The sequence below is a fragment of the Vanellus vanellus genome, assembly GCF_965231255.1.
Source record: "Vanellus vanellus genome assembly, chromosome: 1".
Taxonomy (NCBI): Eukaryota; Metazoa; Chordata; class Aves; order Charadriiformes; family Charadriidae; genus Vanellus; species Vanellus vanellus.
In genome coordinates, this window is record NC_138905.1 from 35,389,866 (window position 1) to 35,461,954 (window position 72,089).

A 72,089-nucleotide genomic window follows, 5' to 3' on the forward strand; every position below is an offset into this window, starting at 1 on the left:
TGAAGACTGAGGCAAAAAAGTTATTGAGTACCTCAGTCTTCTCCATATCCTGGGTGACCAGGTCTCTTGCCTAACCCGATCCCTGGCTGCTTGGACAGTTTCTCTGTATTCCCCCCTGGTTACCTGTCCTTGCTTCCACTGTCTGTAGGCCTCCATTTTGCTTTTGAGTGTGTCCAAGAGCTCCTTGTTCATCCATGCAGACCTCCTGGCTTTTTTGCCTGACTTCTTTGTTGGAAGATATCACTCCTGAGCTTGGAGGAAGTGATCCTTGAATACTAACCAGCTTCCTTGGGCCCCTCTCCACTCCAGTCCTTTATCCCATGGAACCCTACTAAGGAGATCCCTCAACAGGCCAAAGTCTGCTTTCCTGAACTCCAGGATAATGAGTCCTTTATCCCATGGAACCCTACTAAGGAGATCCCTCAACAGGCCAAAGTCTGCTTTCCTGAACTCCAGGATAATGAGCTTGCTGGGTGCCCTCCTCACTGCCCTAAGGATCTTGAACTCTGCCATTTCATGATCACTGCAGCCAAGGCTACTGTTGAGCTTGATATGCCCCACAAGCCCTTCCTTGTTGGTAAGAACAAGGTCCAGCGTAGCTCCTCTCCTCGTTGGTTCCTCTACCACTTGGAGAAGAAAGTTGTCATCAACACATTCCTAGAACTATCTGGATTGCTCATGCTTTGCTGTGTTTTCCCTCCAACAGATATCAGGGTGGTTGAAGTCCCCCATGAGGACCAGGGCCTGTGAATGCGATGCCGTTCCTGCCTGTCTATAGAGGGCCTCATCCACTCCACCACCCTGGTCAGGTGGCCTGTAGCAGACCCCCACTGTCATACCGCCTGCCCTTGTGTTCCCTTTGATCCTGACCCATGTGCTCTTGGTTGGCTCTTCATCCATCCCCAGGTGGACCTCCATCCACTTCAGCTGGTCCTTGACATAGAAGGAGACACCCCCTCCTCCTCCTCCCTGCCTGTCCCTCCTAAAGAGCCTGTGTCTGTCCATTCCAACACTCCACTCACACGAGCCATAATAATGTTAGTTTTGTACTGACTTGCAGATGTCAGCACAAGGGTAACTAACTTTTCATTGCTGGCTAACTGAACTTACTCTTTCAAAACAGTAACGTCGCCATCTAATTTCTGAGTCGGTAATTTTGTATTTAGTATTTCATGGCATTCTCAGGTATATTTCTTGTGTCAAAGAGCAAATGCCTTATGTATCCTGTGGCTATGTAAATGTCTGCCATTTCTTAGTCATGTTTAGACTAGACATATATTCATACATTAAAAATTTAATGTCTCCAACATTGGCATAAACAAATGTAGGAAATGTATTGCGGGTGTTATAATGAGGTATTCTTATCAGGATGATTCTCTTAAGAAGCTAATAGATGTTACAAGAGACAGGAGAAGGTATATGAAATGACTCATTCTCAGAGTTTGAAGGTTTAAAAAATAAAATTACCTCGGTATCCACAGGCTTCATGAATAAAGACAAATAACTTGTAAATTAGCAAAGTTTTAGAAAAGGGACTCCATTAATTTAAAGATTTCAGTGAAGTATAATGAATTGGCTTTCTTCACAGCAAATAGACTTGTAAATTGTAACCTGACAGATGCCCTTATAAAATCTAGAGGAAGATTTAAAAATCACATAGCGAAATAATGTCTATATTGTGGTGTCTTAAATTGTATGAAAGCAATAGCACAACATTTACAGTTATTTAGGTAATGACAGCTTATTAGGGAAAAAATGCCATTCTCTTTATCACATCTTCACTTGCTCCAAAAGTGTTAAGGAGCTTGTTTAATATTGACACAAAGCAGTAAAAATAAATCACAGCAGAAGAGATGAGCATACCTCCGGCTGGACAGGGCTGGGAGTTTGAATGAAGACACATGTTGCAGAGCTGATACACGTAGTGGGAATACAAAAATGAATAACCACAATTTTAGGCAAAAAGTCTTCCATTAGATCAATCCCTCTATTAAATAATGGCTCTTTATTGCTTTCTTCAGTGAGATTATATCATGACATACCAGAATAGGTGCAATCCAGCCTGCATGCTGATTTAACTCACTGTAAAAGCAACCAGCAAGTAGCAGAGGAGTGATGGAGGGCTTCTTCATCTTCTATTGCCACCAGGTCTTGCATGGTGCTAGTCATGTCCTACCAGATGGGAAATAACTAAGCATCTCACTCTGAAAGTGCAATTTTTCTTCTTCTTTTTCCCTTCACTATGTGGCTGTGGGTGGTGATTTGCACACATATAAGTGGATTAAACGGAGACGGCTGCCTACTGTGCCTGTTTACCCACCACCCCCTTTGCGGTCATGCCGCCCCCTCTGTGGCAACAAGTGAACCATGTGTATAGCTCCTGACTGTCAGCCCACACAACTAAATCAAAGCTTCTTCTGGGCTGTATGAATGTGCCATGATGTAGGCTGAAGAGATTCAGGATCTGCTTCGTGTATGACAAAATGCTTCCACTGCAAGACAACTTAATCTAATAGCTGATGGACAGATTCAAGCCTCCCATCATTATCTAAAGGCCATTAGAAACAAGTTCTCCATCCTATCATTATTGATAGTCATAAAGGTATCACAAATGTTGCCTGTCTTCCTTTGAACCAAGAGTTTAGTAGTTCGGCAGGTCTGATGATCCGACTGGAAGGAATTTGGTATCGCATATAAAGTTTTGTGGTCTCATTTCTCACACTTTACAGGAGCGATATCCAAAAATATTTCGTGTTGGCACAGCTATACATTACTTCAGAGCAAACCTGTCCCCCCTGAGACCATTAAAAATTCTGAAGTATGGGGAATAACTCAGGAATGACATTTACTCCTTCAAAAATAGGTTAAAAAATTGCAATAAGAGGGGTGAAAATAACTTTACAAAGTCAGAGAAACGGTTATGGCATTGCTCAGGTGGTTTTACCCAATGTTGCAGATTCTCCACCTAGAAAACATACTGATTTTTTTAAGACCTTGCAGATAGTTTAAGGAATTATATAACAAGGTTTCAGTTTTCACAGCACACTATTTCAGAATAATTTCTGTAAGGTTCCCTTCACAATTTATTTTTGCAAGAATAAATTTTGCTATGAAAATATTATACAGAGGGGGTGTCTCTCTGACATGTTTTGCGACCTGTTTATTCCACTGTGCAATGTGAAAATTGCTGATGAAGTGATCTAGATATCATCACATATAACAGCAGTGCAAAAAAACTTAAAATGGGTAAACTAGATGTCATTGATGAAGGGAAAGAGGTAAGAATGAGATTTGGTGACAAATATAAACCTGTTCTCTTGTTTTGTGATCTGGTTTATTTTTATACCATTTATTGCTTGATCTGTGTCTGTTGCTCCAAATTATGTTATTTTAATTAGGCAAAACTGTTCTGCCAGAAAGCAGAGGGTCCTCAGCCCTCTTTACAAACATCAGACCTAAAATAATTGGGTATAACATGAGGATAGCAGGATGTTTTTTGAAAATACTCTTATGAATGATTTTCCTTTGGTGGGATTTTTTGGTCATTACTATATGATAGCACTAACCATATGGAGATGTCTTAGTGAGAAATTTGCTCTGAAGAAGGCTTGAGCAAACATATTGAGTATTGACATCTGGTCAGGGTGTAGTGGAACATCTGACTGGAGAAATGCTACAACCAGGTTGGGAACTATGCAAAAATGCGCCTTATCTTTTTTTCATTCAATAGCTCTGTAATAAGAGGAGTCACCCAGCACGTCAAATCTCTAGGTTACTCCCTCTTTTCTCTGAGGAAATTCAGTCTCCATATCTCACCTGATCACTAAACTATGAGCCACCCTGACAAACCAGGCAGAGAAAGAGGCTCCTCCTCTCTTTTGTTAACCACGTCCCATTTTGAACAGACTAATTGAAGCTTTATTAAATGAAAGGAAGAGACAACAGTTAGACAACAACTAGGACATTGGCCTGGGAAGTATGAGATACGACTTTAAATCCTTGTCTCCAAGGCCAAAGGAAAGATTTGAACTTCTCTACTCCTTATTAAGCTGCTCCAGCCATTAAAAGACGGAGTGTTTGCCTTTGGCATGTCTTGTGGAGAAACTGTCATAGGCATCTGGGACTGAAAGAGGCTCGGGGTCATGAACCCAAACCTTCAAACAGAGGACAGGGGTTCAGAGAGGAAAACTCTTCTTGGTCTTTTCTGTGGTTCGTGAGACTCCCTACCAGCCCTGGCTGTCCTACCCGTCTTTTTCCAGGCACTGCACAATAAGCTCTGATTAGAAATAGGCTGTAGGGTTTTCTGATTGTCATGGTTTGGGAGAAACCGTCTACTGGGCGATTGACAGATGCTCCCCCCTACCTCTCTTCAAAGAGGGAATCAGAGGAGAGAGAGAGAGAGAGTTATGAGTTTAGAAGGAACTAAACTACTTTAATGAAATATTAATAATAAAATTAAAAGGAAATAATATACAAAACCATATCAAGTTCCCAGGATGATGATCACATCACCATCTGGCACTGGGAAAGTCCCAGACTGGACTCAGTGATGGACGGGAACTGGATTCTGGATCTGGATTCAGGATCGGGATCAAAGGCAGAGGAACAGACAGAGTCCTCCTCAGATGCCAGCCATTGAAGAAAGAGGGCTGACCCTTTGATCCCTCAGCTTTTATACTGACCATGAGGCAGATGGGATGGAATAACCTGTTGGTAAGTTTTGGGTCACCTGTCCTGTCCTCTCCTCCCCGCAGGTAGGACCTCTCTAAGCTTTTCTGCTTCCAACCCTCCAACGGGGCACATAACAAAGTTATCTGGCCTTGGCTGTTACAGCAGTAAGTTATAAGCAAGAGCCTCTCTACCTGGGCCATGCCTGGGCACCAGCTATAAACATTGGTCTTATCACTCTGAGAGAGCAAACAGTGTCTGCACAATAGCTATTAATTTCAGCAGTTAGAAGAGGCCCAGATAAAAAGTAAAGTTACTGAACAAAATCGGTCCTGTTTTACCTCAAAACAGGTTACTGATGCTAGCACAGATCCCAGTAAAGTGCTGTTGTCTTCTGGGTTGGTTCACGGCATCCATATGTTGTTTAGTTGACACTGAGTGCATGTGCCTTTCCAGCACTATTTTCAAAAAGAGAAGCTGAAGGCAAAACTGCCACTTGTTATAGTGCTTGTTTTATGGACAGGCAAAGTCAGGGTTACTAGAAATGTGCCTGCAGCCTGCAGTTTTTGTACCTCACTAGTTTCCAAAAGGATAAGGAGATTGCCAAGGAGGAACACAGTTATGTAAACACATCTTTGGCTTTTGCAGTGCTCCCAAGGAAGATACAAGAAGCCAAACAAGTCAAGGATGATAATGGATACTTGTAGCAACTTACACTTCCACTTGTCAAGAGCACGCCAACCTGAGCTCTTGACTGAGCACAGCTGCTCCTTCTTGGACCATCTCCTAAACCCAGGAATGTCTATTCAGAAGCATCCCAGCCAGCACCAGTCCAGCTCAACACATCCACATCCACGTGGCACTGTGCAGTCAGATTTGAGTTGGAACGCTGTATCCATGCCAGCTGGCTGTTCTTGTCAGTGAAGGTGATGCTCTGGAATGCAGAGCCAGCACTACACAGTTCTGGTGTTTGCTCAGTCTCTGCTAACACAGGGCTTGCTGTCTTGCCCTGCAGAAGGGGTGCTGGGAGCTAACCCCATTTGAAGAAACACAGTGATGGTTCTTGGTGTGGGAGACAAGCTCAACATGAAGCTTAGATGAAGTCCACACTGTCCCGTGATCTCTGTCAGCCCAAGCATTACACTGATGTGCATGTTGTCTGGACAGAGAGGGGTATTTGAAAGATAAGACTCAGACTAATCCTGAGGCTTTTGAGACTGAATGCAATCAAAAACGCTTTAAACTTTACATCTTGCATTAATTCTCAACTTATATTCTCATCTACTATTTACAATTGGACCCAATGATCTTAAAGGTCTTTTCTGACCTAAACAATTCTATGATTCTCTGTTTCCTGATAATTAAATCTATATGTTAAGTATCAAAATGTTGTGGTGGAAAAGATGTTGTACTGGGAGACACTACCGAAGTCTTTCAAGCTCATCAAACTTGCCAAGTTTAAACATTACCAATCAGCATTCTGGGGAGAAGAAAATCAGAGGTACTGAAGAGCTCATTAACCTACCAGAACAAAAACTAATGTCTGGAAATTAAGCCCAAATCCAGATAGAATTTAGGTCCTGCCCCTTTCAGTGGTGAACTGCAATTTAGAAACCACGATCAAAGAGCGGGCAGTTCTCCTTCTCCTGCCATCTCCAGATCATATCCAGATGCCTTCCTGTGATCTGCTCTGTCTGAATACAATTATTGGTCTCGATACAAGGACAGGAAAGAGAAATCTAGTTTATCGTATATGACATATCTCATGGGCCAATGGAAAAAAACAGTGGTCCTGAGCCACACAGCTGCAGCCTCGGTGGTTTCAGGTCTCTGGAGTGAGGTGCAACCTTGGGAGGAAACCGTGACAACCCTACTGCAGTCAGGTGTGGTGGTGGGCACGGCTATGTAACAGTGCACAATACAGAGATACTCGAGCCAATGTTCAGCCTTGCTGAGAGAATGTTGGCAGCTGCCTCTGGCTGCCTGGCTCACAGTGCCATGCTTATATTGCTTCAGGGGTCGAGGTAGTACTTTTGGGCTGTGCTGCACTCACGTGCCTGGTGGTTGGCTTCTTTAGAAGGGTCTTCAAATTCCCCCTATACCTTTAAAAAAAAAGGGTAAAACTAAGCTAGAATCTATATTGTTCCTGACATGTAAATAGAGACTGGAAAACCAATTCATGCAGCAACAGGTGAAAGTCCTTTGATTATTAATGCATCCAGCTCTGGACCCCCCAACATAAGAAGGACGTGGACCTGTTGGAGTGGGTCCAGAGGAGGGCCATGAAGATGATCAGCGGGCTGGAGCACCTCTCCTATGAGGAAAGGCTGAGAGAGTTGGGGCTGTTCAGCTTGGAGAAGAGAAGGCTCTGGGGAGACCTTATTGTGGCCTTCCAGTAATTAAAGGGGGCCTACAGGAGAGCTGGGGAAGGACTTTTTACAAGGGCATGTAGTGATAAGACAAGGGGAAATGGCTTTAAACTGGAAGAGGGTAGGTTTAGATTAAACATTAGGAAGAAATTTTTCACTTTGAGGGTGCTAAGGCACTGGAAGTAGTTGCCCAGATACGTTGTGGAGACCCCATCCCTGGAGGTGTTTAAAGCCAAGATGTATGGGGCCTTGGGCAACCTGGTCTATTGGGAGGTGTCCCTGCCTATGGCAGGGGGGTTGGAACTCGATGATCTTCAAGGTCCCTTCCAATCTAAACCATATCATTTATCAGTGATCTGGATGAGGGGATTGAATGCACCCTCAGTAAGTTCGCAGATGACACTAAGCTAGGTGGGCGTGTTGATCTGCTTGAGGGTAAGATGGCTCTGCAGAGGGGTCTGGACAGGCTGGACTGATGGGCTGAGGCCAGTGTTATGAGGTTCAACAAGGCCAAGTGCTGGGTCCTGCACTTGGGTCACAACAACCCCATGCAGCACTACAGGATTGGGGCGGAGTGGCTCGAAAGCTGCCCGGCAGAAAAGGACCTGGGAGTGTTGGTGGACAGCCGGCTGAATATGAGCTGGCAGTGTGCCCAGGTGGCCAAGAAGGCCAACAGCATCCTGGCCTGTACGAGGAATGAGGAATAGTATGGTGAGCAGGACTAGGGAAGTGATCATCCCCCTGTAGTCGGCACTGGTGAGGTCCCACCTCGAGTACTGAGTTCAGTTTTGGGCTCCTCACTACAAGAAGGACATTGAGGTGTTGGAACGTGTCCAGAGAAGGACTACAAGGCTGGTGAGGGGTCTGGAGGACAAATCTTATGAGGAACAACTCATAAGCCTGGAGAAGAGGAGGCTGAGGGGAGATCTTATCACTCTCTACAACTACCTGAAAGGAGGTTGCAGAGAGGTGGGGGCTGACCTCTTCTCCCTGGTGACAAGTGATAGGACAAGAGGAAACGGGTTCAAGTTATGTCAGACGAGGTTTAGATTAGTTATTAGGAAACATTTTTTCACTGAAAAGGTTATTAAACATTGGAATAGGCTGCCCAGGGAGGTGGTGGATTCTCCATCCCTGGAAGTGTTTAAAAGAAGGGTAGATGTGGTACTTAGGGACATGGTTTAGAAGTGGTTTTGTCAGGGTAGGTTAATGGTTGGACTTGATGATCTTAAAGGTCCCTTCCAACCTCAGCAATTCTATGATTCTATGATTCTATTTTTCATATTGAGTTGATAGACTGTCTTCCACCTATGACTGTATATGCAATTTTAGAGGTGGGACAATGATGAGCAAGGGGTGACAGAGGCTGGAGACTTTCGCTACCGGTGCAACTCAGAACCATTCTCCTCTCTTCACAATGTGATACAGGCAATGGATGCAGACCGATCATGCATTTTAACTAGGAGAGGTCTGTATTTGTGGCTCAGTAAATTCCTATCTGATTTTCTTTTTAATGCAAACTGCAGTGTATGCCTAAGAGGTTAATCAAAAAGATGAAGTAGTTTCAGTATCCATTGAGGAAATGCTACATTAATCATTGATTTTCATTTACATTACAAAAAGGAATTATCTGAGAGGTCTGACTTCAGGCACTCAGTTAGAATTCCAGATATTTGTTGCTAACAATCTAATAAAAAGATAAAGATTGCTTCTTTTGTTTTGCTGTTGTCCCACACCAGTCTATTTCTTCAAGGCAGTACCTGGTTGAATGCTTAACACTTTATGTTTAAGTCAATATTTTTAGTTCTACTTAGCTTTTGAAATCAAATGTTCGGGAAGATGACCTGTTCTTCTGGGCAAAATGACTGCTTCAGATGCCTCTGTTAAAATATTAATGCAAATTTAATATTTTGTTATAAATATGACTTCAGCCAGCACTTTTGATTCTAATTAAAAACAGTAAATCTATCAGAAAAATCCAATTCTATACCTTCAGAATCATCATAAAACAGGAACGTTTCATACCTCAATATTTTTTTTTCCAGTAATTCAGCTTTACAATAGGAAAGAGAGTTGTTTTTAATGACAACATCCCAATAAAGAATTTATGTTAGTGTCCTCTTCTTAAGAGTTCATTAATAGTAGCTTCTCCTATTAAATCACCAATGGGTCATATTTCAAATTAAGTTTTTCATTAAGGTTGTCCATCCTGTTTTCCACTGAATTGAGGCAAAGTGAAGAAAACCCTGATGTGTCCACAGTAGCCATACTCAGTGAGGTTTTATGTATTATTTTCAACAGAACATGATTCCAACCACTACTTTTAAACAGCTTCCCCTACAATGTCTATGAGAAGGGTGCTAGAAGGGACTAAAGATGAGTTACTTCTCCTGCTGCCTTGTTTTGTGTTCATAGTAATTGTTGTTGCTATGTATTTATTAATTCCTTTAACTTTTCTCTGGGGAGCCGTTCCAAAGACAGAGGGGGAAGTGTGGAGCAATATCCTCCAGAAACTTGAAATGATGTTTGTAGTTCATATTTTAAAGAAACAAACATCGTGAAATGGGCTGTGAAAATCTCTCCAGTGTAAAGGGAGCAAGCATTTTAATGTATCCTTATATATCTGATAAGGTGGGGATAACTGTCAGTCACCCTCATACATACCCAAAGCTTTCCCTAATAGCTATTTTCAGAAACAACCTCCACAATTGTGAGATTTTTATGGGCAGGAGACTATAATTCAAAGGACGGGAACAGGAATTATCTCTGAATACGCAGGGGTGGTATTAAACTCATGCAGTTCAGGTATGGACCTTTCTGCCATCAGGTGTGGAAGCAGACACCGGGGCTCTCCACCTCCCAGAAAATGCCTCTCTCAGGGAAAGTTTTGAGTGTCACATTAAGAATTCAGGTTTTCGGTTGCCTATTTTCTCTCTTGGGTTCTATGAATCATAAAATTATAGAAAAAAAATCAGGTTCTAAGGGAGCTCTGAAGGTCTCAATGCCAGGCCAGCTTTGAAGCTAGGTCAGGTTGCCTAAGGCCGTGTCTGGTCAGCTTTTGAGTATCTGTTAGGCTGGAATTAAAAGGAATTTTGCATCCTTCCACATAAGAAAGCCTGGCTTCAAGAGGAAGAATGGAAATTGTTTCCTTCTTCCTTTATTTTCTCCTTTTCCCTTTTGTAGATCTCACTGTGGGTGAGTGTTGTAGACTCCCATGCTTATATAAAAGGTGAGTGGCGACAGAGTTTTTTGCTGTAATTTTTGAATGAAAGAGACTGTAATTCTATGCTGTTGCTGTGAATCCAGGGAGGTCTAAGTATGCCTACTGTAGTAAAGACATCTGCTTGCTGTGCTATATTTGAGCTGGCATTGAGGCTCTCCCACGCATTGAACGTGGCATTGAAGCCGAGGCATTTTCTCTCTCTGATAATTTATGTCTGCTCACGGATTCCTACTGTGTCTAAAAATACCTTGGGCAACACATACTCTTGTCCCCAACACATTGTCAGTTTTCCATCAACCCTCTTCCTTCTCTGTTATCAGAGAGAGATGTGGGAATCTACCCTGGGAATCTGGACTTTGTGTTACAACACAAGTGGAGACCTCAGTGATTTCCCTCAGCAAATTATTTATTTTAACAGGCTCTCCAGCAGAGGACCACCACAACCTGGTGGTTTGGGATTTGACTGTCCAGACTGGAGATCTGCCTGGAAGCCACTGTATGTTCCTTTTCCCCTGAACCTGAGTTTTATTTCCACAGGAGGAAGAAGGAGTGAGATGGGAGGGAAAGAGGGTGATACGCACCCAAGCCAGAAAGCTGGCGCGCACACCAAGACTGACTGCTGCAGGCACAGCTGATGTTGGGCAAGGGGATGTTCTGCAGAAAATATCATGTCTTGTTTTCCATCAGCAGCCTGTTTTAGCACAGGACTTTACACATAGTATGTGGCCCATATGCTGGAGACTGCTGCTGTAGCAATCGATCCAGTATTTATGGAGTCAGTTATGAACTAGTTATGAAAATTGTTCTCAGCAGCTGGAGAGAGATCAAGTTTTGTATCTTTGTATTCTACCATGTTCTTGCACTTCTTTTCAAAATAGACAATGATCCATGCCCTACAAGTGCTTGAGGTGACCAGTAGTCCCATCTTCTTGTAAATCTCAATTGTAACGTACGACCTCCCCATGCAGAGAGTGTTTTCTGTGTTGTCTATTAGATGAGTAAATACCAGTCTGTGTCCTGTCTGGGCTTCAAGAGAAGACAAACTTCTCAAACAATTATTAAAAAGTGTAAGTGTAGAAAGAAGTACATCTTAAGCTCCACTTCCTTGGAGACAGCACCATCTAACACTTCACTTGGTTGAGATTCTTCTCTCTGCCTGGGATTTACAATCGTGTCTCCTGCTAATGCTCAATGCCTTTAAAACACCTTTATAGGGGTTCCTTCTCGTTCTAAAAAGATGTCAGGGTAGGACCTCTTCTATTTGACGTAGTAAATAAGCCAATAGTCACAGCAAACATACCTGGGATGGTATAAAGCTGAATTCAGGTTTTCCATCTGCCCAAGTTTACACTTTTTGCTGTACCTCACCAGACTGTACAGTAATCTTCAGGTGACAGGAGGAAAAAGGTGGCTCCAACAGTACTGCCTGCTGAAAGTGATACCCTTTGCATCCAAAAAATATGAGTAAGAGAAACCCCTTTTACCAAATGGTAAAGAGGACATTTGGGGCATTTTAAGTCCTATTTTAATGTAAATCGGGAATTTTATTGTAAAACAGGACTTCTAATTAGGTCATGCAAAGTGGAGTTTTCACTGTCCCAGGATATTCTAGGGCACTGGCGTCTGCTATAAGAATGGCGAAAGGAACCTGAACCAGGATTTCCAATTTTGATGCTCATCCACCATGATCTGAGGCAGTCAGTAGGGACATCAAGTTTTCCCTTGAGTTGTGGTTAAACTAAAGAATCAGGCCCTATCGGTACGGGAGATAAAGAAATATCCCAAACTGGTTTCAGCATCAGGTAAGTGTTGCGCAACTCTATCCTGCCCAGGTTTTGGTGGTCTGCCTGTACCCACTGTGAGGAACTTAAGATGATTGTGAAAATTCAGTAGCAGAAATTGATGTGCTGAAGAAATTTTACCTTGTAGAGAGGAAGAGAAGAAGGGGATCTGATACAGTAATTTGGGTTCCAAAGCCTCTTTGGGTTGTTAGATCTCCAGAACATCTCTCTCCCCATCATTGTTTCATGTGGAGGACCCAACATGACTGATGACTGTTTATGTTTCCTGTACCCCTGAGAATACACATATATCACACCCTTCAAATCACCAACACGCTGCTGCACTTACTGAATGTAGATTGCAATCATTTCAATCATTAAGCCACAGAATTATTAAATGACTTGAGAGACTCCAGCAGGAATATTGGAATTTTAATGCCTTAGGATAAAAAGCCCTTTTAAATAAGAATGTAGAATAGCAATAGTTGTGCTCACAAGCGCAAGTTGTTCAAGTCAAAAAGGCTGAGTGTAGAACAGTTTGAAAAGGAAAAACCCAGATATTGTTTTTATCCCAATTTACTTTTAAAGCCTGGGCTTTGGGGTGAACTGCACTGTGCTCAGCCTGATTTAATTTTTTTTTATTTTTGTTGCTCTTTTTGTTATGTCAGTCTTTCTGTGGCTGCTTTTTTCCTTTTTTTTTTTTTTTTTTCTGTATATTTCTTGTTCTTAAAGATGATTTAGAAAAAAAATTACAGGCTACAAATGTGATCTTGAGGCTGGCAGTCAGGTTATTCTGCCTAGATAGTCCTCCCTCTGTGTTTCTTTTCTAAATCAAGTTTAATGCTGGCTTTTGCAGCACAGCCTACCAATCAAACAGAAAGTCACAGTGAACTCTTTGGTGTGGCCACACACTCTATTAACCTCATCTTTCTTTTTTCCTTTGGCATAAAGACCCCTTTGGTGGAAGCTATTCTATAAAGCTACTTATTGCTTTGCTTTTCTTCCATTTATGTTCACAGATAAAAAAGCATTACGAGGAAAAATCAGTGTTGCTCTAACCTTGTTTTGCTTCATGTTGTGAACAAGACTGTAAAGTCCAAAGAAGCACCGGAGAGTCATGAAAGATTCGGATTTGTCCTTGAGGAAAAGTGATTTTGAAACCACAGAAGGGAAATACGTGTGTTGCATGTGCTATTGGACACTCTCAGCTGGTAAGGGGAACGTGTGACATACAGCCCTGTGCCTGAAAGCCGTATTTCATTCATTCTTTGTGTTTAGCAAACTCACCTTTCCACAGGAAGAACTGCTGTGATTTCAACAAGTGTAGGGGAATAAAAAGCTAACCACTGGTCTGACAGCCAAATAGGGGGTCTTGGTCCTCCTCTATACCCCACCAGCTCTCCCCTTCCCTCCTTGCTGTTGCTTGGCACAGCTGCTGCTCTCCGTAGAGAAGAGCGAGCTCAGCCCGAGAGATGCCGTTTCTGGGTTTCTTCCAGTCCCCGTTCTGTGGGCAACGTGAAAGAAAAGGAGAGATTTAGGAAAGGCTTTTTTCAGCCCCATGCAGCTTCATTCTTGCAGCTTTCCCTCAACCTATGCCTATTTTACATAACATTCATTTTTGCTGCATGTCTCATTCAGCCTCGGGGCTAAATGGAGTGAGTGCATAATAGTTCAAGCCAGTTGAAGATTGTTCCTTCATGCAATAAAACTGCATTTGCTTCATTTGCCATGAATGATAAGCAGGAACTTTTGCAAATCAAACATCCTTTCTTTTTTCTCTGTTACACAATGATTCATAACAACAATTTCATTTGGTATTATATTAAAAGATTTTAATTTCTCCAAATGGAAGTCCATTTCTGTTCTCTCTTTCCCATTACTTGTATTTATGTTAACACTGTAAAGACAGTTAAACATGGGGCCTTCCATCAAAAATGCGTAAAAAATAAGGAAACAGTGTGAACTAGATGATTTCTTCCCAGTGCCAGTTTTTGGCTATTATGTTGCAGAATGTAAAAGCTCTGAAGAGCTATTTTGTTTTTGACTCTGCCTGCAAAAGAAGGGATGGAAATACAGGCCCATCTCATTTGCAGTTTGTGTGGAGGCAGTTAATCAACCCATTTCTCCCATTTTGCCTTTTCCCAGAACGGACTAATCCTTCCTCTCCTTTCAAAGTCTCCTTCACCTGAAGGCTCTCCCATCCACCTCCAATGACACTAACGCCACATCTTCCTGCTGAGCCGGCTCTGCCCTGCAACACCTTCCTTTCGCTCTGTCCTCAGATGTTTTCCTTTTTCCTTCCATGTGGTGTGTTTTCAGGCGACGTCAGAGGACGATGTCGGGAGTCGGAGCTGGTGGCAGACTCCTGGGAAGCGCTTCACCTCCTGCCACGCTCTCACCTGCGCAGCTCCCAGCAAGGAACTCACCCCCTCGCTGCTGCCGGGGCTGAGCACCGACGCTCTCGCTGCTCGCAGGCTTTCTTTTAATTGCACAGCATCGGCAGCTCTCCAAAAGGCTGTTAAACGCAGCCGCTCTCTCCCCGTCTGGCCGATGAGAGGAGATGTGCTGGGTTTGGCTCAGCTGGAAGCGGTTCCTTCCACGTCTTTTGAGCTACTTTCGCAAAGCCCATGGCTTGTTCTTTAGGAAAGTGTTACGGCTCGTAGGCACAGTTAATTAGCACTTATGAATAAAAGGAAAGTAGGAAGGAAAATTAGAGGAGTAAGAACAACAAAAAGGAACTGGGAAATAAACAATGTAGGTCTATAAGAGCAAAGCACTCAGAAAAATCAATAAAAAATATATGGATGCTGTAGGTTTTACAGTGGTTTTTCATTCCCAGTCGGTCCAAGGTAAAGCAAATACTATGTGGTGCGAAGTCCAGCCCAACCAGTACACACGGAGGTACGTCTGCCTGTCACACAGGTGCCTCCCTGGTGCCAGCCACAAAACAGAAGAGCACTTCAATAGGGAGAACAGAGCAACTGTGTGGGGGGGTGTCATCAATGCTATCATGAAATTTTTAACAACCAGTTGAACAGGAGCCACTACTCTCACTTTACTTTCCTCCCTGTAGCTGCAAGTCATTGTTAGATTTGTTTTGCACAACTCTATTATGAAAAGCTTAGAAGCATGAACTGTGCTGCAGAAGTGACAGGTTGTGCCCTCTCGACAGCTAAATGCCGGCACCGAAAGTATTCCTGGAAAAAAAGCTATATTCTTTCAAACAATCTTCTGACTACAGGAGGATAAGTACATTTTGAGTCTTGCCACCAGAAGGTAAGAAATTGGGTGTAGCATGTAATTAAAGATTACACCATGGCACGAAAAATACACAAACGGGCTTAATAAAGGCTAAGTATCACTTTGGGCATAACTGACATTTTGGGGTTTTTGAGTGCTTGACTTTGCAATTCTACTCCTACTCTTTTAAGATGGAGTGTTGTTTCCATGATCGCATACGAGCATGACCAGTAGGCTCAGGACAGCCAATGCATCCTATTTATTCATTAACCAGTACACACACTTTACCATGTCTAAGAGAGTGAATCAGTGCCCAGAAGAAATCTGCATCAGTTATCGCGGCATCTCAACAATTCTGGGATAAATCAGGGCAGAAAGAGCAAGGAGTTGTGGCAAACTTTGTGCTTTCTGTCAGAACAGAAAGCTGCGGCTCTCTTCTAACTTTTTTATTTCCTTTGACTCTGAATAGTGCCAGCGACTCGTTTCAGGGCAGAAAAGCTGCCCATGAGCCAAGAGTTGGCCACTACTGTCTCCTTCTATCTATCTGTTTATGCTGCCGTTCACGCCCGCCCTGCATGCCGTACCCTTCTGTGCTGTTCTTTAATAGCAACAGCGATGTCCCAGGACACGTTAGCCTGGAAGACCTATTTCCAGTTTGTGCCCTAGCTGTCAGAGGTGATCATTTTCCCCCGATATTGCATGTTAGGGCAATTCTACGCAGTTCCAAAATTTCTTGTAAAAACATGCCTCATCGGCAGGCTGTCGGTTAAGGAGGGGAATCGAGATTCTCACTTCTAGCATTAGCTAGAAGAGGAAAAAGCAACCATGATCCCGTGTGACAAGTCAGATGATCCAGGACTGGGTGGTAGGAAACAAACATCAGGCTGGGACTGAAATAATTGAAGAGCCAAAGGTTTTCTTTGCTGGCAGAAATAACTCAGTGAAGATAAAGGCCTCGTGCTCTCTTTCCCTGCCAGCATTTCTTTGCCCCCAAGCTGGGTCCGGCTCAAAGCTTGTCAAATAAATTAAGGAAATCAAATATAGTCCATAGCTTTCCCTTCACAAAATTCACTTCATAAATAGTCTGTGGATATTCTTGAATCATTACGTCAGCTCTATAATTAGGAAGGGAAACGGATACTTCATGCAAATTTCATGAAATACGGTCTTCAATGAGTAGCAATCTTAGCTATAACACAAGCCCAAGAGTCGCTTTGAGGTTTTTCCCTCCTAATTCTCAGTTTTCATCTGGCTCCTATGAGAATCTCTTGCCCCACTGAGAGCTTCAGCACACCTCCCTCTGCTCCGACTCTCCTGCAGACCTGGAGCTGCCTTCCCCATTAGAAGAAAACATTTTTACCTTCTCCTGCCAATGAAGAAAATCGCATTTTTACAGTCAGGCAACAGTCTTCCTAATTATCTCTGAAACCGGCTCAGACGCTCCACCTCCTGCATACAGGAGACTCCAGCTCCACCATCGCACTGCAATTCCACACGCTGACAATTTGTTTCTGAGGCAGAAGTGACAGCACACGAGTGAGGGGTACAGGTACAGTGACATGACAGAAACTTCGCATCAACTTTCTGTCCCCCGCCTCAGTCCTCACTTTGGGAAAGTTTCCATCGCGTTTACTGTTCGGAGCGGCAGCAGCTATAGAGCCAGGTGAGGAACTTAACCTGGAGAGAGACTTAAATTCGGGCTCGCAGCTAAACAAACACTTCAGGTCTGTAAAAGGAATCTAATTTTACATTTTTTTTAAAACCAAGCCCAGTGTCAAATCTGACATGCTTAAGGAAGGTAAGTGTGTGGGGTGATGAGAACAAGAGACATCAGGAAGAGGGTGGGAGGAGGCATCCCCCATCCAGCACGCAAGCGCACACAGGTACACAGCCTAGGAAACAACGGGGAGGGATGAGCACTCCAGCGGGGTCACAGGGCTGTGGCATCGCTGCAGGACCAGAGAGATGCTGGGACTGCCTGAACGGGTGGGTACCAGCTCCGCAGGTAAGACAGGCAGTGTCGAAGAGGAAAAGAGATGTCCTCTGGGCATAGGAGCAGCTCAGAGGTGCAGAGCATTTCCATGGGTATGGGCCATGGGTCATGATCAGAGGAGAGACCGGTGACGATGGCATCACAGTGGGAGGGTGCCACCTCACCTGATTAGGGTGAGGGCAAACACGAAGACTTCTTTAAACAGCCCAAGCCTCTGTATCACAGACCCGTGTTCTTTGGGGCACTTTAACATCCTTTCATCTGCTGGAAGGGCAAGACAGCAGGACACAAGTCTTAAAGAAGATTTCTGGAAGGGAGAACTTCTTGATACAGGTACTAGGTGGGTCAAGCAGGGCAATGCTCTTCAGCATCTGCTATTCACAAACAAGGAAGAGCCCGCTGGGGATGTGATAGTCGGTGACAGCCATGGCTGTGGTGACCACCCAATATGGGGTCCAAGATCCCATGAGGAGTGAGAAAGGAGTGCAGCATAGCACTGACCCTGAACTCCAGGTGAGCAGACTGCTGCTTGTTCAGGGAATCGGTAGGTGGGATCCCACAGGCCAGCTCTGAAAGGATCTCAGGAGAGCTAGCAAGCCTTTAAGGACAGCACCCTCTAAGCCCAGGTGGGGCCCACCTTGATATTCTGGAAGACAGGTGGGTGTAACAGGAGCTGCCTTGGCTAGGCAGGAGACCCAAGGCAGAGCTCCAGCACAGAAAGGCAGTGTACAGCAGGTGAAAGAAGGGACAAGAAAAAGAAGAGAGCAATTATGAGAAAGAAAGTATATATTGGAAATATTAATATTCTTTTCCTCGGGGAAGAGAGTATTTATAAGAATCTAGGAAAAAAAAAAAAAAACACAAACCACAAAGAAGTAACGTACCAGTCTATCTTCAGGCAGAAATATCTGAAAAATATTTCCTGAGGGAAATCAAGGTCTCTTTAAGTGCCTCAAGTCATAGATGACATATGGAAGCTACTCTAACAATTTTTGGCCTAAGACGCCGTGGTGGCAAACCCAGAACGCTTTCAGTAAAAAAACCCCAAACTATCAACACTTGCAAATTAGCTCTTTGAGAAAGGTTTTATAGTTAGCAGGGTGACACAGCTGACTTCTGTTGAAAAAGAGACCTTCTGTGATGATGTCTTTTCAATTTTCTACGACTCTCAAACTAATCAAACCTGCTTTGCTCCTCCAGTTATAGGAGCAAAAGCCTAAGCAGAAGGATAGAACAGCACAGCTGTATCTATCAGTAAAGTTGAAAACAAAAAAAACAAATCCAGATTTGGAACTTATGGGACGACAACTAATTTTGAAGGAACTTGCCTGAGGCACTGGACTAATCACAAAAGTGGGGCAATTCTCAACACAGAGTGAATTATATGAATTATAATCATGGAAGATAACGATGGAAGGTCTTGGTCTTATCACTCACTTCATCACCTGGTTTCCCTTCTTTTCCCAAGCACAGATTAGTCCAAGTGTCCCTGCAGTCTGCAATAAAGCTGGACTTAGCACTGCTCCCATAGGTTGTATAACACCTGAGATTCAGAGGCTTATGGACATCTAATTGTCACTTGTGTCTTCAGCAACCTCCCAAGAGATGCTCATTAGTTTGGAAATAGCCATCTTGTTAAGTTTTGAAATTTGTCAGTGTGGAGTACTGTTCCTGGGGAAATCCTGTACACAGGGAGGTTAAATACATTGAAAACGCTGCTTTGGTTTATTATTCTGATTTAATTTGACCCATTCAAAATGTCCCTCTTGCTCTGACAAAGGCTATATTCAGCCAGGAACTGGCAACGACAGGCTGAAGGATGGCAAGTTTCAACCTAGAGGGAATCAGCAGGGGAAGAAGGGAATGAAGATTAAAAGAAGCTCTGTTTTATGCATTAGGCAACTGGGAATGATAAACAAACTTCCTTTATCAAGCTCTAAGGTTTGAGTTTTAAGATGAAGAGCCCTATATTGTTACCCTCGGTAGCTGAGCAGGAATGAGCAAGACCCCCAGTCAGCCTCTGAACACAGCAGCTGATCCCTATAATGTCATTTTGCATTGGCATTACTGCAGTTGGAGAAAGCAGCCTTATGGGATGGCTTGAGCCTGGAGCTCTGGCTGTGTGGTGCAGCATCTTTCTGTTTCTGTGAGCACAAACCAGGTAGGAATAGAGCCAAAGACTCTCTGGGTGTTTTATATGCAACATGTGGGTATCCTGATCAAGCCAAATTTCTTTGCTTCTGAACCAGCAAAGATGTTCTGACAAAATCTGATAACGGGAACATTGACTGCAGGAATCTGTCCTTACTACAGCTGGCTTCACATAAACCTGGCAAAAGCATGAAAGGACAAAGACAAGGACAAAATGTAATTCTGAGAAAGAAAAGCTAGCTGAAGTTACTAAAACAGACCGAGGGCTTAAAAAGGGCTTGTTCCCTTTCTAGCTTCTCCAAATCTCATGTTAAAAATGTTCATTAATGTTTAGATTTTATTGTAGTAGAGAGAAATGTTGAAAACGCTGAATACCAAAATTGAATTTGAAATACTGAAAATCTTAAGAAATACACTGATCTTGAGTCCTGTAAAACAGAAATTCATGTCTCCTATTCTTCCCTTCCCTGTCACTAAGATCTTGCGTTACACTGGGAACAAGCTGGCACTCATACCAGTAAAATACATCCCAGAAGCCGTGATGTGTCAGCTGATGGCGCTGCCTCCATCACAGCTCAGAGAGATGTACCATCTCTCACCCCTTTCAGCTGGGCAGCCGAGTCCTTCCCGCTTCAGGGAAAATCATGGGGTCAGTTCAGAGCACCCACAGAAAGGGTTTTACTGCAAAAAGGGAAGTCTCTCCTCAGCCTCTCCAGGCATTCAGATGCACATTTCTAACAGTGTGGAGACTATGCTACACATCATCTATTTAGATTGCAAACCCCCGGAGGAACGACTTACTCTGTGCCACCGTAAGCCAATGACAACAAGCCACTAGTACAAGTCCCTGTACAAGACCCAAAGGGCATCCACCTCACACGGGGCTCTGCGAAAGCCAAAAAGACGATGAGAAAGAGGAACCCCAGGGTCTCCCAGGGCTCTGTATTTCAAAGCACGCAACACAGTTACAGTTTGAACAAAACAGGCAAAGAGTTAATCGAGCTGCAAAGCATTTGTTTTATCCTGATATCATCTTTGAAATTTAAGGCAGAAATGAAGTAGAGGTTGCTCCTCATCTCCTCAAAAATGCTCCAACCATGTAAGACCCCTCTTGCTGTGGTCTGTAACCATTTTCAGGCAGCATCAAGTTACTCGGAGCAGTATGTCACACAGGACACAACACAAGGGTTCTCTCGAGGTCAGAAGATCAAGCCAAAGTTTGACGGTTGCAAACCAGTGCATGAAGTGAATCTACTTCTCTCTCTTGAATTTTAAAATCGAGGGATGATAAAAATGATAACAAGGATGATGTTCTCCTTAAGCTCAATTAATCCTTGCAGATTTTTGGGTGAGAAATGCCAGCTCTACCAATCAATCAGACAAGGTTGTCCACAGAAGAATAAAACATGAAGCAGAAGAAAATCTCAGAGATCTGGCAAATTCTTAAGTATTTATTTCGTGTCCTTTCTTTGTTACAGTTTGTACAGAAAATATTCCCAAAGATGTTTTTACCCATCTGTCGAAAACACACAAACGTTTTCACTTAAATACTGTATTTAATAAGATGTAACCCGTAATAGCCTTGCTAATTCTTACAACCACCAGAATCCAATCACAAAATGCAAAGAAATCTTAACACCAAGGACAGAATTGGAGCCCTCAAGGCTCGTCTGCTACATCAGGTGACACACAGGCTTTGGCATACAGCAGTAGCTCGTTACTTCTTGTTTCAGCAATCTGAACTTCAGGCTATCTTAGAACTAAGTTGGCAGCATTTCCACTTCCCAATGAAGACTCCGAAGCACGCTTTCCTGAAGTCAGCAAAGCGTTTCTGATTTTTTCCAAAAGTTACAGCAATTTATTATAAACAGAGTTCAAGCACCACTTGTCAAACTGAGTACTCAGCCTGGTGTAGCCATAAAGACACCAGATTTGACTTAAGGAGACAGACACTGTTCTCCCATCACTGTCACAGCCGAGCAAATCAACCATTTAGTCCTTCTCTGCTTTTTGGTGATATTTGTACAGACTGCTTCAGGAGTCTGTACTCTTTAGGCAGTAAGCTGCCTCCGAGTACACGCCCTTGCAACCTGAAGTACAAACAATCATTCCTGTAACACATATAAAAGCAAAAATCTGGGGGGGGTTGTTTGGTTTTTGTTTATTTGGTTTTTTTTTTTTTTTTTTTTGTGGATTTTCCTCACTTAGACTCTGATCTGCTGCTCAAGTCTTTGTGGTAGACCTGTCCAAATACATAGCCACAAAACAGGGCTTTAAATTAATAGTTTATACAGAACATTAATCTGTCCTATCTCATCAGGCATCAGGAGAAGGAATACTTTTGTATACTCAGTTGTTGGTTAACACAATCAGCATTTGTGCCTAACGGTACATTTCTTGATTTAAAACCCAGGTAGACATATTTGGTATGAAGGAACAAGGAATCAAATTTATCTTTACCCTGCAACCTTAAGCTTTATTAATGCAACAACTGTCAGAAGAGAGACTGGAAGGTCTGAAGTTTGAAGATGAAGTCTGGAAAGCACACACTACTTTCTGCTACTATTAAGAAAGCAGAAGATTCCAATGTATCCAACAATAACTGGACTCAGCAACCACTTGAATAGAAAGCAAGGAGAAAAAAAAAAAAGGGGGGAGGGGGAGAAAATGAACTCCCTTGGTTTCTATGCTGCTTCAGTTTATAAAGCCAGACATTAGAGTGGAATATTCCTACAAAATGGAGCCTGAAGAAGCAGAGCTGTTGGAAGGAGCTTTCAGAAACAACAAGCCTCGAGCAGAAATTTTTAGATAACTAAAAGGAGCCTTCAAATGACACTTTTAGAGGCTGAGCTGCTTGCACCTAATGACAGGAGAGTGAAGACAGTGGAGACTACAATGTTTTGAACCTGATGGAAAACAGAAAGGGCACAGTGAAAAGGAAAACAAATTCAGAGAGAGGGAATTGGCACATGGTAACAGATGTAATGAGAAAGATCTGAGAAAAAGTTGATGTGAAATAATACAAAGAAAAAGGAACAGACAGATGCACAAAACCCACACAACTTCACTGCTGCAATCAGGCTCAATTGTATACTTAAGAGATGTGGCAACAATGAAAAATGCAATTTCACCTTTTATTCCAAAAGTTGTATTTTCCCTAAGCCTAACCAGCAAAACAGGTAAGGTCAGATTAATCACTAATGAAATTCCAGGTCCTTTGGCAGACTTGAACATGCTAATATTAAATGAAGACTAGATTCAAACTTAGGATGTGTTCCTGCGAGGTTAGGCTAGGTTCCTGCTCTCTCAAGGATAATCAATAACAAACGATTTTGCAGGATAATTTTGCCCTCTGAATAACACAACCCTTAGAAATACACCTTAAGGAAGTTACTAAAGCATCATGCAAAGGCAGCAGAAACACAATGCAGTTCAGAACAGCATTGGCTCTGTAAGATCTGAGAAAGAAAAATATAGTGTGATTGACAGATGCTACAAAAGAAAAGCTACAGGGTGAATCTTACCTGGGAGAAGTGAGAGACAACAGATGTGCAGCCCTATGCTTTTAAGGCCCTTCGTGCTATTCCTAGAAAGGCACTAATTTACTGAAAGAAAAAGAAACAAAAAACCAAACTGTTGGTGGAATACTGGCATAACCTCCTTGGCTTACAGTTGCTATTAGATGGGACATGGGTGGAGTAGGGAAAAGAGGATGTATATTTATTGCCCCAAATTCTTAGTTTCAAATAATGACAGTAGAGAAATCTCATTCTGCCTAGACATCACAGCACCTAAAAGCAACTTTGAAAGCTTCACGCACTTAGTCTTCTCTCTACTTCTTTCTCTGTTCTAACACTGCCCATTAAGGTTTCATGGGAGGAAAATCTAAGGGCAAAAAAGGTACAGCTCCCAAATCAATGACATCAAGATAACAAGCTCAAATTATGCCAATGGAAAGAAAGGATAACAAGTGTAAAAAGGGACAAACCTAACCAACAAAGAGCTCTTCAATGATCTCAGAAGACAAAAGCATGTAAATAATGACAATGAGGATAGATATTATTTAATAATTATCAAGCAGGAGCAACAAGAAACACAGGGACCGTATCAGAACCAAAAGAGGAAAACAAAAGAAGCAGCAGTTGACAAGAGTAGGAAGAGATTGCTCTGTAAGTGCCCCTGCATTTAAAGAAGAAACAAACAAGGGAACTGTTAGTTATGCAAGGTGGAAGAAAAACAACTGACAGCTGAAGACATTAGAAATGAACTGTGCCATGTCTGTTTTCACTTCAGTATTCCCTAGTGATGGCAACTACTAGCAACTGTATTCACATCATTGACAAAGATATCGGCCTAGTAAAAGAAAAGAATGGGTTAGAACATAAGTTTCCTGAAGTTCAATGTTCACAGGTTTTCTGGGCCCCAAAGACTTCTCTGTAAGATATGTTAAAAATTGATACATTAATTTTGTATTAATATGATGTTAAAGAAGTAGTGTTTTATTTGAGAATTGGCAAAATGAAATGCCTGTTTTTAAATAGAAAGATACAGAAGACGGGAAACAACAAAAAACTTCTTGACCAGAGTCAAGACCATTAATTTTTAATTCTGAAAAATATTTTGGAACAAGTACTCAAACTATTCTCATTTATGCTTTCTACAGTAACTGACAAGTCAGCCAAGAACAAGTCATGTTAAAATCCTTTCTTCCACAGTAGTGTAATGAAAAAGCAGTAGATGAAATACCTTTATCTTGATAACTGACCATGACAGGACATTCTTACAAGCAAGACAAACACAGCTCAGTTGAAACTATTACTGTATAAATGCAGAGCTAGCTAGAGTTATCAGAAAGGAACAAAATAAAATCAGTCTACTGTGAAATCAGAAAGCTGTAAGGATGTTCTGCAAAAGCATGCCCTAGGATCAGTTCCATTGACAGTCTAATAATTTAGATGATGAAATCAATAGACAATATGGAGTTTGAATGCCTCCCAGATCTACTGGAGGACAACATTTAAATTAAAAAAAAAAATAATTATCCTGACAAGTTAAAAAGTTGTCTAGAAAATTGTAACATTTAATACTGGTAAGTAAAGGAATCCTTCAAAACTCAAGTCTGAATCAGTCACTGCAACAAACATGACGTCAGATTTTTGGCACCTTGAATGCTGTAACATAGCAAAGAGCCATCAAGTATTCCGCACTGTTTAACTCCCTCACACTATCTACCTCAGACTTTTTTTCCCCTGACACAATAGGGATAACACCATTGAGAAGGTAATGGATTTAACAAAAACAAACAAACAAACAAATCCCCCTTTTTCCCCAAAAATAATTCTTGTCTTACTTCAGATCTATGAATCTCCTCCATGGTTCATTAAATTCTTCAATTCAGAGATTTTGCAATCTTTAACAGTTTAGAAGGGAAAAACACTGCCATCTCCTGGAGCAAGTAAAGCTAGCAGTTCTCTGAATGCCTGCATTCTGCTCTCCATCATGCATTGTTTTTTATGCACTGAAAAGGATCCTCAGGGATTTAGCAAGTCACCGTCAGATGTTGCATTCAGAAATTGAAGCAAAAGGCTACAGTAACATACTACTTTCAAGGTGGCCTAAGTTCAGTAGCAACATGAATCGCGTCCACCCATCCACCCCACCAAACTCTACACGCTTGAACAGTCTCCTTTCAATCAGCCTTCCTTACCATGCACAAATCCTGAACAGAAAACTCCATAAAAGCAGGAGTGGGACCAGAAACCAAATATAGCAGCTTATCCTCGTTAAAAGCATAGCAGACTGGATGACGTGGAGTTTTAGGTGACTCCTGGCCTACAGTTTTCAAATCTTTCTGCTATCATCTTGCTTTTACTGTCAAGGATCCATACTACAAGCACCTATTTTCATCCAACAACCTTCAAGAAGCAGCTTCTGAGAATGTACCAAATGCTCTATTAGTATCACCTAGTCAGGCATACACCTCTGCTCTACAATGAACAACTCGCTACAGTCCATAAGAAGGTACGGTGTATCTACAAAGGTGTATAAAACTACTTCAGTAACTACTCCCCCCACCCCACCCCCATTAGTTACAGCAGTATTCCTGATATATTATCAGAATTGCTTTACATCAAGGGGAAGAAACAGTCAGTAATCAAGTAACTTGGAACACACGTAGTAATAACAGTTCATATTGTAAGTAAGCTGCAAGCAGTGTTACGTAAAAGCTCTTCCATTTTCCCAATAACACTGGCTTGTTCTCCTAGTGCTCAGTTCCAGGGCTAATTGGAAGCTACCATAGGGATCTAGTGCTTCATTCATGTCAGTTGCTACCCAGCCCAAGGATGTAGCTCAGTTACTTTTTTTTTTTAAGCAGATTACATCTGAACTAGGGCATTACAACAGCTGCAAATGTCTTAAAAATTAGTTTTCTAATACTGACTACATACAAGATAACATTCATACCTTTTCCTATTGACCCATCTTGGAAGTTCGAAGTCTTTTTGAATGCTATAGCTGTTTAATCATTCCTCTGAAAAACAGCACAACTACCCAAACAAAAGTTTTAATGTCAGAAGACTTCCATAGTCAGAGAAGCACGAGTAAAGCACAAGGGCTGAATCAGGATGAAAGCAAGCTGACAGAATATTAGTGTCAGCAGGATGAAAGGGAGCGGTCAAACCTAGAGACACAGGCAAATTTTTAGATGCCACTACTTGGATACTGCAGTGTAATCTTACAGTATACTTGACAAGTACTGTTTTCCTTCTTCTGGTCATGAGAAGAGTATGAATAGTTTATTATGCCTAGCACTATTTCTTATCTTATTTAAGAATTTCAGGTGATTTCATGCCTTTGTCTTCCTCATACTGGAAAGGTATCCTGCTTAGTTTCCTGAGGCTTCTTAAGGGCTTTACCTGGTTAGGAACAACTTACCCAAAAGATAAGTTTCATTACAATATTTTAAAAGTACTCTCTGAAGACGACAAAAAGTGTATTTCCCTATGCTTTCAGTTTAATTCTACAGTATTTGGCTTCCTTCTATTCGGCAATTACAGCTGAGGTTCACAGGAATATCCCAGTTGTCAAAAACTCAACTTTTGGGTAAACTCAAGTAAAAGAATTCCGGAATATTTTGGCCATCATACCTCAGGTTCACTTTGCACATTACATGTTCTAATGTGCTGTATCCTTAGAGAAGAATGATTTAGGCACCTTAATTAAAAAAAAAAAAAATACACCTTAAAATTTAGTATCTTGAATTCAACAATCAGTTTATTTTCTAAAGTAAAAAACATGCACATTTGTAATATACACAATTTGATTCTTACCAAAGACATGTTTATAAATACCTTTTTTTTTTTCCTTTTAATAAAGATCTCTATCTACAGTCCTCATCCTGAATGCCAGTCTACCCAATTGTTTTTTAAGCAAACAGATTACACTGAAGAAAATGTAGATCTGTACTGTTTCAGGAGCTGGAAAGAAAATGTACCTGCAGAACAAAATCATCATCTCTTCAGGCACTTGCCATTTGGCTAAACCAAGTTTAAGAGTTTCATTACTTATATAAAAGCAGCAAAATTCCAGTCTTTATAGGCTTCTTTAGCTGATTTCCACATGAAAGATGTGCAGAAGCAGAAATTTACGTCAGTCATCTCACTAAGAGAAAATGCCGTATTTCTTCTCCAATTCTTCAACAGAAGTATCTTTTAATCCCATGTGATTCACATGATTGAACAATACCTGTGTAACTGTAAAAAGAAAATCCCAACATAAACTGTTATTTTTGCTATTCACACTCTTAAGGTAAATTAGTCCAATTCATTCCTCAGTAAGAGTAAGGTTTGGATTATATAGCTGAAATACGAGTAAATTTTTAGAACTACAGAGAGGATGAAAAAAAGTAGCAAAAGAAAGCTCTCGCTTTGTTTTGATGCCCACCAGCTGACTAACAACATTTCCTTAAACAGGTGTATAATCCTGACAACATAAACAGACAGCTTTTATTTTGTTTGCTATCTTGGCACTATGCCATTAAATGCAGAAGATAAAAGTTAATGCCAGATGGCAGATAAAGCTTACATCAGGTTAAAGGCAAGAATGCAATTCATAAGAGGAATTTACTTGCACTTCAGTAAGTGAAACAAGTAATTTTATTTTCAGGAGATTCACATATCAAAATTTTGAAAGTATAATGGTTATTAGTGAAACTCAGATGTAGATAGTAAACTTGATATTATTTGGTCCCACAGAAATGTTTTGCTTTTAAGTGTCTCACCATTACATAGTCTGTCTGGTGTGCTAAATAAAGAAAATGTTTGAGACAAAACCACTTTTATAAACCATGAACTCAAGACAATGTCAACCTGAATTGCAAACTAATTTGAGTGACGTCTCAAGAACAAGACAGAGGTGAACAGGCTGAGTGCTTTAGAGATATATGCATTCTTTTGGCCAACAGTAAAGTCAGGACTGCCAAGAAATGGTTGTAAATTGTGGAAAATGTGTAATTTGGATAACTTGCATGTCAGATAGAAGATTTCATACAAATTCATAAATTTGTAACATTACCAACTACAAACTGAAATGCTAGGGAAGCTTACATCAGACTAGAATGCAGTGGTATTGCTGATAAAAACAAAAGGATTTAGCTATAGTTTTCAAGCCTTACCAATTAATAAGGAATCAAAAGACTAAGAAAAATTACATGACATTCATGTTAATTTCTAAAACAATCAAAAAGTTAACCTTAACTGATTATTACACAGAATAAACAAGAATAGCACTACATTTTATGTATTTCCTGCTAGATTCTACAGTATCACAAATGTTTTAAAAAAATGCTATTGAATTACTTACTTATTTTCTCTGAGCCTGACATAAACATTACTGCCATATCAAATCTTTTTAATTCAGATAGCCTCTGGAGGATTTCAAGGATGAGCGATGGCTCCTCTTTCCTGAAGAAGATTATTAGAAATATAAAAATAACTACTGTTGATTAGAAAGATTCAGTAGCTGCAAGCAATATTAAAGACTTCAGGAACAAGAAATTAAAGGACCAATGGAACTCCCTTCTCTCTCTCTCTCTCTCTCATATTTCCTGCCTTTCTCATCTTTCCTGTTCATTCTTCCACCCACGATGCGAAAAGTCAACACCCAGAAATCTTTATTCAAGTATCCTTCTGATACAGAGTAAGAGCGAAGAAATAAAACAAGCTAGACTGATGCAAACTGACTGCTGTTCACGTACAGAATAGCTGTTGTATGATTTAATGCTTACACCTTACCATAGCTTCTCAATTTTTATACATATTGGGGTGCGTGAGAGGAAGTAGCACCTGTGGTCATAGGAAGCTCAGCAAGAAGCACCACATTACAGTTGCTCTCACTGTTATCCATACAGAAAATTCCTAGATTGCGTTCTTTTTACATTCTTCTGGTCAACAGTAAACAGACACTTTCTTTGTTACCAATAGTAACAAATAGTATTTGTCTTTCATAACTTTTCTTCTGGAGGAGACAGGACATGTCTTTTACCTTACTGCAAACAATTTCAACTTCCTAGCCTTTATATGTCATACCATCAAACAGAGGACCATCTTAAGGTATCATGTTTCACTACATGATGGATATTTACTTTTCAAGAAACCAAGGGATAGGCTAACATTCATTTACATTTGCTTTTCCCCATAAAACAACACCCTAAAAACATTCTGAGCGTGGACTCTCAGGCAGAGTAATTCATAGAAGCGGCACACTGCCTCTGAGAGACAAAATGAACTTTAAGACTCAAATGGTAGCACAGATAGAAATTTCAGAAGTAATCGTCAGGTCCTGCCTTATCAGAACTTCTAGCTCCAATACCCATTTACTACAGGCTACTGTAAAATGCTAGCAAGTAATTAAAAATAAAAGTCAGAACACATCACAACAAGCACTGCACAAAAATGAAGCCCTCTGTATTTCTCTGCTTTAGAAAGTTAGTCTAGAAAGCTAATATTGTGCAGTTATATGTGATACCAGAACATGCACAGTAATATGAACAAAAACTATTTCAAGGAGTCTGATATTCACTTTCCGATGCTATTTAGCAGAATTGAATTCAACGACATATAGTAAAGGCTATTTATTTCTTTACCTCTTTTCTAACTGATTTTTCAAGATATGTTTAATTTCTTAAGAAGGAACAATTGAATCATTCCAATTATTGCATCATGCTTGTGTAATGATGCACGCTGGAAATAATTTTGTAAGCCCAAGAGATTGGACTAGGGAGGAAAAAAAAAAGAAAAAAAAAAAAAAAAGGCAAAAAGCCAGAATAGCAATAAGCAATGTAAAACAAAGGAGGAGTTAAACTTACTCAATGTAGAAATCATGTAGAATTTTCAGTATCTGGTTGAACAAGTCTGGATCTAAGGATTTCTGGAACAGTTTTGGATAAAGCGAAGGCTCTATTTGCTTTGAAAAAATTAAAAAAGGCAAAAAAAAAATACAGTTGAGTTGTAAGAATTAGAAATGAGTTTTTAGGATGTCTTAGACAATGCTTAAGTGCATGAAAGCAAACAAGAAAACCCAAATCACTTGCACTATTTGACACTGAACATTAATTTGTGGTTTTTTTATTTTTTTTTTTTGTGAAGTTGATTGCTAAATTCTTTTAAAAGAATTCTAAGCAATTTTTTGTGTAATATATATAAGCAGAAGTACACATTAAGTACATTGACGTGTTTCAAGCATTTATTCAGTTTAACGAGGTAAGAACGTTGCTGTGCCTAACCTAGAAGTATTCACTTGAAAAATTAGAATTTGATATGGTTACTAATACATTGAAGTCTTTACAGAATCAGTGCCTATGTTTGAAAGAAGAAACAGATTATGCAGAGACTGTATTCAAAGCAAGGTAAGTGAAAAGTCAGGAACAAGAGGAAAAATACTCAAATGCAGATCAAACTACTTAGTATTATGTGAAGGCAATTAACAAAAGGGACTATTGTACACTGTTAAGACACTCGAAACATAGCTACCCTTTCCACCTAAGTTTGCGTTGTTTCTTCGATGTCAGTTGAAGAAACTTGTCCGAGCACTGTCAATCAACACTATGTTTCATACCTTCAGGTACAAGTACATATTTTCTGGGCAGTCTTTCAACTTCCTGAAGTCAGACTCAAGCTGGAAAGAATTTGCAGGAATGGCAGGGACTGGAGAATCTGATTTAAATGACCTTCTGATTTCTTTTTCTCGCTGTTTGTTCACAGGGAAAGATGGATGCGACACTGATGAACTTCCTTTCACACTAGCAGGAAGTCTGCAGAGAGATTTTGATATGCATAATCAAGAAAACATTTAAGGAAATCCTACAGTGACACCTAACTGGAGATCTCTGAATTCATTAAACATCTAAAATACTAATCAAAATTATTTAAAAAATTATTTTATTTTAAGCAGGTATCTGAAAACACCCTTCAAATTACTTGATTCATCTTTTCTAAAAAAATACACCTGCAAATACTTACAAATATGCTCAGCCTTTCTCTACTTTGTTTCTGGAAGTAACTGCATTTTATGGTACAGATTTCTACTATACACAGCTGCAAAAAACCATTGTATTTTCTGCAATTTCACAATGCAAAAGAACCACCATGTCAAATGAAAAAACTGTTTTAAATAGTGATTACAGTGAAGCTTTTTTTTTGTTGTATAATGTATTAGTTAAGTCCATTTATTTTTCAGAAGTTATAAAATGGCTAAGAAATATACTTTTTTCTTCAAGACTTCACAGTAAATCCATCTGACTGAGCTGGAAAACGTGGGTGTGGGAAGGTATGTCTCATAGAAATTCTTCAAACAGAATTCCATAAAAAGTATTTACCATTAACAGAATGAGACGGTGCTGACACATACAGAGCTTTTTCCTAAGCAGGCAAAAAGTAGAGTTCCAACACTTAGCAGGGATAAAGTTAGGACAGTGGCTTCTATACTTCAGTCTAGTTTCAGCCAGCCAGACTTGAGTTTGCTTAGCTAACACAGCGGGACTCGGGAACTCCAAGCAAACCTGAAGTTATCAGCTGCCTGCTCAGCAGAGGAAAGAGTGGTGACACTCTCATCTGCTCCTTTTCTCTCACACAACTGGTGCGCAAAGAAAGTTTGAACTCTGCTCAGACTCTACTCTAAAACATTACACATAAAAACCACAGCTCGGGAAGATGAAGTGCACAAGGAAGAGAGTACAGCATACACGAAAATATTCTTAATCTCTTTATATTTTAAGTGAAAGAACAAGACTATTTTTCCATCTGATGCTAAATAGATCATACTTGTCTCAACCACTAAGTGTTCACAGAGGTAGATGGCAAGAACTACATTTTCTTTCAATATTTTATTTTTAATTCAAATTCTCCAAACTATGTTCAATACCTCATCACAGAAATCTGAAAATGAAAATCACATTTCAACCACATTTACCTTTTAAAAAAGAGGATCAGAATTTTTATACTTACTGCAATGGTGAAGTATCACTGATTTCTTCTATTTTTAAGTGCTTTGCTTTTGGAATGTCCATTGCAGTCAACTGATCATCCTGATCTAGATTCTCTGCTGTTTCAACGCTCATTGAATTCCTCCAGTTATTGACTAAAGAAGTAGTGCTGGGAAAATCACTACTTGGTGTGTCATCATCAACTTCTTCAATGGCTATTCTTTGCAAAGGTTTCTAAACAGAACACATACCTCACGTCACATGTGTAGCCTCAAGATCAGTGTATACACAGGCCCCAGATAAACAGCTGTATTTAATTTTAAATAATCTCATGATAACCAGATTCATCTGTAGTGGTGCACATGGAAGATACTTTCAATACAAGGAAACAAGGATACAAACAAGGAAACTTCATAATATTCTACAGGAAGCCTTATATGATCATTTTATTGCTTTGCTCTCATAAACCAGTGTATCCTTACTCCAAAGGATCTCAGAATCTGCATTGTTTTCCCAGTAATAAAAAAAAAAAAAGGTGGTTCCGCCCCCCGTCCACAAAGTTCAATGGGCAAGGACTACCATGTATTTTGACCAATTACTTGTTTTAGCTAAATTACAAAGCTTGACAAGTAAATATCCAGCAACGTAGGCACTGACCCTCAACTTAAAATTTTGAGATGGTAAATATCTGTAACTCAGCCCTGCCAGTTAACCAAGTTACATACATCACAAGGCAATTAACTTCACCACTAGAGGACATGCTAACTAAAATGCTTCAGCTTATTCAATCTCTGCATCATCACCGTTATTTTTGACCATCACCCAGCAGCACCTTCACAGGTCTTACAAGGAAGCACCGTTGGGGGGGGTTGGGGGGGGAGAGAGGGGAAGAATTCATCACTTTTTACTTTGGAATTTCATTTCCTGAATTGGAACATAGTGTATATTGCTCTAGAAATACAGATGCAAATACACACTATTAAACATACTCAGCAATTTAGACTTCTAGAGATGGCAGATTTCTCTGTCCAGCTCTAATGCAAATCCTTGTTAAGTCTTCACAGCAGCTTGCAAACTGCTTTAAATCATGCCAAAAAAACCCCGTCTTATAGGTGTACTGACAGACGATATGTGGTTCACTTTGAAAACATATCATCTCATCACTGTGCTACGACTGGGAGGCTACCTGGTGGATACGAAACAAAATTACAGTTCTCTCTGCAATCCTTGTGCAGTACTGAAAGCACAGATGCATCATCTGTACTTGTTCTACCTTAACAGAACAACAACAAAAAGACAATCAACCTAGTATCTCCACTTAATTTAGTAGCTAAACTGAAAACTTTATATAATTGTCTATAGTATTTCAGCTACTTCACAACCAATTCATTTAGGTTTCTAGAAATACTGTTTCTTGTTACAAATAGCACATAATACTTTCCCCCCCTCCAAGGATCAAAATAATCACACATTTTCTACTGAAACTGTCCATCCAAATTATATATTTAATGCAGGTAAACAAACATTTTGAAATCATCAAGAGTAGAACTCTACAGTGCTCCATACGATGTATGAACCTGCTTTGTAGTTACATAACTCACTGTACGAAGATTAAATGTACTAAAAGGGGAAGCCTAATGCATAAAGAAAGCTGGTATTACTCTCTTTGTTATCATTTTTTTGTCATATCTAACTCATTAATCTGACTATAACCACATGTAATTTATAGTCCAAAAACATCGCTTCTTGAAAACCAATATCCAGCTATTCTATGGTTTATGTGGATGAAAATGCAGGCTTAAGGCTCTTGCAGTAGCCCTAGGCAACACCAGCATAAAACGTTGGTAGGCAACTTGCCTTGTTACCACTACAGCTGCTACAGAAACTGCAAACAGCAGATGAAAAGAAGGGAAGTTTACCCAGAGCCTTCTCAAGTCTGCAATGAAACACCAAGACTTGACCGCCTCCCCTTTAGCCTCAACTGCAATGTTAGCTATGGACCCAGGACAGGGTTGTCTCCCCATTTCATATTACAGATATATGCATACACCATGTTTCCCGAGTGTGGTACTGTAGGCTGAATGCTTACACCACCACTACTGTTAAACACACGTGGAAATGCTGAAGTTATGTTCTTGAAAAATATCAAGAGTAAATCTGTAAATTTTGAGCTTTCCGCAGGCAAGATGTATCTATCAGGAGTTAGTCTACAAAAATAAATAAGAAGTGGATTTTGACTTTAAGCTCTACTTTTCCCATCATTATAGAAAGCAAGTCTCAAAACAAAACAACTTACTGTTGATTTCAGGTGTAATGGATTATCAATCACTTTCACTATATTTTTTATTTCCGTTTCTTTTATCAATACTGCAGGATATTCTTGATGAGTCCACTGTTCTTTCTCAGCTAATTCCTGAAAAAAATGGTAAGTTGTCCAAAAGATCGAAACTTTAAGGAACAATTATAAGACATGTTAAAAAATACATAGTAAAGAACGATAACATTCTATTACTATAGGCTTACAAAAAAAAAAATATAGCACAAGTATACATACATTCCTTATTTTAGCGAGTTCATTGATTGCTTGTTTATTTCCAGGTTCCAGCTTCAAAACAGCTTCAAAATCTGAGTGAAAAACAACATATGAAAACTGTAGACATTTACAAAGTAACTAGGTAATTTTCAAACCTTTCATTTTCCTCTCGCAGCTCTCAAATAATAAAAGGCAGGTAAGTCATCTTAACGCTTATACAATGACCTAGTTTTTAAACACATTTTCCGAGTTATTTCTTAGTACTTATCATTAGAACTATTGTTACTTATTTCATACAAAACTGTCTTCAGATCACGTGGATACCACACAAAAGTTTTTATACATATTCAATGAAACACAACAAAACCCCACCATTTTTAACTTTTGCACTGATAACCTCAATTAGTCAGAAATTGATTTAATTGCTATCAGAAGACCAAAAAAAAAATAATCAGGATGTACTTACACTCATCTCTTACCTATTACACTTAGGCTAATTTAAAGTCCTACCTTGCATAGCTTCTTTTAGCTTTCCAAGAGCAACTCTGGCAGCTCCTCTTCTGGCAAAGGCTTTAGAATAGGAGGCATCTAAGAGCAGAGCTTGTGTACAGTCATTTTCTGCCTCTTCATATCTCACCAAAAGAGTAGTACAAAATTAATAATCAGTTTCAACTGAAAAAACAGAGCTACCCAAAACAATTAAAATATGAAGACAGATCTTAATTACCTGTATATATAAAAATACATATCACTGTGCTAAAATGTAAAATAAAAGTAAACATATAAAAGATGATTTCTCAGCACCTTGAAATTTCAGCCAAATCTTTAGGTATCTCATGACACATGCTGCCTCTCTTTTGATCACAGAGAAATTCACTTTCTCTGTGAAAATAAATGTTTAAAGCCTGTTAGAGCAGAGTCTACTTTTAACATTAAATAGCTTTAAAACCAAAGTCAGCATCATAGCTTTGTATATTGGAAAACCAGAAATACCATTACAAACAAACAAAAAAATACAAGAAAGGAGAAGCAAGCATATACGAGAATAAATTCATCTACATCTGAATTTCTGTGACTTGTCGTTAACTATTTGGGAATAAGATGTCAGTTTATCCTTGCATTAACGTAACTTGCTTCATTGTAAGATCGGTTTTCCTCATCCCAGTTATATTTAGTTACATTAGATCATGATTCCACTATGTGCATATTTAAGTATTTTCATTCATTCCTTTTCTCCTCCTTCCATCTATCATTGAATTTATGGAAACATTTAGTTTGGGATTTTTTTTTTTTTGCAGTTCTTATCAGTTCTACAGGTTCATAAGACTACCAATGAGCTTCTGTTGCCTTTTATGTTTGGGTGCTCTTTGAAATGTAAAGACCCATGATACACTGATTTATCACACAGAATGGATTTTCTTGCTTGGTCATTCAATTAATGCATCACTTCCTCTGATTCTCTGAGAACATTATTTGCATTATGATGTCCTCTATAGCTTCAGAACTAAATTACAAATATTGTGTCAGAAATACTACTTGTGCAAGGTATTTTATAATCTCACAATTTTAGATCAATGTATTGTCTCTACAGATAACCAGCCACATCATGTAAGAACAGATGACCAACATAATGCTCAGCTCTCTGCTTCTCATACTATTAGTTTAAAAGTTTTAACCTACCACACCATCAGGGAGTTAAGAGAGATTCACACTTCAAAAATGGTCATGTGTAATTTGTCTCATTTGCTAGAAAGCATGAATGTTACCAGATTATATGATTACTGTTACTGGATTATATGAATAAAGCTTAATTAAAAATAAATTAACTACCCGTACACTTCTCCATTAGTGGAGTTAAAGCAAAATATTTTTAAAACATTACAATTTCCAGAAAAAGCTCCTATTCATTCCCTTTTAAGTCAGAAGTTATAATCCACTTCTTTCTACAGTACAACATTTAGTAGCAGGGTTTTATAGTCAAAAAAGACAAAGCTTTGGGCAGGTCTTTTGAGAAAGATGAGTATCTAGAATTTTACACACAAAAAAATGAAAAATCAAACCTCAGACTATAATTTCATACTGATACTATTTTATTCTCTCAGAACTTCTTTCCTATGAAACTCATTGTAAGATCACACATACTGAGCTGTTCTCTCTCCCTTACTGTCTTCAATACTATTTATTCTATACTGAATTCTAGAAAGAATTAGAATGAGTGACAGTAACTTAACTTGAGTGAAAATCTATTGGATCATTCTTATGTCTAGTTCACAACAAAGAAAGAAACAGTATAGTACGTGCAATCCTACTTACTTTTCAATCTTTAGATAAGCCATGGCTCTGTTAGCCGGCAGAAGCGCATTGGTGCCATCTGCTGCTATTCCACGGGTATAACATTCTATTGCAGTCTCATACTTTCCTTCTTTGAAATAACCATTACCCTGTAATTTTTAGATTAGGGAAAAAAAAAAAAGTGTTGAGAAAGATCTAGTGCAATAAGCTTTTCTTATCCTTTTTAGTAGACAGGATCGCAATATCAAGAAGATGGATCACAAAACACCCACATCAGGGCAGATAGTTACGGCATATTTCTTTGTATCTAAGCTTGGCGGCAGGCCCCCCAAAAAATCTTAATTTTTTCTAGTACTTCAAGGATAAAAAATATTTTTCTAAATGCATAGTTTAAGTACAGACTCATAAGCCCATAATTTGTGATTTATCTTTACTCTTTATGTACAGGATAAGCCACCTTGTACCTCCTGAATTTAAACACAAGTTGAACAAAGCTGAACCTTTACAATTCCCTTTTCAACAGGACTTTCTGCACTGCACAAATCCGTCTTTATTCTGCTACATCCATGAAACTCCTATCCTCAAATATTACTTGGGCCAAAATGTTGCTGTTCTTTTCTAATTAATGCTCTATAAAACAAAATGACATTACTTTTTTTTCCAAAGAGACTAAGATTATCTTTTGCTTCTGAGGACTAATATAAAGCCATGTATTATCATCTCTACTACTCTATGCACTGGCAAAAAAGGCCGCAGTTCACACTAGACAGAATCCATGTTGCCAGGATCAGGCCCACAGTGAGCCAACTCTGCTACCAATGAAGTATTGCAACCAACTGAAATCTCTTTTCTGTGGCCTTTTCAAACTTTTGTTCCTTTTACCTACTTAATGTATGCTTTCATTCTTTTCCCAGCAATTACCTCTTACAACCAGCAGAGGAAACTTGAATATTGATAAAAAGCTAGGTAAGAGAACAGAAAGAAAACTATTTTAGTTGATAATGTTATTTCTTAATTGCAACAGTGGGGAGAAGGAGAAATCAATAAGCCAACTGTGAACTGAGACCGTATATCCAGAAATACACTTTTATTATCGTTATTGCCTGCACTCCCTGAAGTCCTTTTTATAACTACTTTTCACCATGTAATCGGAGGTTTGAAAACACAAGAAACAGTCCACAACTCTGCTTGGACAAGCAGGTGTCAAGATGCATATAACAGTGGAGAAACGGGATCTTTGTGAAATACAGTTCAACTTCTACTTATCTTAGCACATATTTGAAATTTATCTTAAACAATTTGGGTGGTAAAAGCTACCTTGTATAATTATTCCTCCAGAAGAGTCCAGAGAGAACTCAATGTCCCCCTCCCCTCCTATAGAGCCCCAAATGGGAAACAATGAAGGTTATATCAAGGACATGGTATTTATGAACTTCAAGACAGCATCAGGTTTAATTTACACATTTGCATAGCTAACAGCACAACACAACGCTTTTCTTCCTAGTTTTCTCCTGTTCCATCAGAACCTGTGACTTACCAGATCTTTTTCTGTAATAGCCTTCTGCTTGAGCTGCTGGTCTTCAATGCGCTTCTTCTCTTCGTCTGTTAGTTCTGGTCTGATTGCATCTCCAAACTCTTTCTGTTCTGAACTTTCTTTTGATGACAGAGCCTGCAAAGATGTAAATTTTTCCTCAATAAGTATTTCCTCTCTGCTCTGCCAAACATTTCAACAGAAGTGCCTGCGTTGTCAGTTGAACGCAAATTGAAGAGATCATTCTAAACTGCTCTTGAAAATGTATTTCTATGAGGGACTGCGAGTCAGAATATTACTTGGTAAATAAGAAATAAATGCTGAATCTCAATGTAAAGTGACCCTTGAAACCTGGCTATATATATTCCAATTCACAAATCATTTATTTCTTCAATTACTGGAGATGTTGGGTCTTCATTCTGAAAATAACTTTTTCAAGCACTTTCAAAACTACAGTTGAAGAGGTATAAGCATGTTCACACAGTAATGACAGGTGAGCTTGCATTTACTAAGATCATCATAATCAACATTCTCTCCCTGTCAAGAAAGGCATCAGGCTTACAGTAGAGTATTATGTTCTGCTAAGCTTAAACCCACTTTCTGGTTTGGCAGACCACAGCAATCAGTGGGACTAAAAGCAGGAGAGCAGTTCAGCTTTACAGCCAAGAGAACACACAGGTTGTTTCATTGTATTAAAATACTAAGCATCACAGAAAAAAAACCATTACTGCAGGAAGCAGAAAAAACATCTGAAGGAAGATTAAAAAAAAAAACCAAAAAAACAAAACAAACAAAAAAAAAACCAAAAAAACACAAAACAACCCCACAGATGTTGGTGCACACATCCAGTCTTAGTCTTCTAATCCACCACTACGCAGATGTTTGCATACATGCTAGTTAATCCAGAAGAAACTCAATTACAGATTTTTACCTCAGTGAACAAATGCCAGAAAAAGCATGAGATTTTGTTGAATTCAGCTTCTGTTATAGCTTCTGTTATAAGTTGATATAGATATAAACTGACCAGGGTGTATTAATTTATGTTAGGGCCTATTAATCGTATTACCTGATTGATTTTCTTCAGTTCATTTTTTGCTTCATAGTTGTTTGCATCCAGCTCTAAAACTTTTTCATAATCTATCAGAAAATCAGAAAACAACGTTTCATGTAGGAACTACAGGCCAGTAACCAGAGTATAAAATAAGAGCGTTCTTTTGAGATAACCCTTTTTTGTAGTTACCTAAAAAACCCAAGATACTACAAAGAACATATTATTCCAAGACATTTAAAGCTGAACTATTCTAGAACTTCCAATATAGTAATCATTTAGACTTGCTGCTTGAATTTTACCTTGCCAGAAGAATATGCAATATGGCATTTCATTTATTTGTTTACAGGAAATGAAAACTAAATTCCTACACCAAATAAGCAAATCACACAAGCTTTAATCAAGAAAATAAACAAACCATTTGTATGTATTTTAAGGAAAGAATTTAAAAAAGACCCACCTTCTTTAGCACCTTGAAGATTTTTCAAAGCAAAGCGAGCAGCCCCTCTTCTGGCATAAGCCTTTGTGTAATTTTTATCTAAAGCAAGTGCTAAATTGCAGTCAGATTCTGCAACAGAAAACCTATCAAAAATATGAGTGAGTTAGTTTGGATACATGAGTAACAAAACCAAAAACTTCAGCAAGTTAGCTTACTCTGAAGCTTTACAGGTTCTCTCTAAAGTGGAAATCTTGCATGATTCAGAAGGAGCATAGAACAAGTATTTAAACATCTCTCAATTCAGAACATGTGAAAACAGGAAATGAAAAGAGAGGTCAACAATCTCTACTGCAACAGAAAGAATAACCAACTCTCCTATACCCTTTCTTCCCCCAAAACAAACTACAGCCTTAGAAATAGAACTCACTAAATCTGAAAGGCAAATTAAACACTGAACTTTCTTTTTTGTTGGATTTTTTGGTGTTTTTTTTTTTTTAAGTCTTCCACTGTAACACAGAAGACAGCAAACTTCCAGCATGAAAGCAGTGGAAAAAAAGATGAGAGACACTACCGGATTCCTTATCCTGGCAATTTCTCTTTTACTTTGAAACTGCAAAGCAGGTTGCAACAGCAGTCTATCAAAGGTTGTATTACAGCATGTTAAATAATATAACCAAGACTTAAAAACAGATAAAAAATATGAAGGTAGCATTCAAAAGAAGAAACTATTAAGGATTTAATAATACAAGTCTTACTTTTTCATTCTATAAAAAGCCGATGCTCTGTTTGTGGGCAATACTGGATTGTACGGATCAGAATGCATCCCTCTAGTGTAGCATTTTATAGCCTCATCAAAGTTCCCTTGTTTAAAGTAGTTATTACCCTGTGAATGGAAGAAAGTCTTATTAGCAGATCACTGTACATTGACAGACACATTGCTAATTTTTGGTGAAAAAAATTCAAATCTTGCATTTTAGAATGCTCAAACTGTAACATTTCTCACAAAGTACTGCTTTACTGTAAAACATTTCTTTTAACTACAATTTTCTAAGTATCCCATATTAAATATATCTCATGATTTATGCAATAAGATGGTTTTATTATATACTGCTTTTCAATATCTGTAGTTCATTTCCAGAAACCTATAACAAGCACATACATAGCTGCCTAAATTGCCATAGAGAATTAATAAAGTTTTTGTTGTTTTTTTTTTGGTTTGGTTTTTTTTTTTTTTGTTTTTTTTTTTTTGAGTTTTTAATAACTAGATTAGGCATCTTTGCTTTTCAAGGTAAATATTCTCATTTCTGCCTCCTTTGGGATACTACATTTATCTCGTGTGCCCTCAACTGCTTCACTGCAGCCAAGATGATAATGGCCAAAGACATCTCAATTTCTCTGTGTAAACTGTAGATTATGCATCAGGGAATTTCTAAAGCAGCAGAGAAAGAAGGCAGATGTCACCCATGCAGACAATAAAAAAACCCTAAGAAATTCTACTGAAGTATGGACTGACAGATGGTGTTTGGTGACTTGTAAACAAGTTTCTCAGACCTACAGAAGTTGCCATACAACTAACTTAGCCTCTATCCCTTGGCAATAAAGCATGAGATATTTTGCAAGTAGAATACAAGAACTAAGAAAAAACTGAACCGGTACCAACTTGCCATTGCCTAGGCAAGGAAAACACACAAGCGCCATCATTCCCAGGTGTAAATAGCCTCGCGAAGGAACTAATGTTAAATTCTTGGTGTTTTAGCTTTGGGGCATTCAGATCTTGTGTTCAGGTAAACCAGTCTGATCCATATGGCAATTCTACACAGCAATTCAGCTTTTCCAAGCAAAAAAACACCAATATATTAATCATCATGACTGCACATTAAGCCGAGTCCGAGAGGCCTTGCTGTGATTGGTGATAAGAAGAAACTAAAATGCAGTGAGAATTATGTATGTTGGAGTAACAGGCAGGAAAAAAATTTGAAACAGGCAATTCTTCCACCAGAAGTGTAGTCTCAGTGAACAATCTTTTAAAAGAAACTACAAAAGTTCCTATGTTTAACTTGCTAATATGCAAATCATAGAACCATTTAGGTTGGAAAGACCTTTAAAATCATGAAGTCCAACCATTAACCTAGCAATGCCAAGTCCACCACTAAACCATGTCCCTAAGCTCCACATCTACACGTCTTTTAAATACCTCCAGGGATGGGGACTCAACCACTTCCCTGGGCAGCCTGTTCTAATACTTAGCAATCCTTTTGGTGAAGAAATTTTTCCTAATATCCAATCTAAATCTCCCCTAGCGCAACCTGAGGCTGTTTCCTCTTGTCCTATCACTTGTTACTTCAGAGAAGAGATCGACACGCACCTCACTACAATCTCCTTTCAGGTAGTTGTAGAGAGCGATAACGTGTCCTCCTCAGCCTCCTTTTCCACAGGCTAAACAAACCCAGTTCCCTCAGTTGCTTCTCGTAAGACTTGTGCTCTAGACACTTCACCAGCTTTGTTGCTGTTCTCTGGACACGCTCCAGCATCTCAACATCGAGCATCACAACTCCCTGTAGTGAGGGGCCCAAAACCGAACATAATACTCAAGGTGCAGCCTCACCAGTGCTGAGTACAGGGGGACAATCACTTCCCTAGTCCTGCTGGCCACACTATTTCTGATATAAGCCAGGATGCTGTTGGCTTTCTTGGCCACCTGGGCACACCACTGGCTGTCACAGTTTGGGCCGGACTGGCCACTGAAACAAACAACATAGGCACTCTGACCACAGCCATTATTCTAGCGTCTCTCGACCAAATATTCAGCTGGCTCATATTCAGCCGGCTGCTGTCCAACACCCCCAGGTCCTTTCCTGCTGGGCAGCTTTCCAGCCTCAAACCCATAGTGCTGCATGGGGAGGTTGTGACCCAAGTGCAGGAGCTGGCACTTGGCCTTGTTGAACCTCATACCGTTGGCTTCGGCCCATCGATCCAGCCTGTCCCGATCCCTCTGTAGAGCCTTCCTACCCTCAAGCAGATCAACACTCCCACTCAACTTGGTGTTGTCTGCAAACTTACTGAGGGTGTGCTCGATCCCCCTTCATCCAGATCATGCATAAACAGAACTGGCCACAGCACCGAGTATAATAAACAGTTATAATGCTATAACCTTTTCCTTCTCTGCAAGAGCTTTTTCTGCATCTATACGGATTCCATCTTCCTCAGAGTCTGATTCTGGAGATACAGAATCATGAGTACTATCTTCTTTATCAAGTTCTTCAAGTATTTTATCCTGAAATCAGATAAAAATAGATTATCTTATTATAATTTAACAATACAAAATAAATCAAGCAAAACTTAAGGAGAATTAGTAGTGCATTTTTAAAAATCTCTACTGCTTATGTCCTCTTCATTAAGGAGTATTACACACTTCAAAAGTAAGAGATCCTCTAATACTGCCAGCTGTGTTTATTCATATATTCTACTAGAATTATGATCTTTTAATAGGTCCATTGTTAAACCATTTTGCCCCCCCCTAAAGTCAAGTTCAACCTGCTGGATGTGAGCACCGTCAATAGAAAATTGGTATTTCTCAATATTCCAAATTTTACACACATAACCTTTTTGGAAGAAAGCTACTTTCTATGTTAATACAGTAAGATACTGACTTGTGGACTGAACTCTCAGCACTATAAGAAAATCTTGTTTAAGACAGAATCAACTGGGGAAAAGACTAAGCTAAAAAGCAAATATTCCGACTCACCACATCAAGTCTTCCCCATGCTTCATAATCGTAAGACTTGATCTTGTTTTTCTTGTTTTCCTCCGTTGTTATCTTTGAAGGGACTTTACTTTTGCTTTTCTTCTTTTTCTTAAAAGCCTTGTTTCGAATTGGTGGCAAATTCTAAATTGAAATAAGTAACTTATTATAAAACAGATGTGTGAAATTCACTTGTATTAAAGAATCTACAGTACCTATATCTAGATATAGTACCTGTACCTACTGGTTAGTTCTATTTTAGAAATCCAACCAGCAAGCTGTTCTCAAAACCACTAAGCACAGCAAGTATAAATCTTTCAATACATAATAATAGCAGATATTACATGTATGATACAAAGCTAAGTTTTAGAAGACAAGTCTTTGCAGAGTAACACTGAAGAATAACATCAATACTTAAAAGTCAGCAATAAATAAGTAATACTGATGCTGCAAACAGAAATATTCTCCTATACCTACCTGGAACTGATTAAAAATTTACTGTCCCTATCACCTCCAGAGACTACTGCCCCACAGCTCTGCTGGTGGAACAGTTTAGAGGAATTTTTGGTCTGCTTCAGATAAGGAACAATTCAGCTGGGTTAGCTCGTACCTTCTATTCAGGTATTTTAAGTCAACACGTTATTTTGCTGAAGCAAGAAGTAATTATTATAAACACTATCACATTACAAATAGCTGAGTTAATATTGACACTGGATTTGTGATTTTACCTCTTCTGGGACACCACTCTGTTTCCTTAGTTCAGAATCCACTTCTTTAATATCTTTTTCCCAGCTCTCCAATTCTCTCATAAAATCCTGCAGCTCTTCAGCATTTTGCTTCATTTGCAGCTGTAGTTCTAGCGCTTTATTTGGTGCACTCATTGTAATCTGCCAAATTTCAAGGAGAAACTTTCTATAGCGAAGTTGAAAGTATGTACTGAAGGAAGCTAGCTACTTCAAAAATGAAGTCTGACTTACATGCAAGACAGGCTTCCCAACAGCATAGTGGGAACACTAAATAGTAATAGACTAAGAAGAAACACAATTTAAATGTCTTTGAAAAAATGATGGGAAGCCATGTTATTTAGATAAAACAAAATGTATCAGAACAAACAGTATGTCATGCTTTCCTAAGTGTAAGGTAAAGGGCCCAAAAAGTCAATGAAAATCCTGGAAGTGATAACCAGGTGCTCTTAGTTTAAAGTCATTTCTGCAGTGTTTCCCAGATGACAGAATGAAGAAAAATTTAACATTTAAGTTGTAACTAAATAAAGCAATTAAGATAGACATGCTGCCTTCAATCAGAAAAGAAACAAGACATCTGAAAAACCAACCACCAAAAGCACTTTCAGCTCCTACAAGTAAGTACGCTTAAATATGCACACACTTTTAGCACAGGAATGAGTAAACACATGAGGTGTTTTATTATGAAGTCTAGTGAATTACAAGACCAGAATATCCTTTGAATGTGCTCTTCGGACATACCTGTAGCCTTCCAAGTCCCTAAAATACTGTTTAATAATTATTAATACTTAATAGTCTTTGTAAGTTTTGTTGTCTTATTTTACTGGTTTAGGTGAAAGACACTTTATTATGATAAAAACCATCAAGTGACAAGTAAAAAGTAACCTTAAAAAAATTATTGGTTACAATTCAGAAAAAAAGCCATACTTGTACAGTCCATCGTACAAAAAGCTGAAAGGATAAAGCCAACATATTTTGAAAATAATCATGATTAAGAAATTCACGATGAACTAAATACAAACTTAGACAAAGAAAGCTATGAATGGTTGATAACTATAACCTCTGGACTGAAAGAGATTCAGGATCAGTTACAATCCTTACATAAGGATAAATAAGCTATTTATACAAATAGCACACAAAAAAAAAATATGGGCCAAAGGCGGCTAATTATGGACAATAGCCTCATAAAAGATGGAAAAAACACATTGCGAGATTACTAATGAACTAAAACTAACAACGCAGAAGTGTTTATTCACCCTCAGGAGTAGATGCCCTGATGCACCAGTTGTGCTTCTCCCTAGTTACCTCCTATACTTAGGTGGTAACATGTTTACGCTTAGCAATATATTTTTCCTAAAAGTTTTTAAAGAGTCAGTCTATTTGAAACTAATTGGGAAGAAATTTTAGGTGAAGGCAAAAAATGGGCATTTTAAATCATATCTCCAATTCAAGTGTTTTTATATTTTTTTCCACCCACAACTGTTGCCCCATACCGAACTGTCTCTGCAATATTAAGCCCATTAATTCCAAAGAACCTGGGCACGGGCACACCAAATATTCCATACAGCCTAGTACACCCTGGCTAACGGTACCTAGGACAAGATGCTTCAAATGACGCAAAAAACTACGTTGTGATCTGTTGAACTTTTCTTCGCTACCACTGACTAAATGTAACATTCTTATATGAGTCAAAATCGAATATTAAACCTAGATACTTGTTTCCTGGCATTCTAAAGCAACTTGCCCAAGAGCATAACGTACACCTGCTCCTGTTACCCACTGGCCTAACACTGCTTGTCACATACAGCTTAGCAACGACCTCAATCCACAAGCTGACAACAGACTCCTTTCCAGAAAAGCTCTTACACCCTTTAAGGCAGTTTCAGCCGAGTCTCAACGCTAGGCACTTCTTTTGCTTTACCCCACACCCGAGGGCCGCCTTGTCCGCGGCGGAGGAAACAGTCCCATTGCCATAGAGGCCTGGCCGACAGCCAGCAGAGCTGGCGAGCACTCAGCGGCACTGCAGGCCCGCCCCGGGAGCGAGCCCCGCGGCGCAGAAGGCCCGGGCTCACGCCGAAGCGGCCCCTAGGGCAAAGCCGGCCCGCCTGGGTTTCGATCCCCGCCTCGGAGTTACAAACGAGGCCCTTCAGGGGAGGCTCCCCCTCGCCTCCCCACCCCACCCAGGCCGCAGGAAAACGGCATGGCCCCAGGCCGCGCCCCGCACACTCCGCCCCGGTCTCACCTGTGCCGGGTCCTGCCTCTTTCTGCCGCCGCCGGCCGCCCTCCCCGCGCGGCCGAGCCTCCTCCCAGAATGCAGCGCGGCCCCAAAGCCCCGCAACGGGACAGTCCCCGCGGCGGCACCGACACAAGGAACAGCAAGGGCTGACAGCGCATGCGCCCGCGCTGCACCGCTCTGCGCTTCACGGCCCGCGGCCCTCCGCGCTGCCTGGCCACGCCCCCTCCGCCTCACGTGGTGGGGAGCTGGCCCGGCGATTGGCTCTGCCATGACTTCCGCCCTTTGCCCCGCCGGCAGGGGAGGGGCGGGGCGAGGACGGGGCAGGGGTCGGCCATGGAGCAAGGGGAGGCCGCTCCATCGGCGGCCGAGGAGAAGGGCGGGGAGGAGGAGGATGACGACTTCGGCTACCGGCTCTTCCCGGACCGCAACAAAAAGCCGCAGAGCTTCCTGGTCCGCAGTTTCCTCACCTTCCACAACAGGTGCCAGCTGATGCTGAGGATGACCCTGGACACGAGTAAGCGCTTCCCCGGCGGGCGCGGGCCTGGCCCTGGCCCTGGCGCGGCTGAGGGCGCCCCGGGTAGAACCGGGGGCATCCGTGTTCCCCGCTGGAACGGCCTGGCCGCGACGGTGACCTTGTGCCGTAGGGTCTCCGGGCGGGAGCTGCTCTCCCGCAGCCGCTGTCCCCCGAGCAGTCGGCGGGATGAGGGTGCTTCTTGATGACCACGCTGATATTTGGTTAAAACAAAGGAAATGCAATTTCAAAAGTGGCTGTGTGCTTTTTTTTTTTCCTGTCAGAAGGTTCTTCACTACTTATTTTTCTTGAAAATTTGAGAGGATTTGTTGTTTGCTTGTGCCCTTTTTACTATGTAATGTTGGCTGTGAATGCTACTGAAAACAATCATCGCTATAGGCCACTCTACTACTAATAAAATAATGTCAGAAGTGACATGATTCCTGAATAGCTTTGTATATATCATGATTCTATATCACTTTACAGAGCCTGAGCTGTAATAGATGCCAGTTGCATTGCATTAGGGTTAAATACTGCAAAGTATGAATTTGCATATGTAGTGCTTTTCCTTTTTTTTTTTCACTGTCTTTATATTTTGATTATAGATGACTTTCAAAACTTTTGTTTAGAGAAATTGATTGCAGTAATATTTTTCTAGATCCATATGCTCAACTTCTTCTTGAGGCTATGAAGCAATCTGGTTGGTATGTAAACTAATTCATCTTGTTCTGCATAGTAACATCACTGTTATATGGAGCTACTGGTCTCTTTTGAATTCTTCCTTATAACTTTGTTTGTTTGGGCCTTTCAGCACTGTCTTCAATGACCGTCACTTTTCGTGTGAAAACTGTGATGGCTGTGTCAGTGGAGGTTTTGATTCTGCCACATCTCAGGTGGGCGCTGGACATTGTCCTCTTTCAAAGGACTATAATTTTTGTAGTGTTTTTTACTAGGATTAAATCTACTAATGCTATTATCTGAGTTCAAGTCATGAAAATAAGAAAAATGGAAGATGTTCCATGGTATTGGAACTAGTACACTGCAGAATGACGAATCTGTTAATGTTGAAAAACATTGATCTACAGAATCAAAATGCTGTAGGTAGTGTGTGCTGAGTCTCTGAGAAGTAAGGGTGATGTTGAAACTTGGTGAAAAGACTACCTATATTTTTTTCTTCTACAGATTGTTCTGTGTCAGAACAACATTCGCCAGCAATCCCATATGAACCGGGTGGTCACGCATGAATTGATTCATGCCTTTGATCACTGCCGTGCACATGTTGACTGGTTTAAAAATGTTAAACACTTAGCATGTTCAGAGGTGAGTTAAAATGCTTCTAACATTGTCATTATATTCATTACTGCTGATTATTAGGGACGTTTCATGTTTAAATAGGAATGCTGTTACACGGACTTTATTTGGTTTAATCCTGTTAGTACATTTTGTCCTTTCTGTCAACCTAAACAGTTTCATTCAGAAAACAAATATTTAGTTTTTGCAAATACTAATAAGTCAGTATCATACTAAGTAGAATTTGATCACTGTGAGTGTAACTGTGTAACAAGTGTAACAAGAAGTGGTTATTAACAAATAAGAGTAGTTAGAGATGGAAACACATTCTAGGGTTCTTTCTACCCTGCAAATCTTGATATATTGCATAGTTATCACAGTAGTATGGTAACATTTTTTCTAGTTTTTTTTTGGTTAACAACAAACTTGTGTTTTCCTGTAACATACTTTTTTATTTATTCGTTGTGATGTTGCTAATAGTACACTTTAGTTATGACTCCATGTCCATTTCAGAGGACACAGGAATTTGCTGCTTGAAAGGCCTTAAAAATTAATTCATTAGGAGGCGAAATTAAACTTAGCACAGGCTAGGAAAGATTGCTTTTGTGTACATGACTTGTGTATACTCGTGCTTTTAGTTGATTTCTGCTGTAATCCATATCATTTGACCACAGAAAAACTTTCCCTTATGAAAGTACGTTCTTGTGACTCTGTGAATTAGGTGGCTTTTTAACTGTTTTTTAAAAACCTATAAAATGATATAAAAATGTTACAGTGGCTTTGGTTTGGGTGTCTTTTTTTCCGGTTGTGGGTTGGTCTGTTTATTTTTAATGAGAACATATTTGAGTCCAGACTTAAGATGTGCACAGGTTTCACCTATAAACAGCAAGTGGGAGGAGCAAAATGATGAGTTTGGTACAGAACAAATCAGATTTCATAAAACTTAATTTTAAATCATTAATTGGATTCATATTTGCTGTAGAAGAGAGTCACAGTCACATATTATCTTTATCTTTCTACAGATAAAACTTAACAAAGTAACCTTATGTGGTATCAGTAAAGCCATTCTGTAAAACTGGGGGGGTAGGGGGGTGGTTGATCTTGGCTGGCTGCCAAGTGCCTACCAAGCCATTCTCTGACTCCCCCTCCTCAGTAGGATAGGAGAGAAAAGTAAAGTTAAAAACCTTATGGATTGAGATAAGGACACCACCAGTCACTCACCAGCTACTGTTATGGGCAAAATACGCTCGTCTTGGGGAAGTTAAATTTAATTTATTGCCTATTAATGACAGAGTAGGATAGTGAGAAATGAAATTAAAAATACCTTCCCCCCACCTCCTCTTCTTCCCAGGCCCAACTTTGCTTCTTTATTCCTGACTCTTCTATCTCCTCCCCAAAGCGGCACAGGAGAATGGAGAATGGGGGCTGTAGTCAGTTCATAACACTTTGTCTCTGCTCCTTCCTCCTCACGCTGTTCCCCTGCTCCAATGTGAGGTCCCTCCCACGGGATATAGTCCTTCATGAACTACTCCAACGTGGGTCTTTCCCATGGACTGCTGTTCTTCAAGACCTCTGCCAGCTTGGGTCCTTTCCACAGCGTACAGTCTTTCAGGAATGCCTTGCTCCAGTGTCAGTCCCGCATGGGCCACAGTTCCTAATAGAAAACATGCTCCTACACTGGCTGAAACTTCTTTCGGGGCATGTCCATCTGCTTTGGTGTGGGGTCTTCCTCGGACTGCAGTGTGGATATCTGCTCCACTCTGTTTCTTCACAAGCTGCAGGGAGACAACCTGTGTCACTATGGTCTTCTCCACAGGTGGCAGGGGAATCTCTGCTCTGGTGCCTGGAGCACCTCCTCCCCGTCTCTACTGATCTTGGTGTCTGTGGGGCTGTTTCTCTCGTGTTTTTCTCACTCCTGTCTCACAGCTGCCATGTAGCGTTTTTTTTATCCTTTCTTAAATAGGTCATCGCAGCAGTACCCCCGGCACCACTAATGGGCTCAGCTTTGACCAGCAGCAGGTCCATTTTAGAGCCAGCTGAAACTGGCTCTGTCCAACATGAGGGCAGCCCCTTGGCTTGTCTCACAGAAGCCATCCTGGCAGGCCCCTTGCTGCCAACATCTTGCCACGTAAACCCAGTACAATAATTCAGAATTATTAACTATCATTTGGTATTTGGTTTTGTCTAAGCATTTAGACAGTGCAGAATAAAGCATGTAAGCCTCAAACATAAAATTAAAGAACATGTATAAAACAAGATTGTGCTTGTTCTTGCTCTTGTTGAGACTATTTGTTTGTTTCGGGTCTTTTGATACTTACTTTATTATATGGTGTTTACAATTTTTATTGCCGACTTTTTAATTCTTACGTTTCATATTTTCCATGCACTTATTTTCACTCTGGTACTTAATTAAAGGAAATCTAGTTTTAGTTATATTTCCTAATTGAGGGTGTGGAACAGTTGGCAGACAAAAGAAATTACAGTGCACAGGACAAGACAGTTAACAAGCTAAAACACACATAGCCATTTAAATGTGGCTTTTTCTAAACTAGGTGGGTTACTGCTCTTCTGAGTATTGCAGGTTCAGTCTTTGAAAGGTATCTGCCTTTCTTCCTGACTCTTGTATCAGCTTCTGATACAGACTGGGGAGAGTATTACTTTCCGTGTTCTTTTAGCAATTCATATTATATGTGCATAGACATATAATCTCTTCTGCTCATTCATTTAAGCTTTGGGAATATGTGAGACTTAGTCCTTGGAGAAACTCACAGGTTCTGTAGTAATACTTTGCAGTTCATTGAGGCTGAGAGGATGGATATAAAGGGTAATATGTAGTTAATAAGTAGAAGTGGTCCTGAGAATATTCTCTACCAGCGGTCACCAGAAAGGCATTGAAGAAAAAAATCTATTACAGTTTTGTTTTGACTTTGTATTTCCATGTGTTTCTCTGATTGTGTGGCTTATTTTTTCTCAATAGATTCGAGCTGCTAATCTCAGTGGAGACTGTACACTGATGAATGAAATAGCCAGGTTTAAATTTGGATTAAAAGGACACCATCAGGTAAAGACTGTAGATGTTAAAGTCTACTGTTTCATTATCAGCCATCTTTACCTACTTGACCTCGGCCTTCTACACTTTCATACCTGAAAACGTCAGAGAAAGAAGTAGATGCTGTGGACTTGCTTCTTTCTCTTAATTAACCTTTAATAACCTTTAATGATTCATGATAATTTTTTTTTCTGCCGTGTTATTTTTGTTGGAGTGAAATTCCTGAATACTTAGTCCTATTGTAAAGAATTACCACCGACAATGGATGGTTAATAAGAACCAAAAAAACCCCAGGGTTTGCAGGAAATGTAGTGGGTAAAACTCTAAAATGCCTTTGAAAACTGGAGGAAGGAGAATGATGAGTTCTAAATAACCATGTGTTAATCTTATAGAAATTAATGTTTTTAATAGTAATAGGTTGAATCCCAAGTAGTTGCTTATGTTAGAGTGGCAGTTAGCTTGTACCTGGGAATGTTTACATCTTTTTTTTATCTTTTGGTAGACAAACTGTGTAAGCAAAAGTTGCCATAAAGACGGGTGTCAAAATGAAGGCCAAGTAGAGGAGTCATTCCTTTACGTTTTGTAGCATTTCAATTGGAAAAGTACTAACTGGTATATGTCTCTTTCTGACATATTTTCTCTTGTGGCCAAGTCAAGTTGTACAAATACTTGATACCTGCAACAAATGCCAAATTATATTTTTAATTCCTGTTCTAAGGAATGTCTTTTACTTATCTGATGGTTTATTTGCACATGGAAAACTAAACCATGTACTTAACACAGGACAGAACAAAAGTGTGCTTTAATGCTTATTACAGGCATTGTTTGACTCTTCTGTGATACAAAATTAATGCACATTTAGTAGGAATTACTACTTGAAAAAATCTGGAAAAAAAATTATTTATACTGACAGATTTTTCTTTATCTAATTCCCACTTTAGACTTGTGTACGAGACAGAGCAATTCGTTCCATCCTGGCTGTTAGAAAAGTTAGCAAAGAAACAGCAGAAAAAGCTGTGGATGAAGTTTTTGATGCCTGCTTCAATGATCTGGAACCTTTTGGAAGAATCCCGCACAGTAAAACAGATGCAAAACGTGCTTATAAAGACTTTCAGAACAGAGATCGCTATAATTCTAATTTGTAAAGGAAAAAACTGTGAAAAATTATGTTAATAACTGATTGTTCTGTAACATCTGGAATTACAGTCCATGCGTACAGTGCTGGTTGAAAGGGCAATTCTATCAAAGGTATCAATTAATTTGGTATACTTTTTCCAGGAGCTGACTTCCATGGAAGTAAAAAAAGTACATGAACAAGACTAAAATCTGTGTTTCCTGACCTGTTATTCCGGCAAGATAATTTAGTACACCAAATGGCTTGTCAAATAATGATCTGCGTGTTTCAACGCACATTTAATTCTGTGCAGTCTGGCTAGGACTTGATTTCTAAAAGTTTTCTTGTTACTGAATAAATCTTTTCATCTTTACATTTCTGCCATCTTTGATACACAGTCATAAACTTGATGATATTCATCTCTCCATTTTAAAAGATGGGCACCTGAACTACAGCTCTAGATTTAATAACTATGGCTAAACCCAAAATTTAATGAACTACCACATTTTTGAGCACCTCCTGAAATTCTTGGAATCACAGCTCATCTGATGTTAACTTTACAGGTACATAAAACCTTTTTCCTTTTTAGGAATTTGACTGACAGTTGTGCTTACCGGATCAAACCCATGAGCTAGATAAGTGTTGGTGAGACTCTGTCCACCAGGTTGAGCTTTGCTTAAAACGTTGGTGTAACTTATGGCCTTCTTCCTATCCTTTTTAGGTGAGTAGGTCCATCTGAGGAAGGCAAGAAGCTGTTAGCTTCATCGTAAGTCTGAGAGCAGCTGTCTCATTCCTCTATTATTTCTAAATACAAGGTATTATAATCATTGTCACAGATGCAAGAGAACCATGTTTTCTTCTCTGTCTTGAAATTAAAGGTACAATTCAGCCACCATTCACTGATGTAACGGAGATGTGGGTCCCCAGTCAAAGGTCTGAGGCATAGCTGCTTTAACAGTTACTGGATCCAGGTTCAAGTTGGAAATTTAGTTCCAGAAAAGATGAAATGGTGCCCTGATTGTTACTGTTTCATACAGAGTGCAAAGCATTTTAGAAAGGCTTTCAACTTCATAGAATGTCAAGGTCTTGAGTAGTGGTGGTGGTAATGTTAGTTTTTCTGTGTAGAGTTGTCCACAACTGCAGAAGCATAGAATTGCTGAGGTTGGAAGAGATGTCTTGAGACACTACTGTTGCAACCACACTGCACAGAGCAGGGTCAACTAAAGCATGTTGCTGAGGAGCATGTCTAGTTGGGTTTTGAGTATCTCCAAGGACAGAGACTACAGCCTCTCGGGATAACCTGTTCCAGCATTTGATCGCCCTTGCAGGTTTGTCTGGGTTTTTTTCCTTGTGTGTATGGAGTTTCCTGTATTTCCTACTTATTTTCTCGTCCTTTCCTTGGGCATCACTGAGAAGACTCTGGCTCAGTCTTCTCTACTTCCACCCTTGCCCCATCAGGTATTTATGCGTATTTGTGAGATCTCCCTAAACTTTCTCTTCTCCAGGCTGAAGAGTCCCAGGTCTTGGTCTCTCTTTGTAGATGTTCTGATCCATTTATCATCTTCATGGCAGTTTGCTGGACTTGCTCTGTTAAGTCCGTGTTGCTCTTGTACTCAGAAGCCCAGAACTGGACCCAGCACTCCAGGTGTCTCACCAATGCTGAGCAGAGTGGAAAATCACCTCCCTCGACTTCCTAATGCAGCTCAGGAGCTGTTTGCCTTGTTTGCTGCAAGGCTGTGTTGCTTGCAAACAAGTTGGTGCCCATCAGCACTGCCAGGGCCTTTTCTGCCCTGTCAAGGTCAGAAAAAAAATGGCAGCACAAACCTCTGGTGTATCAACAACTCCCTGCAGTGTTGAAATGTCTGTAAACTTTCAGAAGTTGTCCTATTCCTGTCTTCCAGGTTGTTAATGAAGACATTAAACAGCATTGGCCCCGATACTAATACCTGGGACACACCACTGGTGTCTGACCTTACTCTTATGCGTGTTCCAGATGTGGTTACAGAATCAACATGGACTTGGGAACATTTCACCTAGATAGTTTGCATGCATGCATGCACTCTGGAGATTTGAAAAGTGTGAAAATACCAATATGACAAGAATCTGCTAATCATGTTTTGTTCATGGTGAATTCAGTCAGGCAAAAGACCTCTGCTCTGCTACTTGTTGAGTTAAAACTAGCTGGAAATAGCAATAGAATGCCACCTGCTACCTGCACGGGCTTAGACAGCATGTAAGGTCACCATGCAAATTTGCAGTTCGAACCCAGAGCTCAGGCATAATCACTCAGAAAAACAGCTGCATTTTAGCTGTTGTCTCTTTATTGTAAAATGCAAAAGCAGTCCTGGGAGACCTGAACACTCAGGACCTGGAGCCCAGCTTCTCACTCGCCCACTCCCAGAAGAATGTCCCTATCACAGGACTGCGATTTTGTTGTTTTGCTCTTGCTTTCCTTGGCACTGTGCACTCTCCTTTTTTCAGTTCTCTTTCTTAACAAGGTTTGGAAAGAAAGCAAGAAAAAATGGATGACAATGGAAGTGTCATTCCATAAATATATTGGGAGAGGGAATTTAAGTCATGGTACGAGGTTGAACAGTTATAAAATGGTAATGGCTAATTTAAACAGGAAATGAGAAGATGGTATATAAGCATCTGAAAAATAAAGGTATTCTAAATAAGATAGAGAACAAAGAATATGCATTGTTTATACTGAGAATAAAAAGGTGGATCCCAGAATAAGAAATGTTAAGTCCTTTAGTATTCCAGAAAGGATGAACTGAAACTAGATTGTTGTGTGTTCACATTTTATTTAGTTGGAACTAGATGATCTTTAAGGTCCCTTCCAACCTAAACCATTATATGTTATATGTGATTATTTGCATTTTATTTCTGTTGTAGTAATCCTGTATTCCAGGATTTCTCCTGGTCATTGGCAAAGTTTGTAAAGGAAAGGGCTATTCTGTCTCTTTTATCCTTTCCGCCCCCAAAGATGTGTAACTTTGATTTCCAGTTCTTCGCTGCCCTCCCCTGCAGCACTGGGGAGGCTGCAGTGGTAGGCTGAGTAAGGTCACATTAGGATGAGCTGATGGATTTGAGATCTTAAACCCTTGTAGTACAACCTTGGTGTATTTTACTCACATTCTTGAAGTTAATCTAATCACCGAACTTAGGATCAGAAAGAAAATTTTCCTTGATTAATTCGATGGAGATGACTGGTATTTCTGTTGAGCAGCTGGACGCTACTTTGTGCTGTTCAGGCACTCGTGCACATCTTTACGTTTGCAGCCTCTGAATGAAGAGTCCTGTGTGAAAGTCCAGTGCTGAGCCGAGCTGTGACAGTGGCAAGGCTGGGTGAGTCTGGTCCTCGGAAATGAGATCTGAAGCAGGCGATTATGCCTGTGCAGTATGAGCTACCCTGCACACCGGGGTGTTAGTAGGGAGTTTGGCTTCCTGAGCCCGTAGTGACCGCTAGGACAGAGTGGCCAGTGAGAAAGGCAGAGCTGGAAGGAGCAGCCATCTGAATCAACTGAGAGTTTCATGTTAAGTGATGGTCCTTCTTGCTGCAGGGATGAAGCTTATTGGCGTGACCTCAAATGCTTTCTCTTTCCTGACTGTAGCACATCCCAGCTGGGATGTTGGTCTTTTTACTCTAGGTCTAACATTTGTCATCAATGGGTCCTTTATGCCCTGAATTGCTGCTCCTGTTCTGGTTGTCTCTGATGGTGGAGGACAGGGTATGATGATCAGTGTTGCCGTCTCCTGTTCTGTGTCCCTATATATTTTGTGACAACAGGACTATCGGTATATGAAGCTTTCTCAGGCAATATGTAAGTGCAAGATTTGGCTGCAGTGGGGCAGCAAATTGCCTGGGGATACTTGAGCAGGAATAAGGCACTGAACTGCTCGGAGAAGGGCAGGCCAGGACATGCGCAAATTTCAAGTGCCTGACAGGTGCTGAGGCTGGAAGGGGAAGGTCCTCCCAAGTACCTCCAGAATTAGGCAGCCTCTGAGGGGGCTCTTGTTTGACTGCAGCTTTGGGGTCCTGCAATCCACCTATTTATTTCACATGCCTATAACCTTTTGGATCTGACTGTCGTTCTGTAATTTCCTCCTGAGAAGAATTCAGTCATGTAATTAGTCTCCAGCCCAATGGGTCTGCTCCTCAGGTGTCACTCAGGAACAAGCTGCATGAAGAAGGCAATAGCAGAGACAGCCGCTTGCCCCATCCCCTGAGCAGAGCTGGCAGTGTGTTGCCATTTACTGAACAGCAGCAAACACTTTGAAAAGATTCAAACATAAGCACTGTCCTCACAAAGGACAAAGCAACACATACAAACAGTGCCTGAGAGATCTGATCAAGCCTCACTTGTCCGAGTTGTTCTGTTCATAAAATCATAGAATTGTTTATGTTGGAAAAGACCCTTAAGATCATCAAGTCCAACTGTAAAGCCAACACTGCCAAGTCCACTCCTAAACCATGTCCCTAAATGCCACGTCTACACGTCTTCTAAGTACCTGCAGGGATGGTGACTCCACCGCTTTCCTGGACAGCCTGTTCCAGTGCTTGATAACTCTTTCAGTGAAGAAATTTTTCCTAATATCCAGTCTTCATGTTGGACTATGAATGGGTTGCATTTATTCCCAGGCATAGCATAATTCATACCCACAGATACCATTGCTTCTGGGGCTAAGCATTAATGCAGATCCCTCAGAAAGTCATCCTAGTTGTCTTGGAGGAAGTAACATCTTGGCCAAGATTCCCCAACCCTGTGCTTTCAGTAGTTTTGCAGAATTTCAAACGGAGATTTCATAATCTTATTTTCTTGGAGTAATTCAATCAGTGACTGACATAATCGCATGGCTGAATATCCGAACAGAAAAAAAAATGATAAAATACCCTACACACCTATGGAGAAAATTACACATTGAATTCTAAGCTTCCCATCTTTGATGTAATTTAGATAGACCTTCTGGGTTTTCTAAAATCCCCTGTGGATCAGAGATGACTTGGAACAGCATAATCTTGTGTGTTAATATTCCCTTAACCTTTACTGCTTTTCCAATACCCATTTCAGTCAGTATGATGTATGAAGCTGAGTTTTTTATAATACTTCTCACACGTATTCTGGCAGATAATTCCTTCCCTTCATTATATCTTATTAACCAAAGTTCTACTTTAGTGAAAGTGTGTGTGTTTGTGTGGTTTGCATTTATACTGCGTTTTGACCAACGTATTGTTTGAATATATACAGTTGCCTATTATCTGGGTTAAGTTTTGTCAAGTCTGTTTAGAAATGGAAAGGATGGCAATAAAGACTAGAATAGACGAGCATAAGAGCTGCTGCTTCTTTTCTTTAGAGTTGTTGCTAGATGAACACCATCAAATTCTGGGAAAGAAAGTATTCCAAAGACACCTGAAAGAGACATTTATAATAAAGAGTACACTGGGTTATATACAGACATAATTGTTTAAAAAAATGATTAGTATGAAAAAAAAATGCATAACCAGGAAATGTCAGCTTAAGCAACAGATACATTCCCGTTACACCAAGTCAAATTGCACTACAAGTCACCAGAAGGCAATTGGAAGAATCTGATGGGCTTTTTGTCATTCCCTGAGAAAAGGAGGGCCAATAATTACATGAAACTTTGCGCACGCAGTTTATCAATTCAAAGCAATCATTTCATTGCTTTAGGTGCAGTTTTAATCTGTATCGTTTTTTCTCATCAAAACAGAGGTTAAAAAAATGAGTAAAAGCCCATTCCAAATATGAAAAATATGGGAATAGATTAAGCAGCAGAGGGAGCTGAAGGACCATGGAAAGGCGTGCTGCTGTGGAAAGCCACCTGCAGACCATACACAGCTGTTGCTCGGTGTGCAGTTCAGTTTTGGTTTAAATCTCTGGTTTAATCAAATTTGCATAACTCAATGTTAAAATAGGTTAAAAAACAAACATATTTCAATCGCATTATTCTGTGGAAGCAGAATATTTGCTTCCTTTAGAAGACCACCTCAGAACATATATGGAAATATTTTTGCCATCTGTGCTGTTTGGAGTGTGACTGTGTTTGCAGGGACAGTTAGATAAATGCCGGGGTGCGTGCAGCAGACCAAAACATCAAGCTATAAAGATCCATCATCAGTAATCAGAATCATGCAAATTACATTAGCTCAATTCCTTATTCCTCATGCCTGAATTTCCACTGCACGTTCATTTTGTCTCTTATACCTGAAAGATTTTGAAGTTTTGGCAAACCAAAAAAAGTGAAAAAAGGAGCTTCATTGTCCAAATAGTAAAGAGATATAATTTTACAAAGGAGAATAATGTAATATAGAGTCTTTAGGTGTTTTCTTTTTCTAAGGGAAGAAGCACTAGCCATGGCATACTGTCGTGGTTTAACCCCAGACAGCAACTAGGACCACGCCGCTGCTTGCTCCCCCACCTTGACAAAGAAGGGTAGAAAGAAGAGGGAGAAAAGGAGGGGAACGGAAACAAAGTTCAGGGGTTGAGACAAAGACAGTTTAATAGAATAATATCAGAAAAGAAAAATAACAATAATAATAATGACACAAGTCACTCTCACCGGCTGGTGAATTGGCACCCTCCTGAGCAGTGATTGCAAGCGTTCACCCCCCAACTAACCCCATTTGTATACGGAGCATGTCTATGGTATGGAATATTCTGTTGGCCATCCACTTGTTTTGTCTATATTCCTTCTCAGCTTCTATGGGAAGCTAAAAAAGAGTCCTTGAAAAGCATAAACATTGCCTAGCAACAACTAAAACAATATGTATTGTTGAAATTCCTTTCATGGCAATAACTAGAAAGAAAGCTGAAACCAGGACACTTACCTCACTGAATAGTTCCTTGGCAGAAGCATTTTTAAAGATTGTAGTACCTAGCTCTTAGTTGCATGGATGTGTGCCAGTTACCACAGGAGCCCTCATGTGTTGATTGTAGTTTTTCAAAACTGTTTTAGAGAGCAGTAGCAATTGTAAGTGAAAACAACAAAAATAATCAGTAAGCAGAAAAATCCAACTCTGATATATAATGAATAGTTCAGAAGTTTTCAGGGCACGTGCAGGGAGTCTTACCTCTTGACAGAATTGAAGAGTTCAGCACTAAGAGATTATTATCCACCAGAACACCACTCAAATTCACTGACAAGCATAAGTCCTCTAGTGTGCCTGTAAGCCTGATCAAAAAGAAAACTAAAAAACAAAGATTTACATAATCTTTTTATTCATTACGGGTTTTTTTTATTGTAGTTCTTCAATGGGAGATGAGAAATTCATTCAGAGCTTGGGAGAGAGTGAAACCATTACTCTCAATTTCTTTGAAAAGAAGATGGAAAGAAGAAAAAGCAGAAGAAGGGCATGCACAAAGGACTCTATGTGCTGGTAGAGTATGAAGAGAGATCTTAGCTTCAGCTCCTGCTCTACGGAATGCTAAGTAAAAAGTATTGCAGCCCTTGCTGGATTTACACCCGTGCTGCCCACTCACGGCCATCGGCTGGGGAAAAAGCTGTAAACACGAAAGGACTGGGTGGCAGCTGGGCAGAGTGATGACTGCAGAGGGAGCAAGAGGCCTTTGGTACCCAGTAACTTTGGTTATTTCCCTTCTCTCCTTCACAGTGCAAAGTGGAGCAGTTTCCCTCTACCCAAAATACTTGACAGTAATGGTTTTCATTCATCTCCATTTTCATCCTGCTGCTTTCTCCTTGTTTGAGAGAGTTTCTTCTCAGTGAACACATTACACTCAGCCTTCTTTCCTCCTCAACTTCCTCATGTGTGTGTATGTGTGTAAATGAATAAGGGATAATAGAGTCGTTTAGGTTGGAAAAGACCTTTGAGATCAAGAAGTCCAACTGTAAGCCTAACACTGCCAAGTCCACTACTAAACCATGTCCCTGAGTGCCACATCTACCCATCGTCTTTTAAATGATACCTCTAGGGATGGTGATTCAACCGACCCCCACCTTGCTACAACCTCCTTTCAGGTATCTGTAGAGAGGTTGTAGGAGTTGTAGGATGTCCTTTCTTCTTTTCCTTTCATTGCTACTTACCTCCTCCTCCTCCCATTGTGCAGAAGGGAGAAGGGAAATGAAATAATATCTGGGGAACCGATCTGTGATGTTACATGTGTGAGAATGAGGGGTATTTTGTCCCAGTGTCCTCTTTCAATTTCCACCTCCTAATCCCACAGCAGTGGATTTTAATCTGATTGCTTGAGTCTGGTGTGGCGGGAGCAAACTGGGAGTTCTCAGGAGCTCTTTGGTGAGGCTCTTTGGGTGCCTCCAATAGAGTGAATTTGTCTGACAGCCACTAACTGAAGGGGACTGGCTATTACTTACTTACACTTTTACTTACTTCATGCAAAAAAAACATACCAAGAGTGTTCCCTTCCTTCTCTTCAGAGTACCAACAGTCTGATAGAAGTTCCCTGAGAGGTGTGAAATCTGTGTTCAAAGTCCCTCAGACTTTTGCTTAGAAAGGAAGAAATGCTCTGTATTTCAGACACGGGCTCAGGGAGCCTTTGTGGGTTCAGTCAATGAATCCTGGGTAGCTGAGTCCTTGATGAGGGCAGTTGTTTTAGAAATCGTGCTGTTCATGATCCTTTTTGATTAACTGTCTTGGGTAGAAAATGGGCTTTTCTGAAGATATTTTCTAGAAACCCACTTGTGACGAAACGGGAAAAGACTTCACTGAGAGGTTCAAATTAACAGTTTATTTGGACTTCACTCACAGGTCCAATACGTCACTATTGCAAGTTCTAGGTGTACAATAGCAATTACACTATTGCAGTTTAAAAGAAATTAACGGGATACACTATTGCAAGCTACAAATGATCCCGACAAGTAACGACACAAACCACAAGCGCACTAGATATTAATACCTTAAAAGAGTGCACCATTCACAAACTTAACAGCATGCCATATACCGTACGTATGTTTCTTAGTCATTTACCCTCTCTCAGGTAAGGTCGCTCAGTCCCTGGACAGTTACCCTGTACAGCGTCCTGGACAGGGGCGGGACAAATCTCCTGCAGGCCAGCTATATCGTTGGAGGATTCCCCATTTTTCTCCCCAAACCCTGCGGTTTATATTTCCTGATTCTGTGAGGATGCAGGATTATGCCTGAGTGGATTACACTGTCTGGGATATTTACCTCTGGTGGCGTGATAGCTAAGTCTCTGTTGCCAATTTGTGATGTCTGGTGCTCAAAGTCATGGGAATAGTGGTGGGACGGGACTCAGGGCATTTTGTTTGTTAAGGGCCATTTGATTTTTGGTTCTTATATGCAATCTTGAGATAACCCCAGGCTGAGCTGTTTTGCAGCTCCCCCCAAGTTATCTCTGCATAGACAAGGCAAGGCGGAGATGAAGCTGAGTCGGGTGACAACTCGCTGCATCTCACCTATTGTGCTCAGAAACCGGTTTGGCTGTGTGTTCCCATACACCACTAACACCTCCCAGAGAGGCTGGGTGTATAACTTGCACACTGCAAATATCGCCATGAAATGAGACACCTACAATGTGTGCAGTGCTACAGTCTTAAAGAGTGTGTCTTAACCTGGGAAAAAAGTAAATGCCAACACTCCTTTTAACATTTCTTTTAGATTTGACTTTAGGAAGTATTACAAATCAGTATTATGAGTGTAGTTTGCTTTTGTCTTGCCATGCTGGCCTTTGTAGATGCTTTTTGAAACACGTAACTGTCACATTTCATGACATTTTTAACACAAGGAACCTAACTCTAATCCAAATGCTGATGTACAAGGCAGCAGATGTGGTCCCAGAGGCAGGATGTCTGAGGACAGATGCTCTGAGGTTGTCTGAGGGTGGCTGAGGCACCTGTGGGTGAACTTTAGGATAACACTAGGGTAACAGACTTTCTTATTCAAAATCATCGTTGCCTGTGGTGAGCCTCCTTCTTGCTTCTTTGAGACCCTCAGACATACTGCTTATCTTCTGAGAGTCTCATCAGACTGTTGCCTGCTCTCTCCATCACCACATGCCTTCAGCAGCCGTGGCTGCAGCAGCTGTCAGTCCTCAGGCACATTTGTCTCCATCTGAGATAACTCTTAAACTAGTGTGTATGGTAGGCCTCCCTCTTATACAATCTTCACTGCAGCACTGGAGGCGTCTATAGAAACAGACATCTCTACAGATAGGTTAACAATTGTGTGGAAATTTTTTAGAGACCTAGGTCTCTAAATGTCTTCTGATGTGTTTTAGTCCTTTCTTTTTTTTTTCTTTTTTTTTTTAACAGAACACTTGTCCTCTGCATCTGTAGTGTCATAAAGCAAATGCTCAGGAATGGGTGAGAGAAAGGATTTTGAGGGGAATTACCTATTTTTGTCCTTGTAAGTTGTGCCAGTGAAAAACACCAACCCCTCTCACTGCTTCACTTTCAGGGATCTTGCTTTCAAGATGTGAATGTCAGGCTCTCAGGGGGGCAGACAGTTTTATACAGCTCTGGAAGCTCTGATCAGTAAAGCACTTAAGCACTTACTCACATTTAATCATGTAATTTTAACAGACTTACCATTTGTTCTCTTGTGAACCACAGTACTCAGCACCTTGAAGAACTGTGCTCTAAGTGCATCAAGTGCACTTGGACTTGCTCAATGAGTTATTGGATGTATGGTCCTCTCAAAACACAAAAGGGAAGTCGTTAAATTGATGTGCCACACTTCCTAAGTAGTATGTTAACTTCAGTGGTCTCTTTGCATTTCCATTTGAAGTGTTATTGTCTGCCTTCTGAGACTCTTACTGCTTTATAGTAGTCATATCTTGTCCTAAAGCGAACTAGACTTCACTGTGCGTTGTTAAAAACCTTTCACAACAGAGGCTGCTGAAATTCAGTGGTGAATGGTAAGATTCCTGAATGTAATTTGTCAAGTTTTTAAAGCATTTGAGGGTCCTTTGGCATGAAAACCACTCTACAAATATAAGATCATTGTGATTGCGACTTGTCTCCTTGGAGAGAGAAAACGCGACTGCTCTAACAAATCTTAGCAGCATCCTCATCCCATTAAAGCCTTAGGTTTTGTTCATTCAAGTCACAAATTACTGAGCAGAAGTGGAAATAATAGGATAGGGATAGCAAATTGGTTTTTTCCACATCATGACTATAACTAAGTTACCTAAGCCAAATTTTCTAATCCAAATTCAGTATAAAAATTTACACCGAAGTTCAGTGGAAGGAATGATGCAGACATCATGCAGAGTAAGAGTGGCTATTGTTCCGTAATGCTGTTCGTTGATTAATACTTAGATGCCATATCTTAAATTAATGAACATTTCACACAGATTCAGAATTATAAAGAAGGCGGATACATAAACTTTAGATTGTAAAACCTACATCAAGGGACAAAAAGAATCACTATTAGGACAAGAGCCACGCTAATAGTAAGACATTGTATTTGTAGACACTCTTTCATCTTCTGAACAAGGTTTTACTTCTGATATATTCATATGCCTTCTTATATTCTCCTCTCTTTTATCTTTTTCCAAGGAAATTCTTATTTACAATGCTATATTTGTGAAGACACAGCTTTATGAAACAAGAGATTTTATGTCAGGCAGTTGTGGAAGATTAGGTCAGCCACTAAAAGAACTGAAGTAACAAAATGTGCTTTAGATGACCATTCACACAAGTTCAGGCACTGAAACATGCATGTGAAACACATGGAGAAAATGCTGATGAGCACTCCAGAAGCCAAAGTTTGTTTGCACAAAACATTTCTTGAAGAATTTCAAACAGAAAACATTTTTCTTAAAATCTGCTGTCTTTTTGCCAAAGAACATCTTTTATCACTCGTGAATGTAGAACACTTCATCTGTGTGTGAGTCCTGATGGGGTGCTGTAGTCTCTGGTTTCGCAATTAAATTCTCACAGTAAGACCCTGCATATAGCCATGGACCACGGATATGGTGGAACTTCAGGAGCTACTCACCACGTTTGCTGTCAGTCTTGGCCTCTCCTTGTTATTTCACATTCCTTCCTTAAAGGGAAGAATGGGTGACACGTATTTGATTCTTCACCTGAACATTTTCCTATTTGTAGCTGTTTTGTGAGATTGAGGTAAATAGATTAGCTGGGGATTTGGCCTAGAATATGATATAACATGGCTAACTACCGCCAGAGAATTCCCTTTCAAAAAGCATATTGCATACTTGATGTAAGGTAACAGAGTTTATAACACAGATTAGCCTTGGCTGGAAATCTGTATTCCTTCTCTTTAAGACAATTATATATTTGAAATGCATACGTTTTCCTTTTTCTTTATTAATCCTGCAGTTGAATGGTTAAAAACTCACAACTCTTAACTCTCTCCTGACTCCTACACATGAGTAAAACCAAAGCATTCAGCCTGATGAAACCTAAATTAAAAACCAAAAAACTTCATGTACTAATAAAAAATATACCTTATGTTTGTATATCTTCTAAAATCAAAAATATACAGCAGTGATGTATCTAATTGAATGTCACAATATCAGTAATTGTGCTGTCTATGAAAGAAATTTGTTCCAAAGTCAAAGTGTCACCTTGCTGTCAAATAATCCCATAGATTACCATAAACAGAGCTCGCGAAATTGTACTGTGACTGAAATGATATGTGATGTGAATCCTAGTCATTACCAAAGACATGACTTCCATTGTAATTATCTGCCTATCACAATAGCTTCCTTCTGCCAGCTCTTGCTTACCTGCTGCCACACGAACTCATTAACATTTTTGCCGATGTGGTACCATTTGTACAGTTAACCTTTGTGCAAAGTGGGGTCATTTCTTCATTATGATGGATTCTGTAGTACCACAACAACTTACATTGAGGATTAATATTTCTCTTTTCTTCATTTATGCTTAAATTAGAAATTAATCTAACACCTGGGCTCCATTATACTGAGTTCCCTTGTCATATGTGGAAAATGAAATGTGGTTTACAGGTAGCTTCAGTGTTCTTCATCTAAGAAGGGATTACTGCTGTTGCTCAAAGCTACTTTTAAAGGCAGATAAATTCTTGCACATTTCATCTGTTTTTTGATGGAAAATAAAAATATTTTTCAAAGTAAATTGAAGAATTATGATTTTCACTTTCAGACATCAAACTGTGCAAAACTTTTGCTATATCTAGATCTTATAATAAAAACGTTACAATCACTTTCCTAGGGGACACTAGGCTAAGGATTGATTTGATATCAATAGTTTAAATTCATAGTAGCAATCTTAAGTTTTACATCATTTTTATGGTCTGCAAGCATAGCTTCCTGTTACATTTGTTTGACCATTGTAAACTACGAATGGTTTCCGCAATACCTATAGAGCACTTTCCATAAGTATTTACTTGATCCTTGTAAATTTAGATTAGAATTATTACTGCCTGACAGTTTTAAGATTGAAAGTAAATACATTTTTTAAATTCACCAGCACTGAGAAATATAAAGAGAGGGTGAGTACTAGCCAGAGGAAATCTATTATGTTTCAGGTCTTGGGTAGATCTGTAGAGTTTGTTGCAGTTAGTGTAGACAATAAATCTGACATTTCAGCTGGCCATGTCATGAAGATTGTTAGACATCTGGTATGTAAATTAACCCTGTACTTCTCACAGTGATATGGTTTGTGAAGCTGAAGGTGAACATGTTACTAATTCTATATTTATGAGTTCTCTCCCTCATATGTAACAGACACTGAGCTGCTTTCATGCTGATCATGTCTTTTCCTCACCTGAGAGCTCTGACTCTTTGCCACCTCCTGTTCTTCCCACTATCCCATTCCTAAAACCTGCTTAATCCCTTTTTCTGTCCTACTTCTTCCCCACATCAGTTCCTTTTTAATTCTTTCCTAAGGTTGCCTGGAGTATCTGTCTTCACTTTACTGTGCAAATTTCTAGTCCCAGTTGGTGCAGCAGCAAGGAGGCAGGTCTCCCATAGACTGCATACTGGAGACAGAAGAGGACTGCAGGCAGCACACACGGGGTGTGTCAGGTCAGGATGCGTTTTGCACACTGATCAGAAGGGCTCTGTTAAAATCCAGAGTGTGAAAGTTTGCCAGATGATAATTCAGCAGGGGAATCCCATACAATGCAGAGTGATCTGAGGCAGTCACCACGATGCAAAATGAAAAAAAAAAAAAAAAGATCTGGTGGTTTTTCATGAGATGTGGTTATAGTCACAAAGCATGCACTTAGCGCTCTGACCTTGTAGAGCTGCAGTATAGAATTGACATTGCTAGTATCTGGCAACAGGCTTCGAACTGAGTTTGCAAGGCCCAGGTGTCAGGCTTGCCCCGTCTAAACTGTTTTTATTTTACTTGAGTTTGCTTTTTAACAGTAATTTTCCTAACGACTGGGTGGTTGTCACTAATTTATTCTACTTTCCTTTATCTTTGGAGAGTGTGATCACAGTTCTATTGAGATAACAGTAATAAGCAGTTGTTCTATGTAGAATGAGGTGTTTATGACTGCCATAAAGATGCAGTATACCGAAATACCGGCCTGGTGGGATAGCAGCAGCATCGAGCAGTGGAGACACAAGCTGTGGCACAGAGGAGGGCAGACAGGGGATGATCAGAGACGGGCACGGGCTGGCACTGGAGACCCCACAGCTATAAACAACTCACCAGCGGTCAGCTAAAGAAAGGAAGGCCTGGAGCTGGACAAAGCTGCTTTTAGGGATAACAAAGAGAACAAATAAGTAGTATCTAACATAGGTAAAAGGCACCGTATATGGTAAATTTGGCTGTAATGTGAAGCTTCAGATCAGTGGAGAAAGAACAAAACATAAAAATGTGTCAGCAAACATATTAAAATGTCCCCAGTTATATTGTAGAGTGAGGAAGAAGACACCACCAATGTGATCATATTCCTCCTGGTGAAGGACTCCAGATACTGACACTCATCATAATGTCCATCGCTGCCGCCAGTCTGAAAACACTGACCTCAGGACCTGCAGGAGCAGGGGGAGGGTGTGTATAACTCTAGGAAAAGGAGTAGAAACTAAGTGTATAAAAATCTTAACATTTTTTTTTTAATTATTATTACTACTACTGCTGCTGCTGCTGCTGCTGCAGAGACTTTTCCCAACAGAAGTCTTTCTGTTTCTGCAATAATTAGATCTCAACCCAATAATGTTTCTTGGGTTACACTGTTATGGTTTTGAGCAAATTCTTGCCTTTACATATGTGTTTTCCCTTTGCTTGTAGACAAAATTTTGAGCATAGTAACTTTAATTACTGGAAATGGAAAAAAATCATTGGCAGAATTCAAGGAACTAAAGAAGTTTTGTCGCCTTATTCCTGTAGCTTACTAAACTTTCAGAAGTCCTTCCACAGACCAGCTTCAAGTAGAGGGACAGAGCCTTTTTCCATGGGCTGGTCCATTTGCTGCGTCACACTACATTTTCATTAACCTGTACTGTATCGATCAACCATAACCTCACTGGGGGCATACATCCTCATTCAAAATCATACTCACATGGGCACAAGAAACCCAAGGAAATCACCTGCATTTAGGTATATGTTTCCATAAAATCGGGACTATTGTCTTACACAGGTTATTCGTAGTCTTAGCAGAGGAGAATTTTGCCTTTTGTGTCCCTTTTGACTCTTTTCAGTGGTTCCCAGCGACAGGATGAGGGGCAAAGGGCACAAGCTGGAACATAGGAAGTTCCGTTCAAATACAAGGAGAAACTTCTTTACGATGAGGGTGACAGAGCAGTGGCACAGGCTACCCAGGGAGGTTGTGGAGTCCCCTTCTCTGGAGATTTTCAAGACCCGCCTGGATGCAGTCCTGAGTAATGTGCTCTGGGCAATTCTGCTTTGGCAGGGGAGTTGGACTAGATGATCTCTAGAGGTCCCTTCCAACTCTGAAAATTCCGTGATTCCATGATTCCGTAACAGAGTCTCAAGTGTGTGGTCTCTCTCAGCCAGAAAATTACCATAGACCAACACAACTACTGGCCATTTTTCAATATGGGACTTAGTGCATCTTTCAAATGCTGTGTAATGGATGTGTTCACTTTGGTATTTTGAAATTAATGAGACAGAAATAGAAGAAAGAATATTTTATGTGCCATGTTTATATGAAAACAAGAAATGTATCCTATTTCTTGTGTAATAAAGCTCCTAATATAGAAGACACTAAAGATCTTTCGGAGTGTTTGCACCTAGAGCGGGAAATAGACATTCAGTGCCCGGCAAGTTCAGCCTTAGGAGTACAGTAGCGACATGAAGAAACAAAAAAGACTCATAATTATAGGTGAAAAGAAATCTTAATTGCTTCTGATTAAGGAAAAAAAAAAGTAAAGTGGATTAACCAAGGAAATGACATAAAAACATTTTATTGCATAGACAGTTTGAAACACTATAATTATGGGTGCAAGGGTTAAACCAGATAGCATACATTTTAAATAGGCGCTACAGCAACATGTCAAATATGTCCATATTTGCATATACTTTATTTTAAAAACATGCCAGCACTGCCTTATATATTCAGAGCCTGGCAAGTGGAAGTCAAAGAGGTCACCTGTACAGCTGGTGCAGGTAATGGAATTCCCATCAGGCAGATTTAGAAACTCTGAAGAAATGTGCTGAACACAACACTCCATCTGTTTGTAACCTATTGAGACAAACATGCAATTTGCATGCTTTAAAAAATAGATACTATATCTTTTAGTATGTTACCGTATTTTTTGTGTGCTCTGTTACTTTTCAATATGTGTTGTTTATTTGGAGAATATATTAATATATATAAATGCCTAAGTCATGTATGCTAGTGTGTTACGGGGTTTACCATCCCAGTTCTCCTTCTGATAAAGAAAATAGGAATCATTGTAATGATCTTAATGGTTAACCTAACAAAACAAGTGCTGAGAAACAGTTTATGGCCATACTGTGCCAGGTGGTCGTTACTAAGAGCTGTCTAAAGGGTGAACACTAAATAAAATGGTAAAATCATTCTGAAAAGGTGAAACAATGAGCATGGAGAGTGTAAGACAAATACTTATTAGAGACATAATAGGCCAAATTCTTCTCTTAGACAGCTGTGTGGAGCTTTAGCTAGATGCTATGTAGTAATTTTGCCAGAGAATGGAATTGATGGCAATGTTTCTAGTACCTACTTTAGATTTTAACTACTTTTTTACTCTATAGTGAATACCACAGTAGATTGAGACCATGACTGAATACAGGATTTTGTATTGTACAGTAATTACCGCACTGCAGCTTCATAGCGTGTCCCGCCTGAAACTTTACAATGATCCTGTCCAGGTTGCCCCAGGAGCAGATGAGGGAATATGCACCTGCTAATGTTACTGCGTGTGGCAGTAGCTGATTGCTTTTATGTCTCACCTCCTGCTCTCCTACCAGATTTAGCCATTTTCTCTGGGATTTCTGGGTGCCCAGCAGTCCACTCGAAACAGTAGCAGGACAAATGACAGCTGTCTGTGTTCAGGTCATCTATATTTTGCATGCTCAGTTAGTCCGAGCAACCGCCCTTGGGCACGCACTTGCGTTGTGAACGTGTTGAGTGCTGTGTAGGTGCTGCACAGCCCGTCTGCTCACACCTTGCGGATCTGCTAAAACTGGCCTTAACTACACTTGTTAGGCACGTGCTGAATAGCTGCACAGGGCACCCACAGAGTACTCGGGATGTCCCTGCACATCCATACTTTTACTTGTGTAACAAATCAGAGAGGAAGTGGACAAATTACAAAGTGGTGTAACTTAGTCCTCTTCTCTACTTCAGTCTTTTCCCTGGCTGATGTGTTGAACAGAGGGATATTGCCAGTAACATCGGATTTAATAGCCATACACTTATTTGAAAGATACTTACGAGTCTATACGGTCAAGAGGAGGGCTATGCCATCAGGTCTCCAAGATGCACACACTGAACTTTGAACCCTGAGTTTTCAAGAGGTGCACCATCTGGTGTGGCTGAACTGAGAGCCGGGGCGTGTTAAGGAGGCTGCTGGAGGAACTGGATCTGTGACTGGACTCTGAGGTACAGCTGGCAACCTCTGGTCTGATGTAGTGGATGCATCTAAAATATTGAGTGGGCAAGCCCATGCAGACTGATTCACTAAGGAAATATGGCCCATGGGTCCCTGCTGTTAGTGTGACCATCCATCCATCCTATCCATTTCCCATGTTCTTAAAAAGTGGGAGAGGGAGAGTACCGAGAATGCCAGAAGCAGCTGCGAATAAATTTGGATGGGTGACAAAAAAGTGGAGGTATTACACTGAAGGCCTGAGGGTGCTGTAGTGGTGCTGATGGTAGAAGATGAAGAAGCTGAGAGTACTGTGATGGAGGAGGAAGAGAGCAAAAGGTTCATGGGAAATCTGGGGACATGTAGATCTGCTGTTGTGTATTGTAGAGGACATGACAAATGCTTTGGAAGCCAGCCTCCAGCCACTGTGTGCTTTGCATTAGTTATTTTCTTGCTTTACAGACCTTTCAGCTTCACTGTTTATGCATCTGATATCTTAATTAGATGAACACTTAGTGTCATGTGGATATGCATGGATATGCAAAGTGACTAGGACTTCGGTCCTTGTCGGTAGTGTCTTCTGATCATGCTTTCTTCATTTACTACCTGGATGAGTAAATTTCTTGTCACCAATGAGTTAAATACTCCTTCTTGGTGTTTTCTTTCTTCTTGGCATCAAGAAAGTTATGGATAAAAGTACTCTCAAGGCCAAACACTTGCTTTTTGGTTTTATGCGTGCATATTAAATCTCTTCTTTTAAGAGTATCTTTTTAAGACTATCTGAAAGATTTGCCAGTAACTTATTATTGAGATAAAAAGCACAAATGAAGATGAGTGTTAATAATGAAGTATTATCTGCACAGGGGTTTAAGGCACATTAGATTGGGGGATGAATAATTTAGATATGAACCATGTTACTTGATCCCAAAACTCTTAGGTCAACACACATAACAGCGCAGCTTGTGTTGTATTTAGCCTGTACTTAGCCCATTTCTGACACGAAATTTAAATCTGTTTTTTGTACTTTTAATTACAAGTGGATGATAAGTGTTACTCTATTGAATTTATTAGGTAAGTTAGGAAGTGTTTCTGAGATCTTCCTTACATTATAGTGCCTCTTGAAGATGATCCACTGGGCACTCACTGACTGTAATTGTTTCCTCTTTTTTTTTTTTTTCTTAAAGTAAAATTGTGTCACAAGGAAGATCAATAAAAACAATCTTCTCATATACTGATAGGCACAGTATATATTTCACCCTCCAAAAACTGATTCTTGGGAGGCAGAATGCTTTAGTAACCAAGGGGTGAGGATGTGGGCTCCAGCTGTGCCACTACCATGACCGGGCTCTGCAGATGGGGGGAAGGTGATGGCATTCTCTCTGCACTTTTGTTTCCCCAGCCAAGGGAGAGAACAATGATGCTTAATCGTCTTTCAAACTGTAGATGAAATCTGCTGCAAAAGCGTTCATTATTAGTGAAAACAAAGTCAGACCTTCAAAAGTGGGTCTTCTTTCCTAAGCCTGACGTTTAATTAGTGAAAGAAAGAAACATTACTTTTACTTTTGTCTATGATTTCTCAGAGCGGCTATGGGCATATTACTTTAATTTGAAAATTTTTGAAGAAATAAGACAGGTGTTATATAATTGATGCAATATGGCAAA

General features: G+C 40.1%; 2 protein-coding genes across 2 annotated transcripts; one reads left to right on the forward strand and one right to left on the reverse strand.

Annotated features, from left to right (window-relative positions):
- Nucleotides 1-26,684: 26,684 nt before the first annotated feature.
- Nucleotides 26,685-46,688, reverse strand: RPAP3 (RNA polymerase II associated protein 3). The gene is made up of 17 exons (XM_082498688.1): nt 46,477-46,688; nt 44,220-44,378; nt 43,495-43,635; nt 42,901-43,023; nt 40,505-40,632; nt 39,771-39,892; nt 39,329-39,399; nt 38,269-38,400; nt 36,753-36,880; nt 34,950-35,071; nt 34,461-34,531; nt 34,203-34,319; nt 31,929-32,140; nt 30,541-30,736; nt 29,792-29,889; nt 28,288-28,388; nt 26,685-27,179 (listed from the first exon to the last, which is right to left on the reverse strand). Exons 2-17 carry the CDS (start codon nt 44,370-44,372, stop codon nt 27,088-27,090), a joined length of 2,007 nt encoding a protein of 668 aa, XP_082354814.1. The 5' UTR covers nt 44,373-44,378; nt 46,477-46,688; the 3' UTR covers nt 26,685-27,087.
- A 115-nt stretch (nt 46,689-46,803) lies between these two features.
- Nucleotides 46,804-52,803, forward strand: ATP23 (ATP23 metallopeptidase and ATP synthase assembly factor homolog; the record flags this gene model as incomplete). Its single annotated transcript, XM_082497480.1, has 6 exons — nt 46,804-46,984; nt 47,640-47,685; nt 47,793-47,874; nt 48,164-48,301; nt 51,249-51,332; nt 52,262-52,803. 6 exons carry the CDS (start codon nt 46,804-46,806, stop codon nt 52,463-52,465), a joined length of 735 nt encoding a protein of 244 aa, XP_082353606.1. The 3' UTR covers nt 52,466-52,803.
- Nucleotides 52,804-72,089: the final 19,286 nt, after the last annotated feature.

Excerpts from the sequence above, each read along its gene's own strand:
- RPAP3 (XM_082498688.1), bottom strand. The coding sequence starts at position 44,372 with ATGAGTGCACCAAATAAAGCGCTAGAACTACAGCTGCAAATGAAGCAA. Across the intron at positions 28,389-29,791 it reads CTACATGATTTCTACATTGA|GAAAGAGGAGCCATCGCTCA; the intron begins GTAAGTTTAACT and ends AATCTTCTTCAG. Across the intron at positions 27,180-28,287 it reads GTCAGGCTCAGAGAAAATAA|TTACACAGGTATTGTTCAAT; the intron begins GTAAGTAATTCA and ends TTCTTTTTACAG.